The sequence below is a fragment of the Eumetopias jubatus genome, unplaced genomic scaffold, assembly GCF_037043125.1.
Source record: "Eumetopias jubatus isolate StellerSeaLion01/CBP00866 unplaced genomic scaffold, mEumJub1_p1.0 scaffold_10, whole genome shotgun sequence".
Classification (NCBI taxonomy): domain Eukaryota; kingdom Metazoa; phylum Chordata; class Mammalia; order Carnivora; family Otariidae; genus Eumetopias; species Eumetopias jubatus.
In genome coordinates this window covers 113,790,444-113,861,573 of record NW_028274816.1, presented here as the reverse complement: position 1 = coordinate 113,861,573, position 71,130 = coordinate 113,790,444, and the positions used below count along the sequence as shown (strand labels likewise).

The 71,130-nt window shown below is 48.7% G+C and overlaps 1 protein-coding gene across 2 annotated transcripts; it reads right to left on the bottom strand.

The window, feature by feature from the left end:
- Window positions 1-15,805: 15,805 nt before the first annotated feature.
- AKAP1 (A-kinase anchoring protein 1) lies at window positions 15,806-49,890 on the bottom strand. Of its 2 annotated transcripts, none has more exons than XM_028093011.2 (11): window positions 49,816-49,890; window positions 29,344-30,967; window positions 26,699-26,832; window positions 23,857-23,983; window positions 23,136-23,263; window positions 21,087-21,264; window positions 19,499-19,649; window positions 18,985-19,052; window positions 17,659-17,732; window positions 17,361-17,423; window positions 15,806-16,783 (listed from the first exon to the last, which is right to left on the bottom strand). In XM_028093011.2, exons 2-11 carry the CDS (start codon window positions 30,941-30,943, stop codon window positions 16,709-16,711), a joined length of 2,598 nt encoding a protein of 865 aa, XP_027948812.1. In that variant the 5' UTR covers window positions 30,944-30,967; window positions 49,816-49,890; the 3' UTR covers window positions 15,806-16,708. The 2 variants fall into 2 exon arrangements, with proteins under 2 accessions (XP_027948812.1, XP_027948811.1); XM_028093010.2 differs by lacking the exon at window positions 49,816-49,890 and adding an exon at window positions 49,578-49,624.
- Window positions 49,891-71,130: the final 21,240 nt, after the last annotated feature.

The window sequence follows — 71,130 nt, the reverse complement described above, 5'->3', positions numbered from 1 at the left end:
GAGTCCAGATTTCTTTCAATACTGTGTAACCAAAGCAACACAAACCAATAGTTTGTATGTTGTGCAAGATGATCATTGTTGTGCATAATGTCACATGTATAGTTTTTATTGGTTAAATTTTATTTACTACTGTAATAAAATTTTTTTAAAGATTTTATTTATTTATTTGAGAGAGTGAGAATGAGAGACAGAGAGAGAGCACATGAGAGGGGGGAGTGTCAGAGGGAGAAGTAGACTCCCCGCCGAGCAGGGAGCCCGATGCGGGACTCGATCCCAGGACTCCAGGATCATGACCTGAGCCGAAGGCAGTCGCTTAACCAACTGAGCCACCCAGGCGCCCCTGTAATAAAATTTTTTAAAGATTTATTTATTTAAAGATTATTTATTTATTTGTTTGTTTCTCCCTCTGAGAGAGCACAAGTGGTGGGGAGGAGCAGAGAGAAAGGGTGCGCGAGCAAGAGGTGGGGGTGGGGGGAGGGGCAGAGGGGAAGCAGACTCCCCACTGAGTATGAAGGGGGGGCTACCCGAGGGGCTCAATCCCATGACCCTGAGATCACGATCTGAGTGGAAACCGAGAGTCTGACACTTAAGCGACTGAGCCACCCAGGCGCCCCAATAAAAATTTTTAAATAAACTTTATCTTTTGGTAATTTTGTGTGCACACTCACATTGCAAAGGTAGTCCCAAGAGTTCCTGAATACCTTTCACCCTGCTTCGGTTCCTCCGAGTATCTGCTTTCATACAGGATGGCGTTGTCAAACAGGACATACATTTGTCAAAACAAAAGACACCAACATATTAAGTAAAAAGATGTCACTGGTTTTTTACTTATGTCCTTTTTCTGTTCCAGGATCCAGTCAGTCGAGGCTACCACATCGCCGTTAGTCAGACTTACATTTTCATCGAGCCAATGTCCTCATTTCATAAGTTAAACGTTAATGCAAACCTGTAGTTTTATGCTAATAAAATACCAATTTTATCTCACTGTGCAGAATGAAAAGCTAGGAAGATTTCTTAGAGGGGAAAACTGAACAAAACAAGTGGAGGTGCTGCTGCTGGAGGCTGGGTCTGACTGATGGTCCAGCGGCCCCGGCCCCGGCACAGAACTAGGTCTGTCGGGACTTGCCAAGGACAGCCAAGTGCTCTCAGCTCACAGGGTGGAAGTTTCACACCCGTTTCAGGTTGAAATTGCCTCTGGCTGTTCATCCTGGGGGTGATTTTCTCCAATAAAATGAATGTGAGACAGGTGTTCATTTATTCATTCTTTCTTTTGACCTGCTATGTGCCAGCAACTCTGGGAGCTGGAAATACCAGTGAACAAAGCAGACAAATGATTGCCTTTGTGGAGTTTATATTCCAACAGAGGAGATAATGACAAGAGGGAAGTAAACTATAGGGTGTGTTAGATGGTGATGCCTAGAGAAAAAAAAACAAGACGGGAGAGGGGGAAAGGAAAGGTTGGTGAGGGGGAAATTTTAGCAGACACCTGGGAGAACAGCATTCTAGGCAGAGGGGAAAGCAAGTGCAAAGGCCCTGAGGCAGAAACACCTGTTTGTTTGAAGAACAGTGAGGGGGGCCAGTGTGGCCCCCGGGGACTGAATGAAAGGGAGAGACCGGTCAGCAGGCTGGATGGAACACGGAGAAATGCCAATGAGAAAGCCCAGAGCCTTCCAGAAATAGCTGGACACCCTGTGGGGCAGCGATGAAGCTCTAGCTCGGCAGCAGGGGCTGGGCGATCATAGTGTGAGCTTTCACAGGAGCGTGACCATTGTGCACACCTCTGGGGGCAGGGCCCAGAATCTGCCCGAACACAGTTGAGAGGCACAACTGTGTCCGGCTTGGAGCAAACTGGGAGAGGAGGGCTAGCGTGGACACCGTGCTCGGTGGTCTCCAGGACCTCTCCTGACCCAACTCCCTGAGAAGCCACAGACACGAGGAACAAGTGTTAGCCTGCCCCCGACACCCAGGGCCCACTGGCCAGTGCGGATAAGGCAGTGAGGGCACAGTGAGGCAGGGGGTGGCCCAGGGCCTGAGCCTGGACAGGTCTCCCCGTGCTGCAGTAGGCCCTGAACTTACCAACACATGGAGAAATGAACCCCGCAGTCCTTGGGGCTCTTAAGGAATGAGGAGAAGCCTGGGAAGAGAGAGAAACGTCTTGCAACTCATGGCACGGGTGCGGGGGGAGCAAGTTCGAGATTTTCGTCTGAAGGTCAAACCCAAACATCCTTCTGCGGGCGGCTGGATAAACAGTGTGGTACATCCATTCAAGGGAACACAGCGCAAAAAGGGAAGAGCTGATGCACGCACCAACATGGATGAGCCTCAAAGTGTACTGAGCAAAAGGAGGCAGGCGGAAGAGAGTACATCACATAATGCCATTTACAGAAAACACTAACTAATCGACAATGACATACGGCAGATTTCTGGCTGCCTGGGGTCGGGGTTGGGGAGGGACAGGGGGATTACAGAGGGACTCAAGTAAACTATTGGGGGTGACTGGATATGTTCATTGTCTTGATTGTGGCAATGCGCTCACCAGGGCGTTCATGTCAAAATTTATCAAGTTGTATACTTTAAATACATGCAACTGACCATCTGCCAATTATACAGCAATAAAGTTGAAAAATGTAAATGGACTAAACACCCCAAATAAAAGTTAGAGATGGCCAGAGTGGGGAAAGTAAACGATTTGACTTTGTGTCCCAAGATTTTATTTATATAATATTTTACATATGTCCATAAGTGACATATCTAAAATATTCTTACATGTTCTATATTTTATGTATAATCATATTCATGATTATATACTATAATGTGTGCTTTTACATGTGTTATATTTGTATTATGGGAATATAGCTAGTTTTTATATCTTTTCTTTTTTAAGTAGGCTCCACATTCAGCGAGGAGCCCGACATGGGGCTTGAATTCACAACCCTGAGATCAAGACCTGAGCTGAAAGCAAGCGTTGGACACTTAACCGACTGAGCCACGCAGGCGCCCCTAGCTTTTATATCTTTTATATTTTATCTCTCTTATGTGATTTTTTTACATTTACAAATATATTTATACATACTACATATAATTTATTCATATTGTATGTGATGTATAACTTTGCATTTATACATTTTATATATTATGAATATATTCGTGTGTGTGTGTGTGTTTACATAGAGAATCCCAGATGTCAGGTCTCTCAGCTCCATAACGGGTAACATTGATCTGATTGCCCCATTCCACAGATTCCCCTAGATTTCTCCAAATCCCCAGCTGCTTGAAGTTCTAGACTTCCAGCCTCCCCTGGTTCTGGCTCTCAGCTCTGTCACTCGGATGTGGCTTTATTGACACCCTGACATTTGTTCACAAATGAGACACACACCTCTTCTCCCTCCCCATGCCCTAAGCAACTCAAATACAAGGCTGACGCCTAAAAACCGAATTTTCCATGAAGACTTGGGAGTGACACGGGCACTTCATGGCAAACAGCTTCAATGACAGGGTATTCCTTGGGCCGCCCTGGTTGAGAAGCTGGGGAGGGGGAGAGTGGGCATTCCCCTTGGCCACACCAACTCAGCCCTCCTCCCTCCCGCCTCCTCCCCCCCCCGCCCCCTCTCTCCCCTTTGCACCCTCCCTGCTGGACCATCTTCTTCTGTGCCCCAAATTCTCTTCAGAGGAGGCCAGTCCTGCCTCCTACACACACAGACAGGTTTGTAACTACCCGTGCAAATGTATCCGTGGGCTAACTCAAAAAGCAGCACCTGAGATTGGCAAGCTGCCCTTCTGGTTCCTTTCTCCCTTGCCCACGCCCCCGCTCCTGGGACATGGGGGCTCAGAACCCCTGTCTTGCCCCCTCACGCTCTGACGTGTCTTTCCATCCTGTCCGAAACTAGGGCTTCGTGTCCCGGGTCCCCCCTCCGGGGGTCGTGTTTGCTGAGGAAGGAGAAAGCCGGCCGGTACAGAGGCTGAATAAACAGTAGGTAGAAATTAACTTGAATGTTCAGGGAGAAGAACAGAGGCTTTCGACGTGAGCTGGGGAGGGAATCCTAATTGCCAGAGAGAGAGAGAGAGAGAGAGGAGGGCCAGGCGCCTGGCCGCAGGGGACACGTGACGCGGGTTGTTGGCGGTGGCTGAGACAGGCAGGTACACTGCTGATGTGGGAAGTAGAAGGGCAAGAATTCTAGTGGAATGAAGACACTGTTGGGAAGGGGAAGCGGGCGAGGGTCCCAGAGGCAGCCAGCTGAGGACTTGTGCCAGGGCGGGGGGTCCCAGCTTCTCCCCGCAGCCCGGCTCAGAAGGAGAGGGCATCTGGGAACAGAGGTCTGGGTGGCAGGTGTTTTGACGGTGGCGTCCCCCCTGCAGATGGAATTACAGCGAGGGAGGCATCCCGTGGTGGTTCCAGAGGATGAGCAGGGAGTAGAGGAGATGGGTAGTGCGGTCGTCAATGTGGAGGAAATGATGGGCCTCCTGGACCCAGAAAGAGGGGGGAGGCCCCATCCTGCAAAAACTTGCACAAGCAAAGATGACCAACCCATTTGAGAGACTTCTACAAATCTTATCCTCATGCCTACCCCATGTGGCAAGCTGAAGGGCACAAATAATAAACAAAATATTTATCAAATGCATCCTAGATGCCAGGAAATTCACATTTAATTCCTACCATTGGAGGTGACCCTAGTTTACAGATGTGCAAGCTGAGGCCCAGAGAGGCTAAGTAACTTCCCTCTTAGCCTGTATGCCAACCCAGAGACGTCCATGTATGTAGATTGCCTTTGAAGTTGGGAGGTTTCAGTCTTAGTGGCACATACCTGTGGTCAGATACATCGTGTTCAAGGGCCTAAAACCCAGCAGGATATGTCCTTTTCACCACACGACCTCACACCTGAACTGCCAGACCTAGCCCGGATCCACCAGAGGCAAGACGGGCACCACCTGTCCCAGGCTCCCCGCCACTGGCGTGAGCGACCACCCAACAGCTCCGCACACATTTTCTCATGTAACCTCCTCCAGCTCCACCTGAACGCAACTCTGGCACAGACGGGATATAAGGAAGGTCCCTGACACAGAGGCGTGAGAGGCTAGAACCCAAGACAAGATAAGAGTCATGGAAACCTTCGGGGGGTTTCATCCTGTTAACTGAGTTTCTGTGGTATCTGCTTGAAGGCAAATGCCCTCAATCATTTACTCACTCACTCAAATATTCTTGAGGGCTCTGATGTTCTGGGTCCTGTTTCACATGCTAGAGTGTTACAGAAATAAGCTACATGCCCTGCTCTCGAGGGACTCCCACCACCCGCAGCAGGACAAGGGGTGTGGCTCTGGGGATGAGCTGCAGCTGGCTATCACCCACAGGTGGGAGGTGGGGGCGGGGGGCGGTGAAGACAGGAAGTACTTCCTGGAGGAGGGAGCCTTGGTGTGTTAGGGGAAAAAGGGGAGAACCAGCAGGGGGAACAGCCCTTGCAGAGGCTCAGAGGGGAGAGAGGCAGAACTTTCGACTGTCTGCAATGACAGGGGGTTGAAGGTCAAGGGTGGCAGGGAGCCGCGCGCTCTGGAGGCCCGGAAGGTTCTGGAAGACTTTCTAGGTGGCATCAGGGATCTCCTCTGAGGATGGTGAGAATGGTCGGTGCCCCCATCCAGCCTGGAAATGGAGCTAAAGAAAACTTCCCCTGAGAGAAATGGAAGAGAGTCCCCAGGCCCTTTGACCGGGTCTTGCCCGGGCTGGTCCACCAGGATCTGAACTTGGGCACCCACATCTTCCGGAAGGTAACTGCGCTGGACCACAGGATGCCCCTGAAAACCACAGGAGGGACGCACCGTGTCCCTGTTGCCGAGTTACACCGTGTTCTCTATGTACCTCGGGTCCGTGTGCATGCATAAATATTCATAGCTGGAAAAACAAGGTGACAGTCCTTTCCTGCTCCGGAAGAAACCACAGAGGACACCTGGCTTTCCCGTCCTTCTGCCTTTAAAGGCTGTGTCAGAGCCCAGGAAGGACTACACCTTCTAAAACCGGGCTTCCTTAATTTGTTTAACAAAAGACATCTCTGTGCTCTATGGCCTCTTAATTTCCGTAGATGTTAAAGTGCAGAGAATTAAAGAATCAATGACCAATTAAGGAGGCACTGGCAGCTTCTGGCCAAGACCATATTATTTATTTATTCAGCCAGCCACACTCATTTTTAAAGCGCCAACTTTCCATTTTGTTTCTGACATCAAAAATAAATCAAACTAAACTGTACACGTCATAGCTGAAAAAAAATTATTTGCATGATGCATTGCCCCTCTGAAGGCTCAGTAGCCACCTGCAAAAGAAATTTTCGTGTCCAAAAAAAAGATATAAATTCATTCTGGCACTGGAAGCCCCTTTGGGTATACATAGGATTGAAACGATAGAAATAAGATTTTAATTCACTAGTGATTTTTCCACCTACTCTTGAGCTTCTTTTTGATTTCTGAGCATCCATTTTCTTGGATTGTCCTGGGAGGGTTGCAAAGGTTTTAGTCCATTAACACAGGGGTGCTTTGGTGAAATGTCAGAATGGGCAGAGGTAAACAGCCATAGTGGGGACCCAGGCTGGCCTTTTTCTGCTCCTGGTCCTGGCCTTCCATCCAGAGTGGGGGTTACACAATGACCCACTTTTCCCTCCATCCAAATGACACCCTTTGACATGCCTTACCTTAAAAGAAATACAAATTCGCCACCTAGTCTCTTGTCCCTTAACTGCTCCCCGATTTGCACAAGCCCTGCCCAAATTTGGACAATAAGGAGTTGTTCCTGCGATGGGTACCTTCACTCTCCGCCCCCATTCCTCCCCCACATCCTCTCTCCTACCTCCCTCCCACCCTCTCTCCAGCAATCCCTCAATCCCACTTCCTACTTATATCTACCCAAGGTCGACTCTAGGACAGTGATTTCAAACAGCCCTGTGCACCAGAACCACCTGGATGGCATGTTAAAAAACAGTTTCTGATTCAGTGGGTCTGAGGTAGGGCTTGAGAATTTGCATTTCTGGTAAGTTCTGAGAATGAGACTATACTTGGAGAACCACTGCGGAGGCAGTTGTAGGGAGGGCATCCTTCCAGAAACTTGTGATATGGCGCCATCTAGTGGTCAAAGGCCACAGTGGCAGTGATCTCTACAGGGCAAGTTGCAAGACCCTGAAATTCACCCCTCCCCACACACCAAGAGCTTCATGGCTTGAGCACAGGGTATTCACTTTTGTTATCTCTACCTTCTTGGTAAGCTTTTTTATTGAAATTAAATGATCTCTTTTCATCCTCAGAACAACCACAGGGCAGAGCTGAGACTGAAATCTTTTGAGGCCAGAAACGACACGGTGCAAACAGACCTTGGTGTTTGTCCTCCAAATGCTGCTAAGTTAAATCTTTGAAGAAAAAAAAAAAAGTTGGGCATGACAATCCTAACACACTGGCAGGCAGCGAAACAGCCACCTAGGTCACACAATACTTAAACCCTACTTTAACCCAAAATTTGGTCCTGAACACTCCTGGTAGCCAAGTCAAGGGAGGAAATAAAAGAGCAGCTCCTGAAGCAAAGGAGCATATCTTTTAAGAGGGAAATCAAATTGCCCCAAGTTCTAGGAGCAGGGGAGCTCAAATTTAAGAGGGCATGAGTTTAGCTACGGAGTTAATTGAAAATGCAGATTCCTAGTCCCATTCTTAAGAGTTTCCGGGCAGGGCCCAGCAATTTGCATTTTTAACAAGCACTCCAGGTAAGCTCTGAAGCAAACGGCCTGAGCCCCAACTTGAGAAACATTATTGGAAAGAGTGTAACCTCCTCTCATGGCGCTCCTCTACCCAGGGCTGCCCCACGAACGATGGGAGCCACGAGGGATGTGCACACGTCCACCAGCCACCCTTTAAGAAGCAAAAAGAAACACGTGTGACTGATCATATCTTTTTTAACCCGCTATAACCAAAATGTTTCATTCTTTTTCTTCAATCATGCTTTTTCTCACAAAGTGTATAGTTTACGCTTACAACACCTCTCCATCTGGACAAGTCATGTCTCAAGCACTCTGTGGCCACATGCGGCCAGTGGCTACCACGTTGGACAGCACCACTCTCGATGCGCTGGAACTGGGAGCGGATGGAAATGTTCTATGATCTGCATTTAGGCATCATTTATTGAACACTTTCCACCGGGCCCCGTGCTAAGTGCTTTCCATGCTTTATGCCAGTGGTTTCATGCCAACCCTCTTAGTGCTCTCGAGATAGGATGCTGGGAATCATCCACTGCATGATCGGAGGGCCCAGAGGATGCAGGAGGAAGAGCGTGATGGAGACTGAGTTCAGCCGCTGCAGGTAGTGAGGGCTCTGGCAGGAGAGATACTGGGGCGAGGCTGGAATCCAATCAGCAGGGAGGAAGTGGATTCAGGGGTGGGGTAGGACTGGCCTGGAACCACACATCTGGTTAGAAAATATTCATAGTGGCAAGCAACAGAAATGGATTTGGGATTGCCTGGAAGGTCACTGGGCAAAGCAACTGGATAGGAGCCAGAAGGGCAGCTGGGCAGGAAGAGCTCGGAGTGGTCTCTCTCTTGAGCAGGATTCTCAGTTCCAGAAGCACATCAGAGTCACCTGGTGAGCTTTTTTTTTTTTTTTTTAAGATTTATTTAAGTAATCTCTACACCCAATGTAGGGCTTGAACTCTCAACCCTGATTATCAAGAGTTGCATGCTCTACCGACTGAGCCAGCCAGGAGCACTCCTGGTGAGCTTTTATAGATCCTGATGTGCAAATAACTGAGTCTAAACATAATCCGGCCCCACGGCCTGGCCCAGGAGTCCTCCTCCCAGATGCAGGCCCAAGAGAAATGAATATATACATCCACCAAAAACCTAGGAGTGAGTCAGAGCAGCTTTATTCATTCCAGCCCCAAAGGGACACTTAAATGACACTCCTCAAATGGGTAGAGAAGCTGTGGTATGTTCATGCAGCAGAAGACACACACCTTCTCAGACCTCGAGGCCGGTGGAGGGAGCAGGATGCAAGAGTACTTGCTGGATGATCCCATTCGTTCAAAGTTCCAGAAAGGCAAAGCTAATCTTACAGAGGTCAAAGAATAGTGGTCACTGGGGAGAGGGTGCTGGCCAGACAGGGCCTGAGAGGAACTCCTGGGGTCCTGGAAATGTCCAACTTCACCTGACTAGGGTGACCCAGGTGTATCTGTGTAACAGGGCATCACATCCTACCCTCAAGAATTGTGCACTTTATGTAGTTTAACGTGTCATACTCCAAAAGTAACAATTCTAAAAAATGTATCTCAACGCCCAGGCTGCCGCCCAGCCCAGTGAAATCTGCATCTCTGAGAATGGGTCTGGGCACTGGGAGTTTCGAAGCGATTCCAGTATGCAGCCAGTTAAGACACTACTGCCCCAGAACGGCACTTCTCCCAACCTGCATGAGCACATAAATCCCCTGGGGGCCTTAGGCAAAGGAAGAGTGGGTTCAGTAGGGTGGGGCTTGGGATTCTGCTCCCAGATACTGCCAGCACTCTGGGATTGTGGACTACACTCTGCTACCCAAAAAGGGTCTTCCTGGTCTACCCCGGGTTCGTGCCCACCCTATGTGGGCGGAGGGTTCTGTGCTGGATTGCCCTACCAGGAGCAAGGCTTCTACCAGGAGGGAGTCTACAAGACACAGAGCTGCCCACCACAGACACCCTTAGGGACCCTGAAGATTCTGTAATTCTCCAAGTCTAAAGAATTCATGGTTGGAAAGGAGGCAGGAAATACTAAGGCCGCATTTAAGTTTGATTAAATAGGGCCAAGTATGCAGGAGTGTTTATAGTGGGGAGGTCAGTGAGCTTTTTTCTGTAAAGGACTAGGTATTTCTGACCTTGCAGGGCATATGGTCTCTACGGGAGGTCAGGTTGGTGGTTGTAGCACAATGGACAATATGCAACCCAACACCCGTGGCTGTGGGCCAATAACACTGTATTTACAAACACAGGTCTGGTTTGTGGCCTGAGGCTGACATGATGCTGTCATTTGTGTGTGTGAGGGATGGGCCCTCTCGTAGAAGACACGAGAAACTAAACCATCTCCCTGGAGAGGAAACGTGGCGGCCTGGGGGACACAGCAAGGAAACCACCTTTCACTGGTTATCCTTAGATATCTTTGGAATCATCAATTGTGTGTATCACCTATTTAAAAAAAAACGAAAGAACAAAAAGATAGGACTTGTACACATGATGTATTTGCAGACAGCCTCCTGTGAAGATGTGCGTCCTCTTTTACCATCTCTTTCTCCAAGTGTCCCCGAGCTAGAGCTACAGGACAGCCCCCATCTCGGTGGGAGGGTGGCCCCCACCACCTTCACCTCTTTCCTCGGCCTTCTCTTCCTTCAAGGTGGTGGGGGCCACCTCCTGCAGGGAGCTTTCCCAGAAACACGGGAATGCTAGCCTCCCTCATCCCCCCATCAACACAGCCCCTTTGGCCACCATGAGAAGCAGAAGCATCGCATGCACGTACGTAAGAGCAGAGTCTGGGGTCTGGAAGGCCCGAGTCCCAGTCCTGGAGCTGCTGATCTGTAGCCTGTTTCCCACCTCCCCAGCGGTTGCCAGGATCCCCTAAGGAAGTGAGGGAAGACACCTCCACAGGAAAGCACCATCTGTGTAGAGACCACCGAGCCCCCCTCCCCAGGGAGAGATGCTTCCCTACGGGCCAGTGTCTCATCCTCACAGGCCCCTCGCAGGATGCCTGGCATACAGCAGGCACTCAGTGGAGAGAAAGACATCAGTGGGAGCAGGCAGAGCTCCTGTCACCAAGCCAAGGAAGCTGGAGAAACATTAAGAAATCCATCCCAGGTCGAGGTAGGAGGTGTCTGCCTTCCGAGGCCTTCCAGGGCTTCTCAAATGGTCTGCCCGACCAGATGTCAGCTGGGCCTATTTCTAGCAACAAACAGCCAAGATCTCACCTAGATGATTTGCTTTGTAAAAATACAGTCAGCCTCATTAACAGGAATCTCCAGGAAGGCTCTTATTTATAGAACAAATCGGTCTAAAGGCAAAGTTGGGAAGTACCTCTGTGTTCATCTAAGTCACCCCCGGGTTTTACGGATGGGGGGTGGGGGATGGGGGGAGAGAGAGGGTGAGACACTTGTCCCAAGCCGCATGGCCAGAGCTCTCTGAGTCCTCAGAGGAAAGGTCAGGGGCCCAGAACGAGGGACCACTGATCAGCACAGGCTAGAACAGCCTGCAGATAACACACCAGCCCAACCTCAGTGACCTAGGACAGACTTGCTTCGCACACCTACATCCACGGGGGACTGGCCGCAACCCTGCTCTTTGTGGCCCTCACGCCGGGACGCAGGTGCACAGACCAGGCCCCACCTGCAGCACAGCCATGGCTGGGAGGGAGAGAGGTGAGTCTACCTTGGGCCACACACTGCCTCTACCCACCCTTCAGGGCCCATGCCTGAATGCAAGAGCACAAGGATGCACAATCCTACTGTAGGGGACAGAGGACGGCATTTTCGGCAAGGTGACCTTCATTCCAGCAGAGATGCTCAGCCTAGTAACCTGCTGGCATTGTTAGGACAAAAAGACAGAAATGTTCAGATGCACAAGGTGTTCTGAAAACCAAAAAAAGTCAAAGTCATACTCCAGACAAAAGTGAATCAAAATAAAGACCTCAGGAGCAGGTGTGTAAGAAATAGTAGGAATAAAGCTAGTGAAACAAAGTTGGTGAAAATGTTTCCCGGTAACGTGACTGAAGTTTAATGTCACCATTCTAAAACTCTTGAGATAGAAGCATATGTGAAAAAAGTTTGGCATTCTGAACTGGATTCTAGATGATTCTAACAAAACCCAGGAGAGAAAGTGTGTGCATGCACATCTGTAGGAAGAAAGGCAGAAATCTTTCTGCTGAGTTTCCCTTTTGGGGAGAAAGGAGGAAATGTAACTATGTGGTATTAAGAGAAACATAAATTCAAAGTTACTGGCAAATAACTGATATCCACTGATAACACAGAAACAAGATGTTAAATGCTAAATTGAGGGGCACCTGGGTGGCTCAGTTGGTTAAGCGGCTGCCTTCGGCTCAGGTCATGATCCCAGGGTCCTGGGATCGAGCCCCGCGTCGGGCTCCCCGCTCAGCCAGGAGTCTGTTTCTCCCTCTCCCTCTGCTCCTCCTCACCCCCGACTCCCTGTTTTTGTTCTCTCTCTCAAATAAATAAAATCTTTTAAAAAATAAAAATAAATGCTAAATTTACTACAGGGAAAAGTTCTGATCAAGCAAATGAAAAAAGCAAAAACAAACAAAAAGGGCCTAAAATCACCCAAAACAAAACAGAAAAATGAACTAAATGGCAAATAATATTGCAACGGTGACTACAATGAACAAGTCAGATTCACCTACTGACCTCTTAGATTTCGCTAAAAGAAAAAAAAAATTCTGGCAGTGTGCTGTTTATAAGCCATCCACCCACCTCATTAAATGACAGAAAAAAATACAAAATTTAAAACCAAAAGCACCAAACAGAATACCAAAGATACTTCACATTGATGAGAAAATATCACCCATGAGCTTTTTCAAACCTAGCAACACAACAGCTTCTTTCAGAAGTTTCCACTTATGAAGAACAGGAAAATGTGACAATACCAGAATCTTTTAATGCACTTTTCTTGGGAATGGACAGAAAGTACAGACCAAAAAAAAAAAACAAAATGGAGGGAGAGGGCAAGAAAGAAAAACTAGATATGAATAATTTATAAGCTCAATTTAATATATTACATAAAACTTTATAACAAACCAACAACATGCATTATTTTTTCCAAATGTTGGTAAAACATTCACCATGATTGCCTCTCAAAAAAAAATCATGCTAAAGGTCATCTGGAAAAATAAATGTGCAAAGGAACCTAGAGCTTTTTGAATAAGATAAGGACACACACCAACATAAGGCCGTCAGTACTGGTATAATGTTGATCGGTGGGAGGCTGGTACCCAACAAGGTCGCCGCCTGAGCACCTGAGCCGTGATTAGTCAGCAAAGACAGGCTGGAAGTGTAAAATATACACATAGGATTCCCCAAGACTTAGTATGAAAAATACTATAAAATCTCATTGATATTTCCAATGTGCATTACATGTTGAAATGTTAGGTTAAACAAACTACTAAAATCAGTCTCACCTGGTTTTTTCCTTTCTATTGAGGCTCCTAGAAAATTTTAAATTACACACGTGGCTCACATGTTTCTACTGGACAGTGCTGCTGTAGAAACAATCCAGATGTTCTCTTTTCTGTCCATATCCCTGATGACCTTTCCCAGTGGAGATTTTTTTTTCCTTTTTAGATCATCAAAGATCAAAACCATTCACTCTGGCCTAGATGCTACGTGTTCTTCCTGGCTTTATTTACATTTCTCTCAAATTTTAATCTCCCATATAAGCAAAATGATTGATCACCTCCTGCCATGGTGTTTTTCCCATTCTCAGTTGTTAAGACTGTTTCGCAGGCTGATGATTTAACGACCGTAGTCTTTACATGGGGATGCGGAACAAAGCATGATCAGTTCTCACGTTACTTCAGAGTAGCTGTGGTTGCGACCTGCCTTGGGACAAGAGCCTGGCTTTGAGTGTCCAACTGCAAACCACTTTCTAAGTCACCATCTATTTCCAGGGTCAGCTTCTGACTGGGGTCTCACGAGGACCAAGTATCTCCTCCAAAACGGCACACTGTCTTGACACAATAAGCTCTCCATCACTCCAGCTACTCATCTTGATTTATCTTAAGCCCGTGATGGTTAAGGGGCATGCAAGAGGCTGTACCAGGCGTATCAGTAACCCGGGCCCCAGCCCCCATGCTGACACCCCACTGGGAGCAGCCCCACTTGGCAGGGCCCCGAGGACCAGAGGGGAAGCAGTTGAAATAAACACCTGTAGTAAGAACAGGTTGGAAGCTCTAGCCTCCTGCACCCAGCATTCCACCTGTCTCCCCCATATCCCAGGGCAGGTGACCAAGTCTCCCTCCAGCACCATGAGTTTTCAAAGTCATACTTAAACCAGCCCCCTGGATGGCCCAGTTAACTCAGAGCAGATGTCTAAAATACACTGGCCCAGAGTACTGACGTCCAGAACGGGGGAGTGAGGACCTCCCTAAACCTACCCCTCCATAAGAACAAGATTACCAGCAAAATGGTCAAAATCAACTTTTTCCGAACTCTGTAATCTAAGAAGGGTTAATTCAAAGAGTACATGACCTTCACCAACCTCTAAACTCACTTTACTCCCATATTTCAAAACCTCCTTAAAGGGACCCATCCCTGAAGGCTAAGACCATAAGCCCTGAGCAGTCCGCCTCCTCATCCCCACTGCCCATCTTCCCCAGTCCTGGGGGCCTCGTCCAAGGGATCCTGACCCGTGCCCCCAGGAGCTGTCTCACTGGAAGCCCTCATCTGGTCTGGACCACCCTGTCCCCCACCAGGCACCAGAATTCTGTGGCCCCCTCCACCAAAACCTTTCAATAGCTCCCGAAGGCCAAATCTGCGCACCAGGCTTTGCGACTTCCCCCAAACTGGCTTGAAGGCTCCCACACACCCTTGTCTGCTCCAGCTGATACAGAGTTGTACAGAAAAAGCTGAGACTGGGTGTAACCCAAGCTGGCCAATGTCACAGCCAATTACTGCTGGAACTTAGGATGACTTCAGCTACGACCCCATAAGAGCTTGCCTTGGGCCAAGCTCCGTACGAGCAGGGGACACTCCCATGATTTTCCTTCATTGCCTTGAGGTTGGTCCCATGATCTGATCCTACAGGTGAGGGAAACGGGCTGTTAACCACTCGTTACCCACGGCCCGGGAGAATGGCTGCAGCTCTGTGGGAGGATTCCTTCAGTGTGAAGGAAACTTGGGCAGCCTCCACTCTCCAGAAACCCAGGTGCGGGGCGGGCTGGGGGGGGTGGGGGGGCGCGGTAAGCTCCGAGACACAGGCCAAAGGGCCCGAGTCTGCCTTTGCCCTGGAGGGTCTGTTAAATCAAAACGTTATTCTGGGGCACCTGGGTGGCTCAATCAGTCAAGCATCAGACCCTTGATTTCCACTCAGGTCATAATCTCGAGCCCCATATTGGGGTCCGTGCTCAGTGGGGCATCTACTTAAGATCCTTTCTCTCTCTCTCCCCCTCTTCCCCTGCCCATCCCTCCTGTGAGCACGTACTCTTTGTAAAATCTTTAGGGGCGCCTGGGTGGCTCAGGTGTTAAGCGTCTGCCTTGGGCTCAGGTCATGATCCCAGGGTCCTGGGATCAAGTCCCACATCGGGCTCCCTGCTCTGCGGGAGGCCTGCTTCTCCCTCTCCCACTCCCCCTGCTGTGTTCCTGCTCTCACTGTCTGTCAAATAAATAAATAAAAATCTTAAAAAATAATAAATCTTTAAAAAATCAAAACTTCACTCTGCTCTCCCCATGTAGGCATATATTGCTCCTACCACCACAACAGATGACATAACTTCAAAGATCTATTGAGAACGCCCAAGGAATTGTGGAAATCAGTGCTTTAAACTCAGGCCTGGCTATCTGAGACACTCACTGGGGGAAGCCAGAGGGAAGCTTGGCTGCCACCTTGTGGGGCAAGGAGAGGGAAAAAATGGAAGTTTCTGGCTAAAGGGGCTCCTCTGGATGGGGCCCCTCCACACTCAGCACCACCTCACTCCCCACCCCAACCCTCTCACCCTGGAAGAAATGGACTCAAAGCTACAATGTACACAGTTCAAGATTTATATTAAGTTACTTTCTTATGTCAGCCCAATGCTAAAAGTCAGTCTAAAAAAAAGAATCAAACACACCACGGGAAGGTAATTCAAATGAGTTGATTTTTTTTTTTTTAACAAATTTGTACAGGAAAAAAAAAAAAATCCCAGCTCACAATCTATACCCTACAGTCACCCTGTCCAGTGTGCTGGAAGCCACAGGAGCCCGCAGGGGTAGCTCACTGATCATGTGGGGTGTGGAAAAATCTTGAGTTCCCTTTGTTCTCCAGTGTATCTTATACAAAATATTACATTTTTTTAAACATATATTTACAGAGTTTGCACAAATAGAAAATGGTTACAAATTACAACCAGGCTTGGCAAGATAACCCTTCCCCGCCCCTGCCCCCTCACGGACCAAGGCCGGAGATCTGACTGCTTCGTATTTACATATGCATTAAAAAGTCTGCCTTCCTAGAGACCTAGATGAAGTTTATAAAAACTGGCCAAACATCATAAATTTGTTGACGTAAGCTGTACAAGTAATCAATACCAATTAGTGATTTCATGTCTTGCTCCCTGAAGAAAGATTTTGAAGGAAAAGAAACCCTCTCAGGCAACACATCCCTTGGTCCGTCTGCTGCAGTTGGTTTGGTTCTGAGTGAGGGGAGCAGGTAGGAAGGAAGATGGGAACGGAGGTGGTCAAGGACAACCTGGTTGAGACAGTTTTACTTTCACTTTTTTTTTTTTTTTTTTTAAAGGCTTGGAACCAGCCTAAACTGACTGGCTTGTTAAACAGCATCCTATGGCTTTGAAAGAACCCATGGTTCCTTCCTTGTCTGAAAGAGGAGACTTCTCAACATGACTACAATGTGGGGGGGAGAAAAAAAAAGACGACTTTCTGGGGAAGATAACGTTTGTTATTTCGATGTAGTGTCTTTGCCTCAGCGCCAAGCCTGGTTTCAACAGTGCATAAAGACTCCAGAAGCGTCTGTGGGAGACGGGGGTCAGAGGCTCGCGTAGTAGCTGTCTACCCACTGAGCAAGGCCTCGCTCCACCAGCGACCGGTTTATCAACACCGCCTGGAAAACAAAGTCCCTTAAGAGCTTTACCCACTGCACCTCGGGGCCGGCTGTCAGGCCGACGACGGTTCTCCCTCTCTCGGTCCCAGATGACCACTGCACATGCCGGGCACCAGAGAAGTGGCGGGTGGGGGACAGGACCCTTCTAGGCCAATGAGGGCATTTACTGAATGTTCTGTCGGCATGAAGGCGGGCTTTTCAGTACACTAAAGAAATTTAAGCATTAACACCGTGAAATGGGGTGGAAAACCCAGTGGACACAAGGTCCAGAAAGGCCTAGGTCCAGGAAGGACCACTGACATTTTGTTGTGGGGCCTGTCCTGTGCACTGTGGGAGATTCAACAGCACTCCCCAGCCCCTACCTGCCAGATGCCACTAGCATCGCCACCCCCGACTGGGGCAACCAAAAAAATGTCTCCAGACATTGCTAAATGTCCCGAGGTGGGGGGGGGGGGGGGTGGTGCACTGGTCTACAGTTACATCCTCTGATTAGCTCAAGAGGATACAATGGCAGAATCAGCTCCAAATCAATCTGCGACTGCTGGCCAATAACTTAAAGGAAAAGAACAGAACTTACTTCATTTCCAACCACACTCCATAGCTGAATTAGAGGAAGGCCAGTTGGACTGTAACTTGTCACCTAGAAAACCAACAGAAGAAAGCAAGCATGTTTAAAAGCTCCCCCCCGCCCATGCACCCCTCGTTAAAGACTGCTGACCAACCCAGGGTCCAAGCCACAAAGGAGAAAGGAATTCAAAGGTCAGTTGCCAAGAATCCAAGATCCTTGATAAGAGGCCGGGAGGCACTGCACAAAAGCCAGGCAGGAGGCTCCTCAGACAGACCCTGGCCAGCCTGCCCGCCTCCCAGGCACACACCTGAGCCAGCAGCGCTGTGTTTCCGGTCATCTCGCTCATGGCTGCATCCGCTTCAGGTGAAAAGTGGTCATCATCTTTAAAAGGAAAAGGCAGCATTTAGGCTTTCATGGAGGCAAAGCATTCTTGTTGCTCACACAGCTTCCAGGGGTTTTCCGAGCGGATGCCTCCAGGGACCGGAGAACTTCCATCTGGAAGAGCCACCTGTGGCAGGGACAGAGGCCAGGCCTCCGTGGGGCTCTAAGCGGGTACACTCAAAGGGGCTCTGCTACAGGCTACTGCCGGGGGACAGGAGCAAAGGGACAGAAACTCTGTCTTCAAGGGAAACGCTGCTGCCGCCACCACCTCATCTGGGCGCTGACCAGGCTGAACCTTCCTCCGGTGACACCCGACGAAGGTGAAGCCACAGAGCGCGGCGGGGCAAGGCACGGGGCGGCACCCCCCACCGCCTCACACGGTTAGGCGCAAGCACACAGCCGAGGCAAGAAACAGCAGGATGGGGAGACAGGGCCACAAAGGTCTGGGGGGAGTGACGGGGGGGCACTGCAGCTGGGCTTGGACAGACTGCGGAGACGGACAGAAATGGATGGAACCACAGAAGAGCAATACGGGAAAACAGTAGGAGGCTGTCGCCCAGCACTCGGGCGGCCCAGACTGCAGCAAGCCTGCAGGGTCTCCAGAGCACTTCCCGGATGCAGACCAGAACAAGATGAGTGGACTATCACCTACAAATACCAAATTCCTCATCATGGGCAGCTGCAACTTGACCACCGTCCACATACCAGTTCCCGGATTTATGTAATTCCTTTGGCCAGCCCGAAGGACAGACACCATCCCATTTTCCAGAGGGTTTAGAAAACCCGCGAGGCTAACTCGCCCAGATCACTCCGCTAGTCCCTTCCGTCTGGGGACGGGGTCAGTGTAGGATACCACACCCGTGAGTGTCAGCACGGTCCCCACGGTGCCCCAGGGGCAGAGGCCCAGATGAGCAGTGCTGCGTGCCTCTGCACCTACCCTCGGCCACGGATGCTAGGACCCTGGGTCTCAGCTACGTCCTGTGTTAGAAACCTCTCCGAATTGGTGGCCTGGGGAAAGTCCAGAACGGCGGCCCTGGAAGGGTGGTCCATGGGCCAGCAGCACTGGTGGCATCAGCTGAGTATTTGTTAGAGAGGCACGTCCTCGGGCCTCGGCCCAGACCTATCCAGTCAAACTCTGACCGAGGCAGCAAGCTGTGTTAGCCTAAGTCCCCCAGGCACAAACGAAGGCTCTCAAGGAGAAAGACATACTCTCAACCACGGTTCCCACCTTGCCAGGGGCCCCATCTGTTACCTGACAAGGGCATCACGCTGTCCAGAAGAACCTCTGCTCCCTGGAATGGCAGAGTCACAAAGTCAGATCTAGAAAGGCAAGGAAGGAACACTGTTTATGAACCTGAAGGCTGATTCCATTTCAGGCCAATATTTACTTTGTGCTTTAGCGCTGTGAGCCCTCAGCAAACCCAAAACGAAACCAAGCAGAGGCATATATGATGGGCAGCAGGCCGCAGCTCCCAGCATGTCTGAATGCAGGCCTCCCCCCCTGCAGCAGCCTGACCTCAGAGGGACTCCTGGCATCAAGATCCCAGAGAGAAGCCTGCTTCACTTCTGCCCTAAGGATACTTGAGGGACCTCTGCCCCAAGACAGGCCTTTCTAGCTGAGGCAAGCAGTGCAGTCTGTTTCTATCAGAGTAGGCAGCAGAAGAGTCAACCTATGTCCCAGGCTTGGTAGAACTGAGCCAGCTCTGCAGTAATCCCACATCCCCTGACACATGGGGTGTGTACATGTCTGAGGAGTGCGGACCCACCGGATCTGCCGGAGCACGTCCACTTTCACTCTCTTATATCCACCGTAGTCCACGTAGCGGATCTCCACTTCATTGCTTTCCTCATAGGAGGCCACCACTTGGGCTCGCCACCAAGCACCGTCCACGCCAGGGGCAGCGCAGATGACCGTTACTGCAGGTCAGGAAGAGAGCGTGTGGATACTCCTGGCCTAGGGCAGGGCACCAAGGGTCACCCCGGTCGATGCTACCCACCTCCCCACATTACTTCTCAGAGGCCTGTGCCTCCACAGGGCTGGGAAATAGCCAGGAGTCTCCAAAGCTGCCCTGGAGGCCAAGACCGGCGCCAAGGGACGGACCTGAACGTGGGAAATCTGGCCTCCCATGTATGCCACCCAAAAGCTCTCTAGACCAAAAAGCATTCTTCCAGATCCACTTACTCTCTGAAACCTAAGGCCTGAGATGAACAAGGACTGACCAGAAGGAACAAAGTAAAAAAAACCAAGAACCAAGTAAAATCCAAAATTCAGGGAATGGGGACTTACATTCTTAAGGGAAAGTCCCATAAAGAATCTAGAACCTCCCAAGTGCAGCAGATCTTGTTAGCCTGTTCCGGCCCATGGTGACTCTTAAATGATCAGAAGAGGACCCCTAGGCTTAAGGCCGCCTCTTCTAGCCTTTGCTTCAGGAAGGTGCCAAGAACACAGGCCTCCCAGGCAGCCATGGCCAGGGAGCAAGTGCGTCAGCAGTCACCTACCCCGCCCCACGGCAGCAGGGACCGGACACATGGAACTACGGGGTGAGGGCCTGCACACAGAGCTGACCTCACCATGTCCTCACCCTGACCCTTAAAGGGAGCCCCTGGTACAGTCCTCTCAGACCCGTTTGGTCCTCACTGATGGACTGAAGCAACGTTAAGAGACTCTGATGACAATTAAATCCTTATTTCTGCTACAAAGGTTTCCCTAAATCCTTAAAAGCCCATCAGGGTGCTCCAGGGTAGGAGTCCCTGCTAGGGGTGGGTGAAGAGATGTTCTGACATTGGATTCTTGCCAACAAGAGCAATAAGAAAAAGTGATAAAGCACAGACTCAGAAGCACAACTGAGTTTAGAGCCCAGTTCCTGCTCAGGTATCACCTGGGCCAGCCATCTGACTTGAGAGCCTGTTTTCTCATCTGTCACATGGAGGTGAGACACCCCACAGCAGGGTCTACTGCTCTCAGGGAGCGTCTCCGAAAACCATCATCTGGATCAGGTACTTTACATATAACACACATACATCCAACCCTGATTCCTGAAACAAGTGGGCATCGCCCCATTCAACAGATAAATGGCAGAGCTGGGATCTGAACTCATGTGTCAAAAACCCACTCCAACGCCATGGGACTCTGTCAGCCAGTGGAAAGACCATTTCCATTAGGAAAGCTGGGAAACTCAGCCCAGACTAACTCCACGCTGATGGCAAGAACTCAGGGATGCTGTTCATGTGAAGGATCCCAGAACATCCTCCTCCTGGGTCAAGACCAAAGGAAGGATAGGCCACTCCCAAAACTCCTCCCCCTGGCCTGGCCAGAGCCCAAGGCTCCCCAACTGAGCCCCAGGCAGCACTTACTTTCCACCGGGGTGGGCAAGGTGGGGATTCCGGGCTGCGAGTAACACAGGTACATCTGCTGGTCCAGGCTACGCAGTGCATGGAAGGTAGGGTGCGTGTGCTGCTGCACGAACAGGTGCCCGGCATTGACCTGGTTGACCACGATCACCTCCACAGTGATGCCATCAGGGAGCATGAGCTGTAGGGAAGGGGAAGGGGCAGCAGGCACTGCAGCGATCCTTCCCTTCTCAGGTTTGAGGTAAGCCCAGAGGCCCCAGGGCAAACCTCTGAGCTGGCACATCTCTGAAAAGGGCGTGGCAGCCCAAAGCGACACGGCACCCAAATGGCAGAAGCCCAAGGTCAACTACTTCAGCCATGGAAAGCGTACTCCAGCGGCCCTTGTCCTGCAATGCCAAGAGTAACCTCTAGAGGAGGCCTCGTCCCAGGGCTGGGCAGGGAGGAGCCAGCTGTACATACCATGTAGGGCCTGGGCAGGAGCCTCTCTCGAAGCAAGGGAACGAGGGGCCACAGAGAACAAGCCACCAGAGAGTAAGAGGTGGGCAGGCCCCAGGCCTGTCAGCCAGCAACCTGGGCCCTGCAGCTGACCCCAGGAGCTCTAAGTCCGGCAGGGTCCCTCTACTCTGCTTTCCTGCCAGCAAGAATGCAACAGTCTGAGTCATCCTGTCTCCTCCTCTCTGCACTCCACAGACCTCCTCCCAACTCATCCCCGCTCTGGGATTTGGAATGTAGGTTTGCTCAGTGGCCAGGCCCAACATTAAAGGCCCTAGCAGAGGCCAAGACTGTTCTCAAAATGACTTGTCCCTAGACACTAGTTCTCCTGATGTCAAGTTACAGGCAACATCTAGGTGCCCTGGACACAGGAAGATGTTGAGGCCACCTTCCAGTCAGGTGGCTGGGCCTCTGGCTAAGAGTCCTGACCTCCCCACCTCCCCCCAGTGCAGCTGGTTGAAAGGCACCTGGGATCTCCTCTCCAGTTCCACCAAGCCACACAGAGAACAAGGGAAGGAAGCCATCCCAGCCGCTCAATTATTTACAATTAAAGAGTGGGTCTGGTCCAAGCCTGCTGGGGAAAAAAATGCTAGCGTTCAGAAGTAAAGCATGGAGTCGGGTTCAGCCCGCTCTCCAATATCCACAGGACAGTAACTGGACACCCATCCCTCCCCCCATGGCACAAGCATCTTCGGAGGCGGCAAGATTTAGAACCAAGAAGTCAACCCTCCCAAACCAACACCAGGGAGACAATTTTCCTAAAGCAGCACATTCAGCCCACATGTGAAGTGCCGTCATCATCTCTGGCCTACAGAACCCTACAATTCTCCTACCAGGGAGAGAAGGCTCAAATAGAGCTGGAGGCATGCTGCAGGATCTTGAGCAATAGGCCCCAGAGACCCCAGAGACCCCAGCACACAGAGGCCCCAAGATGTCAGCTTCCCCTCCTGCCAAACTCCAGGAGCAACCTCCAAAGAGCCACCTGGATCCCAGGGTCAAGTGGGGAGAATTTCTGCTCCTTTATAATCTAGGTACCCCCCGTGAGAGGGAAGGGGAAGGGGAAGGGAACCCTTCACCAGGGCCTCCACTAGACCTGGCTCAACTAGGAGTAAGGAACACAAGGACCCACTCCAAGCCCATCCAGGCCCACAAAGGTGGGTCCCATCCAGGCCTCAGAGGTGTTAGCCTGGGACCCTGGACACATCACCAAGCCAGTCTGGGTGCACCCAGTCTCCTGGATAGACTATAATCCTTTCTAGGCAAATGCCTTGAAAACACAAAAGGTGCCTGGGTGTCAGAGCCCGAGGAGAATGGTCCTTCCAAGTGGGGACAGAGGCACGTCTGGCTTTGTACCAGCACCTCAGCCCCAGAGCCCAGCCGCAGAGAATGCAGGCTAGAAGCAGAACCAAACTGACCAGAGGAGGCCAGAGGTGAGAGGTCACAGGCATCAACAAGCTCTTGCCCTTCTGGGCCCACAGTCTTGGGAGTTTCTTATTTGGGGCAGATTGGAGTGAAAGGGAGACAAGAAGGTCTGGTCTGGTCTGCCAGGCACATGCTCACCCAGGAAGTCATTGGAAGAGAAGGCAGTGCCAGTGACGGCAGGGGGGGAGCGTAGATATTGGTGAGGTTCAGTTCTTTGAACTTCTTCCCAATCAAGTTCAGTGCTTTGTCTACATGATGCTGAGAACCTAAATGGGGGATAGAGGCAGGAGAGTCACAGTGGGTACGACAAACTTCAAAACCAAACTCCCGCACATGCCCCACTCCACAAAAGTTTTCCTAGAGTTCACGTGTATCTTTCCGGAGCCAAAAAGCTGTTTCGCCTTAAGAAGAAAAGCATCTAAAGAGGCTTAAAACCCACTGACCTTTCCAGTGGTACCTCTGCCGTTGTGCCCATGTTTTGAATGCAAGAGGAGGCTAGCAGAAGGGAAAGGCCCAGCCCTCACCGACCAGAGGGCAATCCCGTTCTGCTCTGCAAGGAAGCCACGTGAGGCAGCAGGCACCCTAAACCCAGGCCCCCCAACCTGCCCATATGAGTGCCCACGCCTCTCCTGGCCAGAAGATCTGGGGGAGGGAGCCGAGGCTCCTTCAGGCAGCTGAACAGGAGAGGAGAGCTAAAGGAAGATGCCCCTCTCCCCCGCCGCACCACGTTCCCTTCACCTGGGATGAGCAGGGTTTCCTATTCGGACACTTTTAAGATTCCAAAAGGGGAACAATTGGGACTTAAATGCTTTACATTTCAGGGAAGACAATGAAACTCAAGCCAGCAGCTGCCACTGACCTTCTATGTGGCAGATCTGGATGTTCTGGGTGTAAGGCAGGGTTGAGATGTAGATCTTGGCACCAGATGTTTGCTTCAGAAAACTCACATACCGCCCCTGCTTGCCAATTAGCCGACCAACTAAGTGCTGAGAGAGAAAGAGACAACTGGGGGTGTTAATAGGAAACCAATTCCCTATGTTCCCAAAGACCTACCTTTGTTTTACCCAAGGTCAAGCTCAAACATACCATTAACTGTAAACATGCCAGCAGTCATCTGCCACTGTTCTGAGCGCTTAGCTCTGAAACAGATACTTTTATCAACATTTTACAGATGAAGTTAACGAGCTCAAAGGGGCTAAGTAACTCACCCAACATCACACAGCTACTAAGTGGGCTGAACTACAGTCTGACCCCCATTCTCAGCAGTTCCCGTTTCTTCCCCGACAATATGGCCCACATCCAGAAAGCTGCAAAGCCAGAATCTTCTCCTCCCAAATCTATACTAGGAGAGGTTTCACCAGCACAAAGGTCGATTTACAACTCCTCCACCTCCTCAAGTCTATCCGGGTTCGAAGATAAAGAGGCTCCATGCGAAAATAAAAGTCAAAGAAAGAACCCTTGGGCTTCTGCTGCCAATTGACAGTGGCCCAGAGCCTCTGGAGCATGAGGCCTGCAGAAGTGCCCGGCGTGCCAAGAGCTCAAGGCAGACAGAAGAAGCCCAACTTAGCCATGATGTAAGACAGGCTCTGAGACAATCCCAAATGACCCCACCCCAGCAGAGCCCCCAGGGACACCGTCGCACTGCACCCAGAGCTGCAGAGCTTTTTTTTTTTTAATACAAATGCACTTTATTGTTTTAAACAGAACAAAAGAAGAGGCAGAAAATATTTGCATATAACAAATCCTAGCTTAGAAATGTAGTTTTTTAGTGGTGATGTCTCTAATCAGTCTTCAGGGGTTTTTTATTTTTGTTTTTTTTTTTTAATTTGCCTCACTGTGTCTTGAGCACTGATATTAGAGAAAAGCACATCGGCACAAAGTGTAAACCAGTGCCAAAGCACTGGAAGAACATGGAGAGCAAACGTTTTTCTTATTTCCTCTAAGTAATCTTTCATAAAACAAAAGGTGATCTTTGGCATAGATTCATACTTTAAAGGCATTAATATTGCATTTATATCAGGTAAGCAACTATACAAATATGCTGAGGGCCTTGAAAATACTATTCATCAGTTAAAACAGAGGAAGCCTGAGTGTACAGTACCGACTGAAGACCAGTGTTACACATTCGATGTTGGGATTGAACACACATTGGAGCTGAGAAGGAAGGACCTTCAGGCAACGGTTCTTACTCCTTTACTCGTCCAGTTCTGGCTTTGGGAAGAAGTAGGATTTAGACAGCAGTGATAAGTGCAAAAAAGGAAAAATTCTTCTCTCTCACTTTGCTAATAGGAAACTTACGGTGCTAGTTAAATATACTTGGGAGAGAGGAGAGGATACAGGGCTTGGTTAAGGGAGGTAGGAATATACTGAGGACTATCTCCCATTGATTCATCCCCAATGGTGCCAGTATTCCAGTCTGCAAGTACCAATCTCCCTTAGATAGGAGGTGCCCTTCAGACAGGACTGCCTTTCTATTAAACATTCCTGGGGGGGGGGGGGGGCAAGCACCAGTTCTTAGGACTGAATTTCAAAAGGATAAAAAGGATCTTTCAAAATTACAATGAACAAGCACATATCTTTAAAATCTTGTTTAGGAAGGGTATGAGGGAAGAATACAAAAGCCAGGATTGGAGAAATGATTTGGTTAAAAACTAAATGCAGCATTTCAGCTCAGAAAGAACAGTAAGAGCTAAGAATGAACGATAAGGCCTCAGCACAGACCTCTGCAGGCAGTGACAAAGCATGAGGCGCCTGGGAGTGGCCCTGCCCGGAAGCTGCCTGCCCATGCCCTTTGCAACCACTGGAAAAGAGGGTACAATGGCTCTCGGGGTCACGGGGGGAGAAAACACCAAGGGAGCCAGCACCCCGGGGTCAAAGCAGCCCACCTGACCCAGAGTTCAAACGAAGCCAAGTCTCCACCACGGGAGGGAGCTAGGTGCCCAGGAGAATTCAGCTGGCCAATTATTTCTGAGCCCCAGCAATAAACATCAAGATCAAGCTAATAAAATTGTTAAGTTAGAACAGCAAGAAGCTCAAAACCACTTCGGTACCCTGGATTTGAAGACTGGTGAAGTAAACTGACATTCACACAATGAATAATGCAGTTAAAATTATATTTTCAAAGCATAACACAGGAAAATTAAATTGTTAAATATTTAAAAGCATTAATTAAAGCAACATCATCTCAGTTGTTTAAAAACCACAGGGTGCAAGACGAGAAGAAAACACCCGTCTTCACAGTCACTCCCGGGGGTGAGATTAGAGCAGCTTGTTATTTTCTTCATACATGTCTATACTTTTCAAGCTCTCTGAAATATGGATTTTTGCTGTGCTCAATTATCAAATATACTTTGCGTTGCGGAGCTTTAGAGCAGAGCACGGCGAAGGGACTCCCGCCTGGCCCACGTCCTCAGTCTTGGTTTTTGCTAGCATCTCCAAATAGATGGGAGCTCCAGCACACACAAGGAAGCCCCAGGGGGAGAGTGAGTAGCCTGTGAGTTTCAAGGAGACGAGAACAAGTCCCCCCTGAAGGCAGCTGTGGGAGCTCCACGTCGCAGGACGCTCTCTGGGCCCTGGTAGAGTGTGGCCCTCCCTTTCCCTCCAGCCTCTGGCTTGCTCAGGGGCTGCTTCGGGTTTACTGTCCCTCCCCGCTAAGCCCGATGACCCTGGGTCTGAGGGGATGTGGAACTTGCAGCCCTTACCTTGGGCACCTCAATCTCCCAGATGATGAGGTCCACCTTCTTAGGACTGGAGCCTGCTTGGGCGTTCTGGAAACTGTCAGTCTTCCTGGGGCCACAGCAGCCATCCACTGAGTCCATGCTGTTCCCGTCCGAGCCTGCAGGGGAGGAAGCAGCATGCACAGACACCCAGACACCAGCCAAGAGCAGTCAAAAACGCAGCACTTCCAAATCCATAATCCCAGGAGGCCCCCGCCCCACACCCCCTCCTCAAGCTTGGCAGGTGACTGTCAACCCGAAATCTAGAAGGCTTAGAACAACCCCAATGAAAGGAGGCCTGGGGGTGTAGATACACCTAATTTTAGCCTGTCACTCACAGCCCCACTTGCTGAACTGGCGGCCACGCCCAGCCACAGCTGCTGGAGCAGAGACAAGTGGTGAGCTGGGAAGGGGGGTCCACAGGGTGGGTGAGCAGGCCAATAGGTCCAATGGTCCCCAGAGCCAGCTATCAGGGCTGGCCTCCACAGAGACCGACCAGTCACAACGGGCCCACGCCCTTCCAACTGCACCAGCCCCTCAAGACCAAGGGACTCTAGTCCCCCACAGCCCCCGACCCTGGCTCATGGACGGTGAACTTCAGTCAAGCAGAGCTAGAAGAGTCCTCCCTTGCTGGCTCATCCGACGGCCCCATTCTTATCCTGCCCCAGGGCCCTACTGGAAGTAGATGAAGGAGGCCCCCTCTCTCTCTGCTTAGGACTGACTTGTGCAACTCTGAATGCTCTTCTGGGCTCATGGTGGGTCTTTACCCCCTGATCAAAAGACTGGGCTGAAGTTCATGCCCCAGACAGAGCAGGAAGCAGGACCCTGGCATCGATGTGGTCTGCTCCACTCCCACTCAAGTGTGCCGGAGGGGCTATCCCGGGTCCAGACCAGCTCATGAGGAAGGATTCTACCTTAAATATGGACGACTTAACTGCCAGAAATAGATTGCTCCTGAGATTCTACTAATTAGGTTATTATCCACATGGTTTCTCCAAACCCTGGACATAATCCTTTGCCAAGCAATGCATGTACTGTCTGGATGCAGATTCCGTCCCCAGCTAAGGACAAGTCACCTTCAAAGTAACCTTGTCCCTCAACATCAGGGGCCCCAGCCTCTTCTGGACAGTACAGGACTGGCCGATATGGGTCACCCCAGGGACACCCAGAGGTGGCTCAGACGATGCGGGACTCTAGCAGGCCGCCCTCAAAGCCAGCTTCCTCAGCTGGTGGTCCCCGGGCCCCCCCTGGTTTCAACTTCCTCAGGCACAGGGAGGGCTGTGCACACTCAGGTGCAGATGCCAGGGAGGCAGGAGCCTGTGCTCTGCACGCCGGAGTGCTGAGGGGATGGTACCGCCAGCCTCCCGTCTGTTGTCCCTATACGTCCCGACCATCAGCCTGCTCTCCCGTGAGGCCTCAACTCCAGGCCTTCGCCACACCTGCGTAGCTGCCACGATCCATCTACAGGTGGCACAACATGGCTGATGGGCTTAATTCAGCTGAGGGCCAGCGGATAAAGGGAAACTCCTTCATTCTTAGAAAAATTTTTGTCTACCCATTTTAAGATCTTTAAAAAAAAAACAAAAACAAAAACATTCTAACATCCCTGAAATTTGGATGCATCTTATAGTCTCTGGCCTTCTATGATCATGATCACAATGGTGAGTTTTCTTTCATTTAGAGGTACAGAAATCAGTGGTGTCTTAATTCAACAGCCATCTTAGAGGTGACAAAACTGGTGTGGGATACACACCAGATGCAGCTGGAAGCAGTGAAACTCCCACTAAAGACTCCCAACCTTCCTGGAGTGGAGACAGTAGGGAGTGGCTCCAGGACAAGCAAGTCAGAGACCCCCACGGGGAATTCACGGCCTCTTTGCAGGAGATAACTGAAAGTACCCCAGGGTGGCTGCGAAACCAGGGTCAGGAGCTGCTGACCTGTATGTGAGCGGTCTGAACTGTCTATGCTGGGGTCAGCACTCGAAACCCCCAGTGGACACTTCGTGACCAAAGTGCCCCTCTTTCCTGGGGACGGAACTGCAGCTGCATAGAAAGTAAATGGCGGAGGCTCTCTGCGGAGGAATAGTGGCGACAAGGCAGGAGAGCGAGAGCCTCCCTCAAGTGTCAAGGCTGTGGCCGCTCTCTGGGCACTTACCCGGTAAGAGCTTCTGGAGAAGGAAGGCAGGTGAAGACATGGGAACAAGCACATGATTAAAAGGAAATAAACCATTGGGAAAAAAAAAAAAAGTTCACACCCATTCTTGGGACTTGGGAATTAAAGCTAAGGAGGCCTCTCTGTTACAAACACCTTTAAGAGGTTAGGTTTAAGAGAGGCAAAGAGGCATATGGAGGTTAATCACCAAACCCAACATGGAGCTGGCTCCTTCGGGAAGACTGGGGAGGGTCCTCGGCTGCCGAACCAAGTTATAGCTCCCGCGGCTTTGGGGGGTTCGGGACAGCCAGCGCTCCGCTGGGCCCCGACTTTCTGCAGGCCAGCTGGGACTCGGAGTTGAAGATCATTACTACTGCAGGAGCAGCAGAGGGAGAGGCAGACCAGCAGCCTTCGCCTACAGGACAAAGGGAGAACCCCCACCCCGTCCTCTAAGCGAGGAACATCCAAGACCCTCCTACCTCCCGAATGATCTGCTTCTGCATCCACGGTCCATCTATCCTCATTCCCCAAGTCTGATAGCTCCCCCTTCAGCACCCCATTGCTGAAGGGTACAGTACTTTCTAGCAGCGGTGGCGGGGAGACGGCCTTGCTCCTGGGGCTTGAGTTGGTGTCTATACACGAGTCTTCAAGCCCCGAAGTGCTGATGGAATCTGAGCACTGCTCAGAGGCCACTGAAGGGGCCTCCTGGCTGGTGTCAGAAGTACAGGGGATGCATCCGGCATTTTCCACCAGGACTCGGGCTTCATCTAGCGACTCTCCCTGGGGGATGGCTGGAGGTGGGCAAGGCGCCAGGGAGATGTGGTGTGCGGAGTTCTTTGGCTTCCTGTCCTTGGTGGGGCTGGACAGAGGGCTGCTCAGGCAGCTCCTGTAGGTCTTTGGTGGTGGCAGGTCCTCTGCGGGCAGGTGTGGCGAGGGGAGTGTGGCATCTGCGGCGGAGGCTGCCTCTGCCTCCTTGGTGGCTGGAGCAGGCTCCTCAGCATCTTGCCCCGGGGCAGATTTCTGGCAGACCGGCACACAGCTCTCCTCCTGCCCTTGGAGCTGACCAGCTGAAGCCTGATACACCCGATCTGCAATCCTGCCCACGGTGGTGGCCAGCACCTCTTCAGTTGCCTCCAAGATCACTCTGGAGATGATCTGGTAGGCAGCCTGCTCGATCTTCTCATTTTGCTCCACTGTCTCTTTGCCTGGCCCCCCTGTGCCATCTGCGTGGCAGGCTCCGCCGCTGACCCGTGGCACCAGCAGCTCGTCATCCTCCATCAGCTCCGTGTGAGCCGATTCGATGAGGCTGCTCAGCAGCTTCCCCACTGCCTCCTCCTCCTCCTCTGTCTGCGGTGGGCTGACCTTCCCGCTCTCCCCCACTGCTCCCGAGGGAGCGGGGCTGGGCGCCTTGCTGCTGTCCGATTCAGAGTCGGGCTCCGGGGACTGCACACCCTCTTCCAGCACGCCTTCTCCTGACGCTGCGTCACCGGTGCCTTCGGTCCCCCCCGTCTCTCTTGGCTTCTCTTGGGGGGCCGCAGCCTGGCCCTGCCAGCCCCCCCCTCCCGTCGCACTGAACGGGGACTCTCGCTTGCACACCTCGGCCACTTCGTGGGCAAAAGGAACACTCTTTGGGGTCGGGAGGGGACACTCTGGAGGAACGGACCCAGCTTCATCACCCGTTAGGGCTAGTTCCACCTTTGCACTGTCATCTCTGCGTGTTCCTGGTCGAAATCTCGTGTCCGTGGTGTTAGGAAGGCTGCCTGAGGACTCGGACCTGCGACAGGTTGGATGTGGCCGCAGCAAGGCTGGGGGCTCTGCGGGAGGCTTGCTCACAGTAGACGGCTCCTTTTCCGCCAGCAGTCCGACGTTGAGGGGCGTGGACACTACTCCAGGACAGAGGTTCTCCCTGGGGCGTGGCTCTCTGATGGTACAGCCAGCCCTCAGCTCCATAGCGCTGGCCTCCACCTGTCTGTCCTGGCTGCTGACATGCCTTTTACGAGAGAAAAACCACCACCAGCCGAGGACTGCTAGCATTCCAGGCAATGCCAAGGGGAAAAGTGAACGGAACTGGATGGCCATCCTGGAGGCCTAAAGAAATTACACCTGGAGAGGAGGAGAGAGAGGGATGCTATGAGAGCCAAGTAGGGGGACCCTGATGACACTGCACAAGAAAGACAACCAGCTGCTCTCTCTCCCCTTCCCTGCCCCTCGAAGGGGCACCCCTCCCCTTGCTCGTCCCCAGAGCGTGACCCACTGGAGGCGGGTGGGCAGGGAGACAAGCCCCCTTTTGCTCCCTCATCCGTGCACACTCCCTTGAAACAAGATGAGCCTTCTCTTGGACCCAAATCCCTTCCTTCATCACTTCTCAATGCCAAATTCCATGCTGCCCCAAGGGGATAGTGTGTTTAGCGTTTTAGTTCTCTAAACTCCCAGAACACTTATCTTATTCAGGTGACATTGGAGTTTTTTGTTTGTTTTTAAGAGCGAGAGTGCGCAGGGGAGAGGGAGAGGGAGAAGAATCTCAGACTCCCCGCTGAGTGCAGAGCCCAACGTGGGGCTCAATTGCACAACCCTGAGAGTTCACGACCTGAGCCAAAATCAAGTCAGACACTTAACCGACTGAACCACCCAGGCGCCCCGACATTGGAGTATATTTAAAGACCCGTGAAACCACACGTATGTATGTCCCTCACATTACCCACAAAACCGTAAGTCAATCAAACAGTTATGCGGCAAGAAAGCACTGGAACAAAGGAGGAGTAAGAATTCAAAAGGATGAGGGGGAGGCTCCAAGCTGAGGGACCAGCAAAACATACAGTGGCAAGGAACTGGTCATGCTTTCAGAATCAAGTTGCTCAGTGGACTCAGTGAGGGTTCTGGGGCCTCCCTGTGGAGTCTGGACTTTATCCTGTAGGCAGCAGAGAGCCAGCGGAGGTCTGCGAGGCCCACGCACCAAACCGTGTTCCCAGGTGATCCTGAGAGCAGGAGGGACAGCATTATCAATCGACAGGAACCTGGACACCTAAGTCAATTGGATCCGGGCCAGGAGACACACTAAAGGGCCAGGAGCAGGCAGCAGACACGTAAAGGAGATAAGAACCTCAGTTTTCTTCCTCCTAAGCTGGGGACACAGCTCATAAAGCATGGTTGGTACGAGGATTAGTTGAGATATGTATTAAGTGCTATGCAAAGCTGGGTTAGCTCTCTTTAGAGGTCTGTGACAGACTTATTTTAGAATGCTTATAATTCAGTACCTCCCATGCCAGTAAATTTTATTCCGTCTGCAAAAATCACAAGCCTTCTTAAAACCAAAAATCCTCCACTGATATGGTGAATTATACCTTAATCTGGGTTTGTGCTTTATTATGCTTAATTTGGATTTATGCTTCCACTGGGAACCAATGCTCTAGGACTCTGCTTCTCAGAGGGCGGTCTACGGTCCAGAAGCACTGAGCATCACCTGGGAACCTGCTAGAAATATAGCCCCATCCCAGACCTACTAAATCACAAGCTGCATTTTAAAAAGACCCCCAGGGGATTCACAAACACATTAGAGTTAGTGAAGAACACTGGGAAACATGTTCTGCCCCAAAGTGAGGGGGTGGGGAAAGCTATAAACCTTCTTCCTAATATCTGAAAGTGAATCCGTGGGACTGGAAAATATCAAGCAGAGCTAAGCAGTGGCCAGGCTCAGAAGATCCTATCAATCCGTCTAGGCAAAAAGTTTGATGACACTCCTCACAACTTTAAATTCAAACACAGAACCTCACTAGATGCTTTTCCTTGTATCACTTAATCCTCAATCACCTGGTCTGGAATGTATTGCCATCATCAAGGTTAAAATAGCTCAAGGTCGGCAGGGTGCCTGGTGGCTCAGTCAGTTAAGCATTCCACTTAACCTCAGCTCAGGTCTCGATCTCAGGGTCCTGAGCTCAAGCCCTGAGCTGGGCTCCATGTTGGGCATGAAGTCTGCTTAAATTAAAACAACAACAAAAAAAACCTCAAGATCAGAGCACCTGGCTGGCTCAGTCAGTGGCGCATGCGACTCTTGATCTTGGGGTCACGAGTTTGAGCCCCAAGTTGGGTGTAGATATTACTTAAATACTTAAAAAAGAAAAAAAAAAAGTCAAGGTCATACAGCCAAGGACCCGAACTCGGGTTCTATTCCACATAAGTGATAGAGAAGTAGGCTGATCTCACGTACAGACATGGAAAAACTGCCGTGACACAGAAAATAAAAGCTGTAGACCACCATACATGGAATGTCTATGTCCACATAATCCTACTGAAAAACCAGGAGGGATACATGCCAAGCCTTTCAGTTGTGGGAGAGGAGGACAGTTTTGCACATTGATCCTGTATCCTACAACCTTACCGACCTCATTTATTACTTCCAGTAGTTTTTTTTTTCTTATCTGCTAATATAAGATAAAAATCTCTTCCTTTGGGGGAGATTTAAACTTCTCTCTCAGTGGTTCTCCAACTTAGTGGCACATAGCATCACTTGGGAAGCTTTTAAAATCCCAAGGCCAAGGTGGCACCCAAATCAATTAAATCATAATCTCTGAGGGCGAGACCAAGCTACCAGGTTTTTTGGTTTGTTTGGTTGGGGGCGGGGGGAGTTGTTTAAGATTTTTCTATTTTTTAAGTAATCTCTATACCCAACATTGGGCTCGAACTCACAACCCAAGACCAAGAGTCACACGTTCCACTGACTGAGCCAGCCAGGTGCCCCAACCCAGGTGATGCCAATGTACACTCAAGTTGGAGAATCACTTTCCCAGAACAATGTGCACAAACCCCAAGAAGTGGTAGATTACATTAGGGTCTTTGCTTTGTATTCAATGTCTTCCGCATAAAAATAAAATCTGAAAGGAACAGAGGCTTTGGGGAAAGGGTGCTCTCAGGATAAGGCAGTATGCCTGTGACATGGCCTACAGTCAGATCAGTCCCACCCAACAGGTGACCTGCAACAGTAAGTGTAGCTGCATCTCAACCTGGGTTCTCCTCTTGCCAATTTAGATTCTGATTCCCTACTAACTAGACAATCTCATTTCAGCAGGGTTTATAGTTATGATTCCCATGGTCTTCCAGCAATTCTCTGATCTCAGGAACAAGATTCCATGCAATGGGGCAGAGGAAGATAAAGACTCCTAGGGCTTAACAACCCATAGAGGGCAGTCTCCTGTTTTACACACCAAGAGCCCAAGGCCAAACTCAAATTGAGGTGTGTAAGGAGGGAGCTGCTACCCAAGATACAAACTGCCTCTCACCCCCTTGGTACTAGAAGTTGATCCTAAGGGTCCAGCAGCTGACCCCCCGTTTCACCTCTGGAGATTCCAGGAACCGGCTGTAAGGCAGAGGCCCACACTCAAGCATACCCTCCCAGCCTGGCTTTGGTCCTGTACCCTAGTGGATCCACACTACAACCCACACCCTGCCCCCCCCGTGTCACTGTCCCCCAGCCCCCCCACTTCGTCCCTTCTTCTCCCGGACCTAGTTCACACCGAGCACAGGACCAGTCACCTGGGGCCACAACACTGCTCTGCAGCTTGTCAGGATACCTCTACCCCCCGCCTAACCCTCCCCACCCCGGCCCACTTGTTCCCCAGGGATGGAGGCTCTGAGCCCCCAAACCCACCCTCCACAGCCCTCTAAAGACAATCATCAGCTGTAGCTACGTGGCTAATTACAGCTCAGGAAACAGTTTCGGCACCATTTCCAAGGCAGATGCCTCCTGCTGTTGTGGCACGAGGACCCCTACGAAAGTATTTAACAGGGGTACCCTGACATGGCATCACCCAACCCAGGGAATACTGAATGCCCCCCCCGGACCCCCAGTGCCCACCACTCCGCGCTCAGACTAGAGCTGCAGAGTCAGGAGAAGGACCCCTGCTCCTCCCGGGAAAGCCCTTCCGCCATGGGGACCTTTGGGGGCAGGAACTGCCCGACTCAAGTGCTCCCACAAATTGAGAGAAGAGGTTATGAGATCCCCGGACAGCAGAGGGGGTGCTTTGTTTTTTTCCTTGCTACCTGGGGGCTGTGATTAGAGATATTAACCATCGCCACCAAGAACAGAGCCAAGAGCCAAGAGCCCATAGGGTCAGCAGCTGCCCCATCCAAAGGAGCCTCGGGGGGTCTCACTGAAGGCACCGCTGCCTGGAAGCACTGCTCAGGGAGCACCAGGTGACTTAAGCCCCCACATCCCCCCAGTCATGAGAAGTCCCTCACTTCCTCAGCCCTTCACTTCCAAGGGTCTTACCGGAGCCAATCTCACCTCAAACAGACTTCTTGTGAATCAGGAGGGTGCCATTTTCCCTGCTTTACATTGTCTGATAGGCCTAGACAGGTGCTCTAAGAGGCCCCAACCTTTCCTGAATCCTCAGACAGGGCGGCCTTCACCTGTGCATCCACACATAGGCCCACATGCCCACCTTCCTTCTCTGGGAACAGACTCTCGAGTTACTCTCTTTGCCCTGGTTTTTAGGTTGTTGTTTCCTGTAAAAAACCTGAACTTCAAGATATAAGTGGCATTTAACACCGTTGGTCTAAAAGCCTTCACACTCACAAGCTAATTGAAGGCAGCCACTTCCCCCAGGACCTCCCCCTCCCGAGGCCCCAGACACTCAGGCAAGCCAGAGAAAAGCCCTGCAGAAGGATGCAGAGCCCTGCCTGAGGGTTGGTGGGGAGGAGACGTGGCTATTTTGAATCTGCTGGAATAGCTGCCTGCTTATTTTTAGCAGGCCCATTTGCCCAGGAATAGACGCACGCTGGCTGGCTGTCCAGTGGTCACAGAGAGCGGAAGGCAGGCACGTGCCGCGGCCCCACAAAGCCTTAGGTTCACCTGCTCTGTCCAGGTTCTAAAAGGATTCTTCTCCTTTCTCCCAGAGGAACCTGCGGCTTCTCAGAAAAGCTTACCTCTGGAGAATGGCCTCACTCCCAGCACCAATGACGAACCCAGTTACTGCAGTCTAGAGCCTTCTGCTAAACAAGAAAACAAATTTCTGGGAACAGTACAAACAGTGTTGGTCCCAGTGACTAAGCCCATTTGGCTGCAGTTATTGTGGGAAAAAAAGAGCTGCATATAATTAATTGATGGGAAAGTTGATCATAACAACAAGCACTTAGGAGCGAAGTGGCTATCAAGTCCACTGTGGACTTGGGCCTGGTCAATGAAGTCACATTGACTCAGCATTCTGAATGGACTTTTATACACCCCCCCCTTCAAGTGGAAATTTGATTATTTCCATTATTCCACGGTTATGTGTTCACATTACCAAAGACTATCCCCAGGTGTTCAAGATACTCCCATCTCCAGAATGCCCAGCCTGTCAAGTTGTTGCTGAGGGGCTTTTCCCCTTGCAGGGGGGTCTTCAAAGGAGAGGAAACTGCTACATGATGCAGAACGTTTAGCACTTGCTGCCACTGCATTCAGGAACAGCAGCAGGCTGTGGGCCAGGCCAAGGTCCCCCTCCCATTCCACCCCCACCAGTCCGCTGGAGGAAGACCATACACAGAGGTCTGTGCAAGACCACAAGAGGGCCTCCTGGTTTCCAGAGGATGAGTTTACCTGGTTTCTCATCCGGTTGAGATACACACATACATTCACTCATGTAATAATTTACACATAAATATGTTTAAGATGCTGCAAGAAAAAAAGATTCCGTCCACCAGAAGCTCATAACGCATACTGAAGAATCTGTGTATGTCTTGCTCTCTCACACACACACCTGCACCAAGCTGAGCCCAATTTCAGAAGCAGGCAAACAGAACCCAAAGAAGCCTGTCCCAGAGGCAGCCAGAATTTGCTCAGGTTGAAAGCGTGGGTTAATGACATAAATTAAGGTTCTAAACCCAAGCTGCCTTCGGGGGTAGAAGGGAGCGGCAAGTCCCAGAGCAGAGCAGAGCAGGACAAGTCCTGGGAGCCGAGGCTGAAAAGCTGGTAGGGGGCCAGACAAAAGGAGTGTGACCTTTACTGTCAAGGCAATGGGGGCAAGTGGCAGCAGTTGAAACACGGCCAAAGCAGAGCAGGTCACAAGAGGCAAAGGCCCGGGTGATCTCCAAGTGGCAACTAGAGTCCAATATTGGCGGCTACTTACTCACTTGAAATGTGACCCGTGTAACTTTTTATTTAATATTAATTTAAATTTAAATAGCCACATTCAAAGACAGCGAAGTCCTAGAGGGTGTTCCGAGCAGACCGGAAACAAACACAAGAGCTGGGTAAATGCTGTGACAGCCAGGGCCTACCTTGTTGGGTGGTGTCTGGTGCTGCCCCTGAGGGTGGAGGACGATGGTAAGCTGGGCCACTCGCCCTCAGCAGCATGGCTGGGGCCCAGGAATCAGAGTGCTGGAGCCATGCCTCAGGGATGTAGGTCTCAGCCCAGCCCTGATGGTCAAACAGTTGTCACCTTCATCTGTAGGGGGCCTGTGTGGGCCGTGACTCACGCTGGCTGGCACCCTAAAGATTCCAAATTAGCTCACAGTGGGGCTGTGAGGTCCTGCCCCGTACTGTCCTCCACACCCTTCATTGTGATGGCCCCACAGAGCAGCCAGGTGAGCTCTTCTCAGCCCCACTCCCTGTTCTCAGCAGATCAGCTGTCTGAAAGTCACAGACCACTTCCTGGGCTGCTCTCCAGGAAGCTGGAGGCTTAACCCAGTACCGTCTGGGTGCCGGTACCGTCTGGGTGGGAGCACTTGCTCAGTGAAGCCTTCTCCAGCCAAAATGGAGACCCAGAGCCCAATCCCAGGAGCTCCAGGTAAGAAGAGCCAGAAGCAAAAAATCCCCTCTCTGGACATGGTCCCAAGTTAAGAGATGTTTAAACTAACTCCCAGTTTGGAAAACTTGGTAAAAACTCCATACAAAGGTGACATGCCCAGACTCCCTTGCTCTGCTGACCAAATATCTGGCAGATCCAGTCTCATTAGGTTTCAAATGATTAAAAAAAAAAAAGGCGGGGGGGGGGTGTCAGTATTTTCTACAAAGGTCTTCCCATTGTTTCGTCTGGCGGGTAGGAATGTGGTTTTCAAAGTTTCTGTGGTTTTCAAAAACTTTAAACAACGATGTCACCTCCATCCTGTCCCTTGCCCCAGCACGTGGCAACCAGACCGCTTTACCAGTAAATTCCGACGGATTTCTGAGGACAGTGATAAAGCAGGTACCAAGGAAGTGTTCCTAGGTACACAGTGTTCCTGCCCATGACCACAGAAGACTACCCAAGACTGCCCCAAAGATAGGAAGTTGTGCTCTGACAACAAGTATCCCCCAAAAAGCTAATGAAGACGACACACTCCTTCAGAAGGAATCAGAAAGGATGGTGTGAGGCAAGCAGCCCTTCATGCCACCACCTCAGGTGAACAGAGTCACAGGTGCGACACCGATTTTCCAAATGGCAGAGAGTGGAATACGACCAACTCAGAAATCACATAAAGGCCTAAGGTAATTTCTATCCAACAAATCTTGAGGAGCACCTACAGGTACAAAGCACAGCAGAACACAGAAATGAAACAGACAGAACGTCCTTTCGAGGCACTTTCAAGTCTCAACAGTTTCTTTTGGGGCCAAAAAAAAAACCAATGACCTTCTTCAATGGGCCTGTTGGTACCATCCTCTGCCACTGACCAATGGACAATTTTGGTCCAAGAGTCAGGCAAGTATCCTGGCTGGGGTGGGGGACAAACAGGAATCAGGCTGCCAGTTTCCACAGATTAGAATGTTCTAATGTCCTGGGGTGGAGAGGTTGTTAGCTTGAATGCCAGCACCGTGAGAGCCAAGAGGGCTTGGGTTGTCCCATTCAATATGCAGATTTTCGTTCCATACCCATTTCCTCGGCACCTGATGCCCAAATCCAGACCCCTCTCATTTAACTATTCCATAAAGTGAAACCAGATACTCTGCTGGCAGGGTGAAAGGCTTGCGGGCGCCTCCTTGTCTTTGCTGACTTCCCACCAAGTCTTGGGCCACACCCCAAACCCATGCCTTCAGAAGGACTTGTCCTTGTCTGTTAGGACCAAGTCAGCCTGCTTCTTGTTGGCTGCTTACCCTCCCCCGCTTTTTCTCAGCAAGCTCCTAAAAGATGGACTCCACCAAGACAAGGGGGTAAACCAAGAAAGGAGGGGGCACCCATGCACAAAGCAACACCAAAGAAGGGAAGCATGGAGTCCCAGGATGAAGGGGAAGCAGAGCAAGGGAGGGGGGTGCTTCCCAGGAGCAGCACGAACAGCTGAGCACCTGCTGTGTTGAGCACAATGAGGCGCTCTGAGAGTAACTGCTGAGGCACAGTGAAGAGCTGGAGATGGCATGAGACACAGACAACGGAGTGAAAGAAATACAGGGCGGGGGGGGCGGGGGGGGCCACGAGGAAGGAAATATGGAAAACCAAGAACTTTGAGGCCATAAGCAATATTTACAGCATAATATACATTCTCAGCAGCTTGACCAGAAGTTGTGCTAGCTACCTGCCCGTGTCAAGAAGATGAGGGGAGGAAAAAAGTGTAGGAATGAGCCAAGTCCTTACCTTCCAGAGTAGAAAAACAAATCAGGTAACATTAAAAAAAAAAAAAAAAAAAAAAAAAGGCAGGCAGGCAAGCAAGGAAAAGCATCCCACTTAGTAATACAGACGTAAATGGCAGGGAGGACAGCCTAGAAGAACTGAGGGCGGCTGCCTCTAGAGGACAGGACTGGTCGGGGAAAGGGCTGTTCTTTCAAAGAACAGCTGTGTATAACTTGTGTATCAACTCTTTCTACCAGCAGTGCTTTGATAGAACAAAAAGTATATTCTTGGGTGCCTGGGTGGCTCAATCAGTTAAGCGTCTGCTTTCACCCTCAAGTCATGATCTCAGGGTCCTGGGAGGGAGCCCCGCATTGGGCTCCCTGCTCAGCAGGGAGTTTCCTCCCTCTCCCTCTGCTGCTCCCCCTACTTGTGCTCCCTCTCTCGCTCCAATAAATTAAAAAAAAAAAAATACATTCTTAACTATTAAATAGCAAGAGATGCTCTATTACCACAGAGTTTTAGGATTCTTGTTAACCAGTATAATATGTAGTGAGTGTCAACTCATCTACGTACAAACATGTAATGCTTTTGTTTTCTAGTAACTGAAGTCAATTCTGCTTCAGAGCCCCCCAACTGCCCTGCTGACCTAACAGTAGTAATCACAAAGAGCAGAGGCTTATTGATGGTAAGAACCTTTCAAGCCAAGGCACTGGGTCTCCCCACCCCACTGAGGGCTAACCAGCATCAGGTAGCAGGACCCCTCAGGGCTAGTCATTTAATAAAGATTTTAATTCCCACTGTGAGCCAGGTTCCACCAGAGAGGGGGCTGAGGTGGTGGAAAGAGCCCTCAGAAAGCAGAGATAGCGGGAGGGGTAGGGAGTCACATTTCAGAGAAGACACTGTGAAGATACAGCAACCCAACGGCATAAACTTGCAGCCTCTCAAAAGGTATTCAGAGAACTGAGCCTAGGCACCCCTTTTACATAACGAGTTAACTATACTCCTGTGCATCTGGAAGGGTACTCATTGAGTTAGTCACTCAGTCATGTGTTTAGAGGGGGAACCCAGGTTGAGAAGAGCTGGTGAAGTGTACCTGGGAGAGAGGGAGCCTCAGACAGAATGGCCAGGGAACGCCTCTCCAAAGGTGGCAGCAGGGCTGGAACACTGAGGAGGAGCCGTGCCAAGATCTAGGAGGCCAGGGAAAGGAGAGGGGGAGAAAGTTCCAGGCAGGGAGAACATGTGCCAAAGTACTAAGGCAGGAACAAACTTGGCTGACTCAAGCGACAGCAACAAGGGGGGAGGTGAAGATGAGGCTGAAGGGCTGCTGCCATAGAAATCGCTCCCCACCATCACCGAGCCGAAGCCCTGCTGAAGGTCAAGAACCCAGAGGGACAGGTTCACCCAACTTCCTCCAGAGAGGAGAACGGACTTGCCCAAAGAGACAAGGGGCTGTAGTTTTGTTTCTTTTTTCTTTTTTTTTAATTTTTTGAGTGATGCAGTTTTGAATTTTATTTTTTTAAGAATATTCATTTATTTGAGAGAGAGTATGAGGGGAAGTAAAGGGCAGAGGGAGAAGCAGACTCCCCGCCGAGCAAGGAGCCCGATGTGGGGCTCAATCCCAGGACTCTGGGATCATGACCTGAGCCGAAGGCAGACGCTTAACCAACTGAGCCACCCAGGTGCCCCTTAAATTTTATTTTTAAAGTTTTATTTAAGTAATCTCTACACCCAACATGGGGCTCGAACTCATGACCCTGAGATCAAGTTGCATGCTCTTCCAGCTGACCCAGCCAGGTGCCCCTGTAATTTCTTAATTAATAAACAGAAGCAAATTCTGGAATCTATTTCAGAAATAGGGTGCTTCTCTGGCTGGTAGACCAGCAGGTACACACTACGTGAGTCCAATAGGGGCTCACTTTCTACTTGGAGTTCTCAGCAAATGCATTTGCCAGGAAGCCCCGCAGTCACACCACTCATTAATTAGCCTTGGAGCCAATGTGAGGCCCTTACTCTAGCCCCCCACCCTCTCAGATGAATCTGTTCCAAGAAGGCAGTCCAGCCCCAGGGAGCAGATGGGAATGGATGTGCATGCATGCATGCGTGTGTGTGTGTGTGTGTGCGCACGCGCGCACACACACACACACACACACACACACACCCTTGCTACTTCTTTGAATCAGACTTTGCAAAAACAACCTCAGTCTCCAGCCAACATAAACCATAGGCAACAGAGGGCCTTATACGGCTCGAAGGTTTCTTAATCAGAAAAAGATGGGCTGGAGTTGGCAGCTCCAAGTTAGAGGAAGGAAGGAACAGAAAAAAGGGGGAGAAGACAGGATGGTGGTGAGGAGCCGAATTCATCAAACTCCTTCATATCTCTTCAGCTTCAGTGCCCCCCCCCCCCCCGTGAGAACTCCTAGTAAGGGGCATGGCTCTTACCACCTCTCGATTTTGTTTTCGTTTTTAAGCCAGAGGATGCCAGTAATCAGGCTACCAACAAAACCACAGTTTTACAGAATTTTTAGTACCTGTGTGAAGGCCTGCTCTTGAGTCGGGTGACTTCCCATGAAAATGGGATAATGTGATTTCCAGAGAAATTGGCCGCTAGGGCAACAAGAGGTCCTAAAACTAGGGCGTTTCCTGGCTCCTGGGCTGCCTGTATTAGGGACCTGCCTGGCCCAGGAGGCAGGACTGGGCCTCTGCCACAGATCCAGAATAGAAAAGGCAGCCCCAGGGACCTCTTAGGCAGCCACCGCCCCCCACACACACCCCATGAGAGTTTCTAGGGTGACTTTATTCTCCTTCCTCCCGACTGGGAGACAGCAGTAGCGTCCGCACCAGGACCTGCTTGCATGCTGAAACCACATGTACTTGGCCTTCCTAAAGGATGCCACCTGCTAAGAATAGCGCACAGAGAAGCTTGGCTGGGTGGGCCTCACCAAAGTCAAAGGACAAAGCAGGGAGGTTATTCTCAGCACAGCCTTTTCTCACCAGAGCTCAAGGCACATCAGGGTGCAGGCCTCCTTCCAAGGCTGCTCGGCAAGTCTCTCCTGCTCCTTTCTCTGTGGAGGGACAGGATGGAGGTCTACGGTCCCAGGCCAAGGCTGGAGAAGGGGTAGGGGTGGCAGGGCAGTGTGCTGAGGGCTGGGCTTGACCAGATCTGTGCCTCCCCCAGCAGAGACAGATCAAGCTACTCCCAGGCAACAGCCTGTTGAGGGCTCGGGGATGGGTCTCATGACCTCCATGTGAGGTCTGACAGGCTGCATTATTATGAGCCAAGGAATGAGGGACTTGAGGTCTTTTCAACCAGGTGACTGAGCTACACCAGAGTCTGCAGAGCCCGTTTCCAGGCCCTAAGGCACAGCTGTCTTACAAGGCCTACAAGGCTGTCTTAGTCACAGTCATTATTTGTGCTGCTCAAAGGCACTGGAAAGTTGCATAATTTGGAGCTAAAACATGACTCTGGAAAGACAAGTGTTAGAGCAGGATCCTGAACTTCAGTTTCGCGTAAAATGAAAACATCCTGTAAAATGGATTACTAATACCTCCACAGGAGGGTAATGAGGATGATGACTCAAAACACCGAAGAGCTTGACTGTGGGATATATCATTTCGATCTTTTAAAAACCCAGTTTCATTTTCCAGATGAGGATGGAAGGATAACAGGGCAGTAAGAAAGAAACTGTCTCTAAGCAAGCAGCTAGAGAGAGAACCCTCATCTAAGTACAAAGCAGCCCTGCGTCCTGGGGTCCGCTTAGTTTACTCAGGGCCTCAGCGCCCTCATGCAAAGAAGAAATACTTTACCTTGTAGGGTTAAGATAAAATAAAAAGGGAACACAGCTGACTCTTGAACACGGGTTTGAACTGCATGGGTCTGCTTGTATGCAGATTTTGGGACACAGTACATTACTGTAAATGTTTTATCTTCCTTATGATTTTCTTGACATTTTTTCTCTAGCTTACTTTTTTGTAAGAATACAGTACAGGGGCGCCTGGGTAGATCAGTCGTTGGGTGTCTGCCTTCGACTCAGCTCATGATCCCAGGGTCCTGGGATCGAGCCCTGCATCTGGCTCCCTGCTCAGCGGGAAGCCTGCTTCTCCCTCTCCCACCCCCTCTGCTTCTGTTCCCTCCCTCTCCCACTGTGTGTGTCAAAAAATAAATAAAATCTTAAAAAAAAATACAGAATAGAACACACATAACATACAAAATATGTGTTCATTGACTACTATGTTCCCATAAGGCTTCTAGTTGGCGTCAGGCTGTTAGTTCAGTTTCTGGGGAGTCAAAAATTATACGTGGATTTTTTTTTTTTTTTACTGCACAGGAAGGGACGGGGAGAAGGTGGGGGTGCAGGCTGGTTCCCCTAACCCCCACGTTGTTCAAGGGTCAACTATAGTTTGGGGGGGAAGACCCTCCTAAGATGCCAGGTATACAGCAGGTGCTTAACAGGTACCTGTTATGCATCCTATGCTGGCTGGCTCCAACACAAGAGAGCTTTCACATTATATGCCAGTCAAGCAGGGTTCAAACTAGGCATGCCCAGGACTAGGTGAGGGGGTATCTGGAAATAAAGCTCACTCCCCAAAGCTAGCCCCACATCAACACTTCAAGACCACCACTGTGGCCCAACTCTTCACAACGCCTTCATAAAAACAGGCCTCCTGGGGCGCCTGGGTGGCTCAGTCGGTTGAGCGGCTGCCTTCAGCTCAGGTCATGATCCCGGGGTCCTGGAATCGAGCCCCACATCCGGCTCCCTGCTCAGCGGAGAGCCTGCTTCTCCCTCTCCCTCTGCCTGCCACTCTGCCTACTTGTGCTCTCTCTCTGTCCCAAAAAAAAAAAAAAAAAATAGGCCTCCTAACACCCAGATGGACTGGAGGGGCAGAATGAAAAGGACGCTTGTTTGTAAGGTGTCTGCAAATCTGGTTCAGCATTGGTCTCACAGTGGGATCCTACAGGAAGTCATCAGGTGGATGAGTGAAGGACCAAGCAGCAAATCTGCTAACATCTGAAGACCAAGGACAGTAGCCTTAGACAACCAGCAAAGGCCTTTAAGATAATAAGTAAGTTTTCAAACCAAAACAGCTTTCCGAGGGCTTAGCATCTGCCCCTCCTGCTTCAGTGCTCCCATCCCCAGACTCCTCACCATGCTCCTCTCTAGAACCATTTCTTAATTGGTCACTGCCCTCCAAACTGGCAAACCAGAACTTGCTTAACATGCCATAGATAGAGCTGATAAATAATTGTCACCAAAGCTGTGGGTTGGTGGACTCTAGAGGACTAAGCCCAAACATGGGATGCCTTACAAGGTGAGACAATTAAGCTTTTACAGTTGGACCAAAGCTAAGACCAGTGCTGTCCAACTAGAACCTTCTGTGATGGTGAAAAATGTTCTAAGCCTGCACTGTCCAGTACTGGCCACATGAAGATACTGAGCACTTGAAATGAGACTAATGTCACCAAGGAATGGATTTTTAAATTGTATTTAATGCTTAAAAGTTTTATTTTTTTTAAAGATTTTATTTATTTGACAGCACAAGCAGGGGGAGCAGCAGAGAGAGAGGGAGAAGCAGACTCCCCACTGAGCAAGGAGCCCGATGTAGGACTAGATCCCAGGACCCTGGGACCATGACCTGAGCCAAAGGCAGACGCTTAACCAACTGAGCCACCCACGTGCCCCTAATGCTTAAGTTTAAATTGAACCAGACACACTAGTTGCTACCCTATAGGATAAGGCAGCTCTAGACCCTCTCCCTTAAGGATAGATTTAGGAGATAAGAATAGAGAGATAATAAAAAAATAAGGGGTGCCTGACTGGATCAGTCAGAGGAGCATGCCACTCTTGATCTCGGGGTCGGGAGTTCAAGTCCCATGTTGGGTGTAGTGATTACTTAAATAAATTAAAAACTTAAAAAATATTTAGCACTGTAGCATCTCAGGGCTAAGAGAACTTGAGATGCACTTAAAACAGTGGACTGTGGCATTTTGTTTTAGTCTTTGACTTACACTATCCACAGAGCCATGCTTCCTAGCCCAAACACACCCCTCCCCATACACAGCCCTGCAGGCAACTCCACCCTGCAGCAGCCCAGAGGCACTCTAAGGAGCAGAATCTGAACACCTTTGATTGATGTTAACCAACCCTCCTTCTACCAGCTGAAGAAACTGAGACCCCAGAAGGGTTTAGAACCACTGCCAGGTTTCAGCCCTGAAAACTGGGCTTACCCCCCAAACCAGGGCTCTTGCCAGCTAAACCCAGCATGGAAACAAGCCTCATTCATGAGCCCTCAGCACTGTACATTTTTACTTCCACGACTCACCTGAGGCTCTGCTTTGTTACTGAATGTTTGGGCCTCAGTAACACCGGGCTGAGTGAAGGCAGGCTGCCAGTATTACCAGATGGGGACAGAATGTTTACTATCAATTGCTGCAAACTACCAAACTGAGCTGTAGAAATATCCAAACGGCCAGGAATCGGACAGAACGAAGACCATTTAGTAGGAGGAAAAGTAAAGAGGACACCTTGAAAGCTACTTATTACTGAAGGCCAGTCTTCAAAATGCTGCATAACATACACTCCTTCACTGCAACAATCTGCTTAGAAAGCAACAGAAAGATTAGGAGAAAAGCCCACGGATTTGACTATTCCTTCTTCTCACCAAAGCTCTCCAGAGGACCTAGTTAAAGCACAATGCCATACTTGTCAGTATCTCTGCCCCTCAATTTGTATTTATATTAGCCATTGAAACAATCCCGATTGACCTCCAGCAGTCACCCTCCTCAATTGTACTCAGAGGTGTGAGAATTAAAGGATCAGGAAGGTATTTGCTTGTAACTCTCCCAGCACAAGACTGTAACTGTCAAGGAAAAGGCATCCTCTAAAATTATAGTTCCCACATCCCCACCAGCTACCTCTCCAGCCAGACTCTGTCCCACTCAAAACACCGTCACTGATCCTGTTTTCCACAGCCCAAGTATAAAATCGGGTACTGGAGCCAGGAGAGCTGCTCCGTGGAGTGCCACATACAATGGGTACTTAATGTTAAATGATCATAAAGGTGAAATCTGCATGAGGCATTACACCAGAAAGGGCTGTGGAAAAAAGAACTTGCCTTAGAAAGCCAAGTTTAGGATTTAAATACATCCCACGCAGATTAGCAACTCGGTAGGAGAGGATTTCAGCAGGACAAGAGGCCCAGAGGACCCCTGCCTCCCCGGAGCAGAGGAAAACAGAATGGCAAACAGAAGGTGGTTAACTCATACACAAAACTGACTTCCTCACAACAGCACAACAGACCAAGCTACAGAGAGGTCCTCTCACTCTAGACTCACAGGGAAGATCAGGAAGGAGTGGCCTGGGGAGAATGGGCTGGAAGGCACAAGCTGGCCAGGCACATGGGGTGCCCACTCCTCAAAACCCTGAAACGTGCACTCGACCAAATCATGTTGTTGCAGGCTAGAGCCAGGAGGCTGGGAGCAGTGTGGGGAAACCAATTTGCTTTCTTTCCAACCAAGTTTCCAGGTCAGAGGCTAGGGGGAGGGTTATTTTTAATAAAATCCAAATCACTCAAGTGATTCAAGAGAAACTTAACGTTAATCTCAGAGATTCTTTAGGAGGAGGAAAAAAGCAACGCTTGAACAGCCATCATGAACCAGGCACAGTGCCCAGTCTAAAATATAATCTCAATCTGTCTTTAGGATGAGAGGAACACTGTAAAGGCTAAAACTAGCCTTCACCCACAAACGATGGCTATGGCCAGGCCTGGGTCCAAAGCAGCACAAATAATTTAGATTACCAGCTAGAGCAAAACAAACTGCTTTAAAATATTGATACTCAGCAATCTCACACTGGAGCCACAGCCACCTGGCACCTGAGCAGGCCCCTTTGACAACACACACCCATGTGCTCACCCTGCAGTAGCCAAGGGTTGATGTACTTCCTACAAAGAGCTGGGAGGAGGAAAGGATATTCATACAAAAGGCTCCAGCGACTCAGAAGTCTCACTCAAGGGCTTAGATGGGATCAGTTCTCTGCAAATTTTGGGCCATCACCTAGCAATATGCATGACAAAGGAGCCAGCTTAATCCAGGTAGGCATTGAAGCTTCAGTGATTTGCATAACTGTAGGATCAAAAGGCCCTCTTCAGTCCTGGAGCCATATTTTGTCTGAAAATACACCCAGGAATTAATACCCAAAACCCACAAAACTAGTTAGGAGTGAAAGGGTTAAAGTTCAACACAAAAGCTCCCCCACCAAACGTAACTTCCCTGGTTTCCAGTGCTCAGAAAGTTTTTTAAGTTTTATTTTTTAGTAATCTCTACACAATGTGGGACTTGAACTCACAACCCCAAGATCAAGACTCACATGCTGTACCTACTGAGCCAGCCAGGCACCCCTCCGAAAGTCTTAAATAATCAGCAGGTGAACCACTTGAATGCCAGAAACAGAGAAATCTGATAAATGATCAAATCATGCTCCTGCTACCCTCTACTCATTTCTAAGATGCTCTATGCCTTTAAGAGCAAAGGGGATGGGTGGTGCTTACTAAGAGTCCAAGCTTTGCTTTCTGAATAGAGTTTAAAAAAAGAAAAAAGAAAAACTAATTTGGGAAGCACTTGGTTACAACACAGTAAGGTTACTAGTTGCCAGAATTAACAGCTTTTTGTGAATGGTGTTCTTTGATCAGTAATTGCGACAAAGGAGGGAGGGGGGAGGGGGATAGCAAACCAACAAATATGACCGTACCAGGTGTCCAGCAGCCCAAATTTCCCGGCAGGAGATAAATTTAAACACAAAGTAGCCTGCACTTCAATAGGGAAAAGATAGCTCGCTTAATCTAATTGCTCTGCCCGTATGCCCTACCCGGCTTGAGCGGCCTCCACTTTACACCTGGAGTGAAGAGCACCGGGTTTCTGTTAGCGGCGGCCAAGCGGGAGGAAGGCACCCGCCAACCCGGGCATCCCTGCAGGAGAGGAAGATCTCAAAACCCCCAGGGCTTCCAGCAGTCCCGGGTCGGTTCGGCACCGCCCACCATCAACAGCGCCTTTCCTTCCCTAAGCCTCCCTAGGAGGGGGATAGGGAGGGACTATACCCTAGGGCACAATGGAACTGGTGGAAGCCTGACTCCGAGGCGTTCAGACCACGTCTTCCCAAACACATTTTGACCCATAACCCCGAAACTAGCGTGGTCCCTCCACACCACGGACCCGGGGGGGGGGGCGGGGTGCAGGCGGAGTGTGACACGTGACCCACGCGCCCCGAAGCATGAAGTCAGCGGGCACAACGGGCAGGACAGCCTCCACCTCTCCCGACACCCTTGAAGGGTCTGCAAATGCTAATCCTCTCGAGAAACACCCAGCCTTTGACCTCAGGACCCTAACTCGGCTCAAAAGGTCCCTGCCCCCGAAACAGGGTTCCAATCACCACCATGTCCTAGCCATCCTTCGAGTTCGGCAAACCAAGCCTCTTTCCCAGGTTCGCCGCAATGAACTCCCGGGGGCTAGGCTACCTGCACGGGCTTGCCACCGCTGGGCCTAGGTGGGGAGCAACCCAGCGCGAGCTAAAAGGGGCCCAGAAGTTGAGTAAGGTTCCTGAAGTGACCATTTCAACTCTAGCCCTTCAGGAGGAAGAAAGGGGTGCCCGCGGGCCTCGGGACACCTCCTCGCCCTCACGAGCACCTGGCCCTGCCCACAGCCCGCCCCGCCGCCGCCTCTCCCGGGTCAGACTTGGCTACACACGACCTTTGAAAAGTAAACGCGTGTGGGGTTGGGCGACCTTGGGTGGGACACGCTCGGGTCTGTCTCACGGGAGCGTGTGCGCGCTCGGGGAAAGTTAAGCCGCAGAGGGGTGCCCCGGGCGCCGCGTCCTCGCCTCCCCCGCCCCAGAGGGCTGTGACGCGCGTAGGGGGCACCACGCGGCCGCAGACCATGGCCCCAGCCGCGTACACGCGACCTGTCAGCGAGAGCCCGCTGGCAGACAACCCTGGCGGGGGAGGACGAGGGGGCGCGCAGGCGACGGCAGCGAAAGGGCCTGCTTGACAGCAGGCGGCGGGCCGGAGCCCCTCCGCACGCGCTCGGCGTCCGCAGCCTCCCGCCTCCGGGACACCTGGAGCGCACGTCGCACACCGCACCTGCACCCTAGACTCGCCAGCGCCCGACGGCGCCGCCCTCGGGGGCCTGGCAGGTGGTCCTCGGGCCAGCAGCCCCGGCGGCCCCAACTCACCAGGTCCTCGGCGACAGTCGGGATGCAGAGTCCTCGCCCGCCGCCGCACCCCCCCCCCCGGCCCCCGGGCCCAGCAGCCCAGCAGCCCAGCCCCGCTGCGCCGCGGCCGCTCCCCCACGTGCTTGCCCAGGCCGGAGGAACACAGAGACATTAAATACTGAGGACGCGCAGCTACGTGCCCGCCGCGCGACGCAACGCTCCGCCCCCCGCCCTGGTGCCCCCGCACCGCCCCACTCACCTGCGCGTGCGCGCCGCCTGCCGCTCCCGCCCGCGCTTCTCCCAGCTGCGCCAGAGAGGGCGCGGTCTGAAGCGCTCCGCCAACATCCCGCAGCCACCGCCCGCAGCCTGGCCTCGCTCGGGCTCTCGCGAGAGGAGCTGTAATCTCGGCGGGGTTGGGGAGAGCGGCCTGGCTGCAGTCGGGGAGACGTCGCGGAATCTCAAAGGTCTACCCGTCTACCCCGCGAGCGCAGCGTGGGGTCCCCTGCCTCGGCTTTGGGCCGTCTCCCTGCGTCAGTTAGGCCATCTGCGTGCCTTGTCGCGGACAGCGCCCTGGAAAAGGCGGAGGGGCCGGTGAGGGGCAGGGCTCCCCTTGCTCCCCCGGAACTCTCAGTACCTTGTAATGCATAATCAGGTGGCCATTAATAATTTTTCAATAATGACTGCATAATAGGGAGTACCTGGCACTACTCAAATGCAACTTTTTTTGCCCATTTTCACATTCGGTGATGTTGAACTAAAACAAACACTTTCTTCTAAATGGGTTTGGGTTTTGGAAAAATCCCTGCGAAGAGGTGGTCACCATGAGTCACTAACTCTGCCAGGAAACGGGAAAATAAATTGCCCCCAGACAAGTGAACAGGATGGGGTCGCAGTTGGCTAGGCCCGTCCTCAGTCTTAAGAAATAGGGACGTTAACTAAACATTTGGGCAAATAGATCATGCTAACCACTAACCATTCCTTGGGAAAACGCGTCATCCTCATTAGTGACCAAAATGCAAATTTAAATGACAATGAGATACCATTTACTATTGAGGTTTAAGTATATATTCGTGTGTGTGTGTATATATATATATATATATGAATCCCAATTGCATGCTGCGATTAGTGCTATGAAGGAAACAAAGAGGAAGTTAAACTAGGGAAGAAATAGCAAAGTTCTATGGTTCCAAAGGCATAAAGTAAAACTTAAACTGAAATCTAATGGTTGAGAAGGAGCCAGCCTTGCAAATAGTGTTTGGGAATAAGGATTAGGAAGTATTCCCAGCAGAGGCAACCACACAGGCAAAAGGAGGAAACAGCTTCTGGTGAACTAGAAGATCAGTGCGGATGGAATACAGTAGGGGTTGGGAGCAGTGCTGGAAAAAGAAGGTTGCAGAGGGAAGAAGATTGTGGGGAGAGGGTAAGAGAACTAGACCACCTTATAAACCATAGTAAAGCTTGGGTTTTATTCTACTCTGTTCAGCCCCAAAGCCAAGCATGTTTCCACCTCAGGATCTTTGCACTGGCTTTTTCCTCCAACTGGAATATTCTGCAGAACCTTGCAGACTTCACTTACCTCTTTCAAGTCCTTTGCTCAATGGTCATCTACTCAGTCTCAGTGAAACTTTCCCTGTTCTCCCTATTTAAAATTGTAATGACACACACACGCGCACACACGCACACACTTCTCTGTCCCTCACCCCTTCTTTATTTTTCTTCATAGCACTTATCACTATCTACAGTCTATATACTTCATTTATTCACAAGAGCTGATATTATTGAAGGCACTCAGTAAAAAAGGTGTTTAATGAATGAACGGGAAGCCATTAAAAAAGGTTAAGTAGAGAGTAATACTAGGGGCACCTAGGTGGCTCAGTGTTAAGCATCTGACTCTTGATCTCAGCTCAGGTCTTGATCTCAGGGTCATGAGTTCAAGCCCTGCATTGGGTGTGGAGCCTACTTAAGAAGAGAGAGCGAGAGATACAATATAACTTCTGTTTTGTTTTGTTTTTTAAAGATTTTATTTATTTATTTGACAGAGAGAGACACAGCAAGAGAAGGAACACAAGCAGGGGAGTGGGAGAGGGAGAAGCAGGCTTCCCACAGAGCAGGGAGCCCGATGCGGGGCTCGATCCTAGGACTCTTGGATCATGACCTGAGCTGAAGGCAGACGCTTAACGAATGAGCCACCCAGGCACCCCATAACTTCTGTTTTTAAAGGGAGCTGAAGCTGCTACGGAAAGAATGGATTAGAAGACGACCAGTACAGAAGCAGGGAGACCAGAAGAGAGACTGCTACAATGGGCCAGATGAGAAATGGTACTGGCCTGAGCTAAGAGTCATGGCAGTGGGTATGCAGAGACTGCTTTGGACACAAGATATATTTTGGAAGAAGTACCAACAAGACTACTTCACTCAGGGGCGCCTGGGTGGCTCAGTCGTTAAGCATCTGCCTTCAGCTCAGGTCATGATCCAAGAGTCCTAGGATCGAGCCCCGCATCGGGCTCCCTGCTTGGCGGGAAGCCTGCTTCTCCCTCTCCCACTCCCCCTGCTTGTGTTCCCTCTCTCACTGTCTCTCTCTCTCTCTCTCTGTCAAATAAATAAATAAAATCTTAAAAAAAAAAAGACTACTTCACTCAATGTTGTTGCGGGCAAGAAAAAGGGAACAATGAACAATGCTTCCTCTGGCTTGAATCACTGTTAAATAGGGTACAATTTATTGAGATGAAGGAAGATGGGGCAGTGAATCATTAGTTTCATTTGGGACCCCCTACATATATAGAGTTTTGTGACATTCGAGTGCAAATAAGTAGTTAAGTTGTGTGTGCAAGTCTGGAGGTCAGAGAAGTGGCCCACGTTGGAGATACAAATGTGTATTGAAAATCATATAAAAAGTGGATATTTTATTTTATTTTTTTTAAGATTTTATTTATTTATTTGACAGAGAGAGAGACAGCGAGAAAGGGAACACAAGCAGGGGGAGTGGGAGAGGGAGAAGCAGGCTTCCCGCTGAGCAGGGAGCCCGATGAGGGGCTCGATCCCAGGACCCTGGAATCATGACCTGAGCCGAAGGCAGATGCTTAACGACTGAGCCACCCAGGTACCCCAAAAAGTGGATATTTTAAAGAAAGACAATGCCTTGGTGGTAGAGGAGGGATGGAATGTCTACAGGGGAGAACCTGGGAAAATGGTGTCCAAGCATTGGTAGGAAAAAATGGCGAGAGGGAGGAAGTAGAAGAAAGAGGGAGATGAGAGTATGAATATGGTTATGAGGCGGGGCAGAAAAGCAAGGGCAAAGGAGATCAATATGTTAGTCCTACCCTAGGTGTGGGCACATGAGTGAAGGAAGAGGCGAAGTGGGGTAACTGGAATACTAGGGAAAGCGCAAGACACAATTCACAGGGGGGAAGCTGAACACACAGGATTAACTATAATCACAGCTCAAGATCAACCCGGCAGCTGTGGCTGAGGAGGAGGTGGCCACAAGGTCAGGGCAGTGCACGGGTCACAAGGTGGCCCTAGTATGAGATGAGAAGGTGGAGGAATGAGAAGGGAGGTGAGGATGGAAGGCCATCTTAAGAACTTGGCCCTGACGAGGGGACTTAAACTTTAACATCAGCTCAAAGTGGGCAAAAGTCTGCTTAAGGCAGGGATTTTAAGCTAGGATGCATAAAACAGCTTTAAGGATGTTTACAACCCCCCCAGAAATTGCTCACATGGTTTTTTTAAGTATGATGTTTTTCTGTGAAAATAGACATGAATAGCTTCTATCAGATTCTCTAGTCCTGATGTAAAAAATAATAACAGGAGCTCCTGGCTGGCTCAGTCTGTAGAGCATGTAACTCTTGATCTCAGGGTCATGAGTTCGAGGCCCACATCGGGCATAGAGATGACTTAATAAAAAAAAATTTTTTTAATAAAAGAATAAGAATCTGGTAAATGGAACAAGACAGAAGGTAATGCTGTATCTTAAAAATAAAAAGGACACTGTGTCTTAAAAAAAAAAAGGAATATGTCAGTCAGAAGGAGGAAGTGACAAAGGAAACCAAAAGAAAACCTGGGGAGTGAGTAGTGCCTGTCTAAGGGACGAGGTACTCAATCCAATCTAATCAAGACACTGTCCTCTCTGGTAAGTGGAAATGGTCAGAGCAAAACCCAATGCTATTATTCATTTAAATCGTAGAACTCTGCTCCTCATTCTGACTCCATACCCACCAAGCAACCTTCTGATAATTCTCTCCAAGGAGAGAAGCCATGGCTGGACCTGTGGCAGGCGCCGGTCCACCTTATGGGTAGATTTTGGTCACTGTAAGTTCCATAAATGGCCCTCTCGTTTTCTCCATCTCATAGACCTTGTGAAGGTTTGTTGTTTGAGTTAGGTTTCAGTTCTGAAACTCAAACACAGTGGAGTTTCTGAGCCTGTCATAAAGCTGAGTGAGGGCTTGATACAGGACCACTGCAACCTTCATCAAAACATCACCAATACGTCATCTTGTGAGGCTCTTGTTTTTTTAATTAGGTTCCACACCCAACGTGGGGCTTGAACCACAATCCTGAGATCAAGAGTCACAAACTCTACCAACGGAGCCAGCTAGGCGCCCCTGTGAGGCTATTACAAAGTCAACCAGTGTCTTCTCTTAGCACATTCAACTTCAGGGGGCACATATTTGAGAAATGTCCTGCCTTTCCTACTGGAAACATCTACAAAAGGAACTTTTTCAGTGCTAGCAAACATGAACTGTCTCCTTAATGGGCAATACACTGAAGGAGTGTCCTAGCACCTTCGGTTTCACTGAATAAACAAGTGAAACTAAACCCCTCCCATTCTCCACTGGTTATACTCCAGGATCATGTGTGTCTACAGAGAAGAGTAAATGATCTACTCCTAAAGAAGTCAATAGAGTTAGGGAGGGGCGCCTGGGTGGCTCAGTCGTTAAACGTCTGCCTTCGGCTCAGGTCATGATCCCCGGGTCCTGGGATCGAGCCCCGCATCGCAGGGAGCCCGCTTCTCCCTCTCCCACTCTCCCCTGCTTGTGTTCCCTCTCTCACTGTTTCTCTCTCTCTCTGTCAAATAAATAAATAAAATCTTTAAAAAAAAAAAACGGGGAATAATAATACCCATAGCTATTACTTAATGAGCACTTAATGCCCAGCACTGTGCAAAGTACTTTCTCCTAGTCCTCCACCAACCTCAAATACCAGACGCTCTCATTCTACTGCATTCCCATTCTGCTGCCATTAGTCACACAGCAGCGGAGAGGCAAGGTTTTAACCTCAGAAATCTGGCTTGGAGCCCACGGACTAACCAACTCCCTACAGCACTACTGGGGGCAGACCTAGAGAATCAGCAAGCGGTTTCATACAGGAACATGTCTGCTCCGTGTTTGAATTGTGTCCCCTTAAAAAAGATATGCTGAAGTCCCAACCCCAGTACCTCAGAAGGTGACTTTATTTGGAAATAGGGCTGTTGCAGATTTAAGTTAAGCTGAGGTCATGCCAGAGTAGCTTTGACCCCAATGCAATCTGACAGACAGCCACAGAAAGAGAAGAAACACAGGGAGAGACACCATGGGGCAAGAGAGGGTTGGATTTATGCATCTGTAAGCCCAGGAATGCCAAAGACTGCCAGCAAGCTACCAGGAATGGGAAAGAGACAACCCTTCTCGAACCCCTTCATTTTTTACTTCTTCCCTCCAGAACTGTGAGACAACATATTTCTGTTGTTTTTGAGCCACCCAGTTTGTGATACTTTGTTCCAGGAACCCTAAGACACTGATACAGTACCTTTCTTTCTGGAACCCATGGGAGCCAGTTGGTAAAAGGGAATGTGAAGTTACTTAGTGGGTGACAAAAGGGGCCTGTCCCCTTCCTCTCCTCTGGACCCAAGGTGTCCTGGCTTCACAGAGCCGAGGCCCCATCCAAGTGGCAATCATGAAGGGACCTCAGCCAGTAACCAGGCTCTGGAACCATCGCCACCATATATTTCCTGGGAATTTTTCGGCTACATATATAAGACCTTGATTCGGGTTCTGTTCTGTGGTCCTGCGGGGGTATGGTCGGCTCTTTCCCAGAGCCCTCTCCACTCTTCTCAGCTCATTCCAATGGCAGTGCAATTGGGAAGCAGAGCCTAAGAAACTCTGTAAACTACTTCAGACAGTGTGGAGTTGTACACAAAAGCAATTTAGGTCCTTCACCTGTAGCCAAGCTCATGCATATAGAGAAGCGATTAATTATCAGAGATTGTTACCTACTTCATTTTATTCCACGGGAGGGATTTCCTTCTGGGCCCACTGTCGTGATCCTCCCAGGAGGCCACCTGACCATGCTGCGTGTCTGTGTAGGGATGTGAAAGTTGCTTAGACTCTAGAACGCTGCAGTGAGCCCTCTCTGCTAAGATTTATAATCTGTTGTGCAGTGTTTATTTTGTTAGTTTGCATACTTTTTTGTGTGCCACTGCAGCTGGGATCGTCTGCAACAGCAAGATCTAGAAGTCTCAGATAAGTCGCGGGGATGGGAACTTCCGTGGGGATGAGACCTTTTGCCAAGGTGACCCACCTCTAGGAGTGATGGGGTAGAGCACATAATGATATGGGAGCTCAGACACTGCACCCACATTTTCCATTGTCCCCAACCTCCACTCACCCCCCGCGAGTCCTCTGGAACCGTTTTCTCGGCTCTGTCTATTCTAAAACATGGCAAGTTTCTGACTTCCGTTTGATGAGACATTCCAGTTTCCTACAAACTGACGCGTTCTACCCAGGACTGCCATTAGGCCACACAGTGGCATTGTGCAAATTAGGTAACAGGTGTCCCTTCCCCCAGACAGACACAGCTCTGTGCCAGGCTCCACTGTGAGCAGAGTGCAATAGCACAGGCTGGATTTCAGCCTCTACTTGCCCTTGGGCTAGATGTCCTTGTGCAGGACATAACCTGCACAACCCTCCATGACATTCCTGCAGCTGGGAGTGAGTCCTAACAGAACAAGTGCTGTCTACTACGACAACAATCAGCCAACCAGACCTCCGGGGATTTTGTGTACCACACTGCGATGGCTTCGTTCACTTAACTGCTGCCAAAGCCTAAAGTATTGCCCTATTCAGCACAGTTTTTTGTTTGGTTGGTTTCGGTTTTGTTTTGTTTTTTTAAGATTTTTTTTTTAAGTAATCTCTATGCCCAACATGGGGCTTGAACTCACGACCCTGAGATCAAGAATCACATGCTCCACCAACTGAACCAGCCGGGAGCCCCTCAGCACTGGTATTTAAAAAGCTCTTGCGGCAGACATTCTCTACTTTGCTGGCCGGCCCCCTGCTCCCTTGCAGTGTATTCAGTAAACTTCTATCTCCTTTGTTCTGCCTGGGGTGAATCCTTTCACTGCGCGTCCGATCGGATTACCCCCTGTTCGGTGGCCCTCACAGGGAACTGCTGCCGTGCGGGGCCAGGACTCTCCCTGGATTTTCTGGGAATTTCTTGGGACTCTCCCTTGGTGGACTGACTCTAGTACTCCCCGGGGATCTGACGACCTCTAGCTGAGGTTACTCCTCCGTGAGGATCCGAAGCCCCAGGGGGAACCTGCCAGATCACCCTTGCCCTAAAGGGTAGGGGATTTTCCCCCTTCCCTCCCTCTCCTTTCTCCTTTTGGCCCTCTGGCAGCCTAACCCTCGTACTCCTCGGGCAACTGATGGTCTCTGGCCAGGGCGACTCTCTGCTGTTGGTCCGAAGGTCTGAGGGTGGACAGGTTGGACTGCCCATGTCCTCGCTTCCCTGTCTTGGTCCTCCTGAGGCCTCTGTTCCCAGTGTGTGGCACAATTGGTAGTTCGTCCAGGGCGAATCCGCACATATTGCAGACTCAGTTGGGACCCTTCCCGAAGCTGGCTGACTCTCAGCCACCTTGCTTCTTTCTGCATCCCCTTTTTTCCTTTGTTCCCATGGGTCCAGCCGCCACCTTGATCTACAGGCACCACACGTTCCTATGGGTCTGAGTGAATCCGGACAATTCCATACACAAATGATGATTCCACAAGGGTTCCAGCCTGTGCCATCGGAGGATCCCCTGCCCCAAATCCCATGGACCTGGCCACCAGAGAATCTCACTCAGATCTCCTCTCAGCACGTTAATCTAATACCATGCTCTGGTCTCTAACTGCGCAGAACCCCTGATGGATAGCCCCCACCCCCATCCAGCAGGAAGCAGCTACTGAAGATGAGACCTCCACCCAAATGCCAAAGATTTGTCATTGTCAATCCATCGGGGAGGAATGTAGAGGCTGCTTTTAGGCAAACAGGCTTGAGCAATGGAAGCTTGAGTAAGGCAGAAGGGCCCACAGTGACCACCAGACTAAATACAGACAGGCCCAGCAGGTGACCCACCTCAAAATAGCCATAGGCCCTAGCTGACCAATGGGCTACTTACAACCAGGAACAGGGACCAGAAAATTCCATATGTTCCTATAACTTCTCACTCCCCCTAATAACAATAGGCCCCCCCCCCCACCTCCTGGCAGGCAGTCTCTCCTTTGTTGTCCTGCCCATGCTCCCTTGCAGTATATTTAATAAACTTCTATCTCCTTGTTAATTAGTTAATTAAAGAAAAAAAAACACTTGTAACCTCACGTAACTTGACCTAGCCTCTCAGTATCCTCATCTGTAAAATGAGGGTAATAACAGGACCTACTTCATGTGATTTTTGTGAAGATTAAATGAGATAATCCATATGAAATACTTCGCACAGTGCTGAGCCCAAGAAATAAAAGCTATTATTCCATTTCAAGTGCTTTTATTAAACAATCAAGAGCAAGTCAAGATTCACTCAACAGATATGTATTAACAGTTATTTTGTGCTAGATCTTGTGTAAGGTGTTGTGGTTACCAAGGTGAATGCCCCCCATCTGGTAGAGAAGGCAGATGTGAACATACATGAAGGCCATGTGCAGCGGGGTCAGTGCTGTGACAGAGGTAAGTACAGAGGTGGGATGAAAGGTGGTAAATGTCAGTGAGTTATATTCTGCCTGTGTTAGAGTTAGGGAAGCCTGAATGTATCCCCGGTACTCTTTTTGCATTTGACATTTGCCAGAAAAAAATATATTGCTCCCATTAGCTGTTGTTGCATACCAAACCATCCCAAAACTGAAATGGCTTAAAACAACCACTGCTTGTTAGCTCATTGGGATGATTTGTTTCTGCTCCATATGTTGTTGGCTGCGTGACTGGACTAAGGTGGAGGATCCAAGATGGCGCCCCTCACATGTCTAGTGCCTCGGCTGTCATGGCTGGAACAGCTTGGGCTGGCCCTGTGTTTCTTTCTCTCTCTTTGTTATCTCTCCAGACCTCCCGCTTTGCTGGACCTCCCTACATAGGGGCGGGGGGCTCCAAGAGAAGGAAGGCTGAGGCTGCCAGGTGTCTTAAGACCTAGACCCAGATCTGACCTAGACCCAGATCTGGGCAGCAACTTACTCAAAATCTCTTCCACCTTTTCTTCATCTGTAAAATGAGGGGCAGTAAGATCTAACTTGCCAGGTGTTTTTTTTGTTGTTGTTGTTGTTGTTTTTTGAGAATTAGAGAGAATGCAAGGAAAGTACTGGCACATGGCAGATGAGATAATTGAGGGGTGACAGAATACTGTTATTTGTTTTCTTGACTTACTTCTTAAGTAAGGTAATATGACTGTTACATTTGGAAACACTTTTTTCCACCTGTTATGGGAACACCCAACAGGCCTCTAGTATTGCCTGCCCCTCCCTGAAAACCTCAGCAATTATGCCATGGAGTTGGGGCAGGCTTTGCAAATTTGTTCAACCTTTTGGAAAGCAATTTAGTAATCATTAACAGACTCATAAAAAACGTTCATATCCTTTGACCCAATAACTAGATTTTCAGAAAATTATCTCAAGGGAATTGATTCAAAAGAAAAGCAACATACACGTCAAACTCTTCATTGCCATTTTTCTCTAGAGCAATCTAAAATGGAGAAACAGGGGTACCTGGCTGGCTTAATCAGGGGAGTATCAGACTCTTGATCTCAAGGTTGTGAGTTCAAGCCCCATATTGGGTATAGAGATCACTTAAAAAAAAATAGAGAAACAGCTTAAACATCCAATAGTAAGAGAATGGTTAGCTAAAATATGATACAAATAAATACTTTCTGGAATATTATATATTTTCTAAAATGGCAATTCTTATCACTACACTATAGCATGGAAATTTTTATAAATAAAATGCTAAGTGACAAATTCAGAATTCAAAAATGTCTCTACATGAAAAAGGACTAGAGCCAGACATGGAAAACAATTTTTCGGGGGTTTGGGAAGTGGGTTTGGAATTGATTTATTTTCTTTAAAAATATTTTTTATTATTTAAAATCAAAATCAGAGGAAAAATTTAGGTAAAGTCGTATGGAAAATGGTTTATTTAAAAAGAAAGGCCATAGAGTAAATGGTAAGAATAAATTGCAAAGCTTTTAAAAATACAACTGCCTAGGGGCACTGGGTGGCTCAGTCAGTTGTGTCCAATTCGGTTTCAGCTCAGGTCACGATCTCAGGGTCGTGGGATCAAGCCCCGAGTTGGGCTCCTTGCTCAGCGGGGAGTCTGCTTGAGAATCTCTCTCCCTCTCACTGTGCTCCTCCCCCCCCAGTAAGTAAGTAAGTAAGTAAATAAATAAATAAATAAATAAAATCTTAAAAAAAAAAAAATACAGGGGCGCCTGGATGGCTCAGTTGGTTAAGCGACTGCCTTGGGCTCAGGTCATGATCCTGGAGTCCCGGGATCGAGTCCCGCATCGGGCTCCCTGCTCAGCGGGGAGTCTGCTTCTCCCTCTGACCCTCTTCCCTCTTGTGCTCTTTATCTCTCATTCTCTCTCTCTCAAATAAATAAATAAAATCTTTAAAAAATAAATAAATAAATAAATAGTAACATAAGAAAGATTTACATAATTAAAACATTTTTTCCCCTAATAAAATATGTTCCTACTTGTGGGCCTTTTCTATTTTCATTTATTTACTTGTACTCTGATAAATTTGTAGCCTTTGTATGTAATCCAGAACACAGAAAGGACAGCTTTCAATAAACACACGTGGTTCTGTACAATGTAAGGGGGAAAAAAATGGCATAAGAGCTGATGGCCTGGGGTTTAGCAGGAAGAGCAATAGAAGCAGAGAAAGATCTCATCTCCATATCAGTCAAAATATATTGATGGAATTTGAAGGATGATCTCCCACTGTGACCAGCTGTGGACCTTTCCTGAGGAATAGAAGTAGTGGGTAGTCTCGTGAGATTTAATATGCATATTTTCTTTCTTTTCTAATACTGGCATTAACCCATAGGGAGTTATTGTTAAAGACTGAGGAGTAGAAACTGAAAAAGCCAAGTAGAGCCTTGTTCTACCCAACTCAGCTTCCAGAGAATATAGTGAAAGAGACAGTAGATTCTTTGAGAAAATCCTGGATCTCCAGGATTTTCATGGTGACTATGTTTCCTAAGACCATCATTTCCCAAAGTGTGCCCTTTGTAAAAGTAGTTCCTCAGGGGACTGGAAGATTTTGCTTGAAAAGGGGTTTCATGATAAAATCAGTTTGGAATGTAGGATTTAACCAAGTTAGAAAGATTTCTTTGCAGGACTTCTCCGAGCCTTTGTGAATCTTTAAGAAAGAATATAGTATGAAATAGGCAAACCCTATGTTGGTGGATGCAACACACTTTGCAAAACACTTCCATAGACCATAAGACTCCAGTCAGAGGTAAATAAATACCAGTTTATGTATAAATGTTAAAGCAAGGAAAATTAGTACAGGGTATTATGGTCCTAGATTTGCATTATTTCATTTGGATTTTTCACCTAAGGAAAATTAACTTTCATGTGAAAATTAAGAGATAATATTAGGAGAAAATTCAAGAGCCTCTCCAGATAAACTCTTAGAACTGGTGAGAAAGCTCACTAAAGTTTCTAGACATAAGATCGTTGCCCTCACTCACAAATTGCTTTCCTATTCACCAATAGCAAACGATTAGAAAATTTAATTTTAAAAATACCATTTATAATAGGGCCAAAATCTATACACTCTCTAGGAAGAAGTCTAACAAAATATGGTCAGAACTACTATAGAGAAAACTAAAGTCTTTATTCAAAGACATAAAAGAATTCCTAAACAAACAGAGAGATTATATACCATGTTTGTGATTAGGGAGAGTCAACGTGGTAAGCGTGTAATGGTCGCCATCTTTCACTTCATTTCCTGATTAAAACTTCTATTTCTCTCCTACCCTTCATTCTCTTGTTTCTTGTAATGTCTAAGAACAAAGATGGTCTCCGCTCTTTCATTGTCAGAATGTGTTCTGCCTGTCTTAGTGAGCCTCTCATGAGGCATGTTTCAGAGCTCCATCTAAAGATGCCCAGTAATACCGGGCTGGCTCAGTTGGAAGAGCATGCGACTCTTGATCTTGGGGTTGTGAGTTCAAGTCCCACGTTGGGTGTAGAGATTACTTAAAAAAATAAAATCTAAGGGATGCCTGGGGGGCTCAGCTGGTTAAATCGCTGCCTTCGGCTCAGGTCATGATCCTAGGGTCCTGGAATGGAGCCCCGCATCAGGCTCCTTGCTCAGCAGGGAGTCTGCTTATCCCTCCACCTGCCACTCCCTCTGCTTGTGCTCACTTTCTCTCTGATTTAAAAATATATATAATTTTAAAAAATAAAATCTAAGAAAGCAAGCAAGCAAGGAAGAAAGATGCCCAGTAACATCCTGGTGGTTGTTTGTAGGATTTCCAGTACAGTATAAAAAGGTCCTGAAGCATTTTAGTGTACTATCAGATTCTCTGAGCAGCCTATGCAATTCATTTGTGTCTTCCAACTACTAGATACCTCTTTGGATACCTTAGCTAAGAAGGGCTTTATCTGTGCTCACAATTGCCCAATTTAATCTACTAAATGGGGTGCTGTCGATGTAAATGAAGGTGGCTTCCCAGCTCACAGCAAAATCCACAGAGGCCACATTTGTGCTACATTCCCTCTGATAATAGACTCAACCGTAAATCATAAACGTGGGGAGGAGGTGATCCAGGCTGGGTTGATTATAATGCCTCATTCCTCTGGCCTGTAACTGGATTAGGTGGTGAGCACATGACCCAGGCTAGGCTGATCAGTTTTTCCTGATAGAGGAAAGAAAAAAGCTAACAGGAAAGAGCAGAAGAGACCAATCATTTTTGAACTCCTGGCTCTCATCATCCCTGCACTTTCATGGGTTGAGGATATGAGCCAAGAAAGGTCCCCCTTTTATGCTTAAATTAGTTCAATATGGCTTTCTGTCTCTTGCAACCAAAGAATCTTCATAATGAGTAAGCAGGTGGAAGCTTCCATGCTTCGATTGCCCTGGAGTCTACACAGGTTGCTAGTAATATAGTCCGAGGTTATTCAGGGAAGCAGAAATTCTACAAGTTATGGAATAAGGAATTTATTACAGGAAGGAGAGCGTGCACAGTGGTGGGAGTAGCTCAGGAAGTCTAGGACCAGTCGGGAAGTCAGGGATCAGAGAAGAGGTCACTCTTTGGTCAATCTGAGAAGCTAAACACAACCAGCACTGAAATGGGATGGCAAAAGCAAGCTCACGGGAGGTCAGTGGGAAGCTGTGCCCCTGTGTAGTTACTTACTTTGAGGATCACTGTCAAGCGTCTGGCAGTGAGTCTGGGGCCACCGTCAGTCAATAGGGTCAGCAGTTGGTAGAAAGAGGCCAGTCAGGAGCAGAGGAGAACAAGGCCCATAATAATTGTTAGGACCAATTCTAACTTTGGAAAAGGAAGTTTAAGGATGTTAAGTCTGCTGCTTGAGAACACAATACAAAGTTAAGTTTGCTCAGAGACCACCTCTGACTTCTTGCCCCTGTCGTAGGTTCTGTTGGCTGGCTTCTGCCTTGCTCCTGGAGCCGAAAATGCCCTTTTGACTGTCGGCTGAGCATTCTCTCTAGGCCTCCTAGGACTAAGTCCCTGACTTGCTGTACCCATCAACCCCACCCAAGTCCTCTGAACTCCAGCCGGGAGCCAGGGGCACTCCTTGCAAACAGGCTTTCCTGATACCAGCTCCTTCAAGTTTGATTTCCGATTGCAGCCAACTCATGACATGCTTAAGCAATACTCCTCCAAGACACCCTGAACCTCTACATTGTTTGTACCAGTGGTTCTTCTTCTCCAGAAGCAGTCACCTGCCTGTTGTGCATGGCCTCATCACTTCCTTCTCTTCAACTTTCACTAAGATGTAACTTTCCCTCGATCACCAGCTTTTGTGGCATATTCAAACAGCTTCTTCGATTTTGTGTGTGTGTGTGTGTGTGTGTGTGTGTGTAGAGTTCAATCGGAACATTCCTCCGTTTGAGCCCAGCACAGCTGATTTCGACATTCAGTTGTATTTCATTTTCTGACCGAATTTCTCTTTACTTTAATACCAGCACCAGCAGCTGACTTTCTTTTCCAAAGAAAAAAATTTGTGGTTATTGTCATTTTTTTTTTTTATCACCTAAGGAAAGTTTCTGCAGGCCCAATCATGAGGTAAGAACCAGAGTCACGGTGGGATAGGATGCTGGGCATTCATTCAGCTGATTCCCATATGTCAGGTGCTTGTTCTGGCAAAATGACAAATGACTACATGTCACAGATCTTTGGGGGTCATTCCAAGGCATCTTAAGCCGTGAGTGTGGCATCCAAGAGTACCAAGGGTATGAATTTATTACTTGTTCTGTTGCTACCCTCTATTAACCTCTTGTCATATCAGATGACCCTGATACCTCCTGCTTTACTAAAAAAAAATGCTTATCATCATCAATTGTCTTGGTCCCCAGATTCCATGCCCTGCCTGCAAATTGGACAGCCTCCCAGAACCCACACCTGTGGATCATCTTCCCTGGGTATATCCTGAGTGTGTGTGTGTGTGTGTGTGTGTGTGTGTGTGTGTGTGTGTGTGTGTGTTATAAGTAATCTCTGCACCCATCATGGGACTCAAACTCATGACCCTGAGATCAAGAGTCATATGCTTTACCGACTGAGCCAGGCAGGCACTACTGAGCAAGTGAATGAAGTACCAGGTCCCCACCCCTTCCCATGTGTCTTCCTTCAGTGCTCTGGGACTAGTTGGCTAGATGACCACTGTTACCAATCACACATTGAGCACTTGAGCACTGGATGTACTGACTCATGGAAATAGCTTAAAATACCTTTGCTGGCTCCAGGGAAAAATACCAAGAGAAAATAAAGGCATCTACGAGATATTTTGGATCATTAAATCATCTCATATGAGCCATCCTAAACTCTAACAAATTGAGCAAGATTTTCATTGACCATATTCTAGCCATCCAGTTGGGCTCTAGATCAAATATATGATCCAATGGCACTTTTATATACTCCACAGCTCATTGGACTCCTTGTGTAATCATTGCAGAGCGTACATTTAAGTCCATTTAATAGAAATTGTGGAGTCACACACTTCTATTGTTCTAGGTGATTACAGATTCTATAATCTTTTAGGATGTATTTTTGGCCATCTCTCTGACTTATTCAGTGCCAAGTCCTCAGTCAGGAGTCCACTGTCCTATTGTAATACTATTCCTATGAGAACATGAAATACGTCTTTATTTTTTCACTCAATGAATGTTCTAATTTTTTTAAGTAGGCTCCAGGGGTGCCTGGGTGGCTGGCTCAGTCTGTTTGAGCCTCCGACTCTTGGTTTTGGCACACATCATGATCTTAGAGTTGTGAGATTGAGCCCAGAGCTGGGCTCTGCACTGGGGGTGGAGCCTACTTGAGATTCTCTCTCTCCCTCTTCCTCTGTCCCTCTCCCCAGCTCATGCTTTCTCTGTCTCTGTCTCTCTAAAAAAATTTAAAATTTAAAAAAATTGGGGCACCTTGGTGGCTCAGTCAGTTAAGCATCTGATTTTGGTTCAGGTCACGATCTGAGGGTCCTAGAATCGAGCCACATGTCCAGTAGGGCTCCACGCTCAGTGGGGAGTCTGTTTGTCCTCCTCCCTCTGCCCCTCCCCATACTCGTGCATGCTCTCTCTCTCTGTGTGTGTCTCTCAAATAAATAAAATCTTAAAAAAATTTTTTTAACTTTAAACATTTTTTTAAATTTAAAAAGTAGGCTCCATGCCCAACATGGGGCTTGAACTCATGTCCCTGGGATCAAGAGTCACATCTTCTACTGACAGAGACAGCCAGGTGCCCCGAATATTTTAATTTTTGAATGATCCACTCTGCCACTGAGCACATCGTGAGAGTTCTGCCTGATTTGTGCACTGAGGGTGGGTATGTGTGTAGCAGACAGGGAGGAAGGGGGTGGTGTGGAATGGATATGATCCTTGAGGAGAAGCTCCATTTAGGAAACTATGACAAGTTTCCTAAAAGGTGAAAAAAGGAAAGAAAGAAAGAAAGAAAGAAAGAAAGAAAGAAAGAAAGAAAGAAAGAAAGAAAGAAAGGAAGGAAGGAAGGAAGGAAGGAAGGAAGGAAAGAAAGAAAGAAAGAAAGAAAGAAAGAAAGAAAGAAAGAAAGAAAGAAAGAAAGAAAGAAAGAAAGAAAGAAAGAAAGAAAGAAAGAAAGAAAGAAAAGAAAGAGAGAGAAGGAAGAAAGGAAGGAAGGGAGGGAGGGAGGGAGGGAAGAAGGGAGGGAGGGGGGAGGGAGGGGGGAAGGAGGAGGGAAGAGGAGAAGAGAGGAAGGAGGGGAAGGGAGGGGAGGGGAGGGGAGAGGAGAGGAGAGGAGAAGAGAGAAAACAGGAAGCCTGCTGGTTGGGACAACCTTGAACCTTTGGTTTTATCCCAAAGACCCAACACCTTCAGCTTCCTCCATATTTCTCCTATGGAATTTCAACTTATTCTTGCTCTTACTCTGGACAGGAGCCATTCTTTCTTTCCCTGACCCTACTTTTGGCTGAAGGCCCGAGCATCTTTCCCCTGAAGCCTCAGCCTCTTCCTAAGCACCTGTGGTAGGCAAATACTGACTCAAAAAGTTGTCCCATCTTAATCTCCAGAACATGTGAATTCACTATCTTACGTGGTAAAGGAGACTTGATGGGTGTCATTAAGTTACAGATCTTGAGATAGGGAGATTACCATGGATTACCTGTGTGGGCCCAGCATCATCTCAAGGTCCTTACAAGAGGAATGTGGGAGGGTTAGAGTCAGGGAAGGAGATGTGAATATGGAAGCGGAGGTGGGAGTGATGGGGCCATGAGCCAAGGAATGCAGACGGCCTTCTAGAAGCTCAAAAAGGTGAGGTAACAGTTTCTCCAGAAAGAAGGCAGCCTGATCAGTATCTTAGCCCAGTAAGACCCATTTTGGACTTCTGACCTCCAGAACTGTAAGAGAATAAATTTGTATCATCTTATTCCATGAAATTTGGGGTGATCTGTTACAGCAGCAATAGGAAAAGAATACAGTGTCCCAGCCAGCATTGACGAAAGGCAGAGACAGTAGGTTATCGAGAGAAGCACTGCTTTGCATGGTGGCCACTAGCGACAGGTTGCTGTTGAGCAATGGGCATGTGGCTAGTCTGAATTGAGATGAACTACAAGTGTGAAATACATACCATATCTTAAGGACTTCATTACTATTTTGGATGCATCAGGGTAAATAAAATATACTAGAAATACTTTCATTTGTTTATTTTTACTTGTTTAAATGTAGCCCCTAGAAAATTAGAAATTCCACGTGTGACTTGCATCATATTTCTATTGATCAGAGATTGGGATGAGTCTTGCTACTGCAGTTTCTGACATTACTGTGCTACCTGATTGAGTCGGCCCAGGTCTTGCACTTCCAGCTCGTATGCCTCTGGTTCCTAGTAAGTACTCCAGGACGCTACCAGAAAGGGACATGCCCTGAACTACCCTGAACCTGCCTGACTTGAGCCTTGGTACCTTGCTTTAAGTTTTTCAAACTTACGTTTTAAGGGCTGAGGCCATTTTTTAAGAAAAAGAACACAGAATTAGGTATGGGTGTTGGAGTACTCTGTGTCAAGTGAAGGACCTCCAAGCTTCATTAGCCTTACAGTGAATCTACCTGTCTTCTGTCTTCACTCCCAAACTGATTCCTTTCTCCTAGCCTTTTCTTTCTTCTTTCTTTCTTTCTCTATCTCTTTCTTTTTCTTTCTTTCTTTCTTTCTTTCTTTCTTTCTTTCTTTCTTTCTTTCTTTCTTTCTTTCTTTCTTTCTTTCTTTCTTTCTTTCTTTTTCTTTCTTTCTTCTTCTTCCTTCCTTCCTTCCTTCCTTCCTTCCTTCCTTCCTTCCTTCCTTCCTTTCTTTCTTTCTTTCTTTCTTTCTTTCTTTCTTTCTTTCTTTCTTTCTTTCTTTCTTTCTTTCTTTCTTTCTTTCTTTCTTTCTTTCTTTCTTTCTTTCTTTCTTCCTTCCTTCCTTCCTTCCTTCCTTCCTTCCTTCCTTCCTTCCTTCCTTCCTTCCTTCTTTCTTTCTTTCTTTCTTTCTTTCTTTCTTTCTTTCTTTCTTTTTCTTTCTTTAAGTTTATTTCTTTTAGTAGTCTTTATGCCCAACGTGGGGCTCGAACTCACAATCCCAAGATCAAGAGTTGAACACTCCTCTGACTGAGCCAGTCATGTGTCCCTCCCTAGTTTCTAGTCTGCCAGGGATCCCACTTTCCAAAGATCTCTCACTCCTTCCTAACACAACATACAAAGTGGCCACCACTGCCCTTAACCCAGGCAAAAGAAGCCCAGCCCTTGAACTTTGGAGGACACCACATAACAGGAAACAACAGATGGGTATGTTAAGGAACGTAAGGGTGCCTACCAGTTGGGATTCAGCACTCAGTGCTGGCACAACACAATCTATAAACCCTAAACATTTGTTCTCGTGACTAACACTGTTCAGATCCCAAGAAATTGCTTTGTCACGTTTCCAGCCCTATATCCTTGAAACAAAAAGGGACTGAGACCAAATGCCAAGAAGTTGTGCTGCTGGTAACACGGAGCTAGACACTGCTCCAGAGTACAAGGAGGAGGAAGCATTTAAGAAAAAACAAAAGACAAATCAATTAACTTGTCAAACCCTTCCTCCTAGCTAGCATGAATGCAATGGCTTCTTACATAACAAAGTATCATTTCCCAGGGGTGCAGAGGTTTTGGTATTTGCAACAGTTGCAAGTGACAGCTAAGGAATATTTTGTAACACTAAATAATTCATATTACTCTTGAATGTGTATATATGTAGGTCTAGATGCAATGTTCTTGAAACATTATATGAATTGGCAACTGGATGGACAAATACAGTAGCAACTAGATGCATAGTGAATGCTAGAATTATGAGTTTTTATAAAAATTTTAATAAGAATGTAAATTTTCCAAAAGTTTGGATATGAATTTCAGCTTTATTGAAATAATTTTGAAAGTGAGTACAAGTCAAGATTATCATCAAAACAGAAAATGCAGAAGTGGAGTTCAGAGAAGAAAAAGCCTGAAAGAAGAGGAAATAGAAAGTCATCTGTTTAAATTTCTAAAAACTGGAAACAGTAAAAGTGAGCTGAGCATGACCCACATAAAAACTGCAGACAGGACTTTACAAATCTTTAGTTAACAAAGATTTCATTATTAATCAAACTAACAATGAAAATAAACAAAAAAAATCTTGCAACCCACAATCTGAAAAGATCAGATGAAGTTCCTGCAACTTATCAATCTTCATTAAATGAAGACTTAATTATTGATTAAAACAATGAGAAAAAAAGAATTATTCATAACAAAATCATGACTCAGAAAGCCAAATGCAATTCTGGGCAGTCCATCTGCGCATGAAGAAAATTGCATTTATAAAATCTGCAACTGAATGTGAAAACTAAAAACCTCTGGAGCTCTACTATGCTCATTGGGTAGTGATCCTGAAAAATGCCTGTCACATCTTTCAGACAGTGTAAATACGTCCCTAGCAGAGGGCAATCTAATTCAAATTAATGGTTACAGGGGCGCCTGGGTGGCTCAGTCGGTTAAGCAACTGCCTTCGGCTCAGGTCATGATCCCAGGGTCCTGGGATCGAGCCCCGCATCTGGGTCCCTGCTCAGTGGGAAGCCTGCTTCTCCCTCTCCCACTCCTCCTGCTTGTGCTCTCTCTCTCTCTGTCAAATAAATAAGTAAAATCTTAAAAAAAAATAATGGTTATAATTTTCAATCACATGAACATGGCGGAAAATTTAGTATTTCACTTTATGGCAGAATTATTTTAGATGGAGAAAGAAATTGTAGAAATAGCTTTTATGTCTGTACATGCTAGGTCCCAAAACATAAATTTTGTTACTACTGTTGTGACAGTTTACAACTGATCCTGAAGAGCAGCCTTGGCCAATTAAGGTGTTTCTGTCTCGAAACATGCAGGTTCTTGACTAAAGTGAAACTTAATGTAGACACAAAAAATACTTATATGACCATTAAAATTAATTTTTAAAGATTTTATTTATTTATTTGACAGAGAGAGACACAGCAAGAGAGGGAACACAAGCAGGGGGTAGCGGGAGAGTTAGAAGCAGGCTTCCCGTGGAGGAGGGAGCCCAATGCGGGGCTCGATCCCACGACCCTGGGATCATGACCTGAACTGAAAGCAGAGACTTAACGACTGAGCCACCCAGGCGCCCCTAGAATTAATTTTTTAAGAGACTGAATAAACAGCAAAACAAAAGTACTATTCAACAAAGACCAAATGGTGTTCTTCTGTGATGTATGATGTTCTTATAAAATTATGTGTGTCTAGTATTTAATCGAAGATAATGATGCTTCTTGTGGCAATGGCAGCTCAACATGTATAGAAAACAATGGAAATTTTCTAGGTTTCATAGACACTATTCCAAAATGTGATACAATGTTCAGCATGTAATACGTTTTAAAATGCACTAAATGGGGGTGCCTGGGTGGCTCAGTCAGTTAGGCCTGTGCCTTGGGTTCAGGTCATGATCCCAGGGTGCTGGGATCAAGCCCCATGTCGGTCTCCCTGCTTAGTGGGGTGTCTGCATCTCTCTCTCCCTCTGCCCCTCCCCCCACTCATCCTCTCTCTCCCTCAAATAAATAAATGAAATCTTTAAAAAAAATAAAAAATAAATAAAATTCACCAAATGAGGGGCTCCTGGGTCGCTCAGTCGGTTAAGCATCTGACTCTTGATATCAGCTCAGGTCTTGATCTCAGGGTTGTGAGTTTAAGCCCCACACTGGGCTCCATGCTTGACATGGAGCCACCTAGATAGATAGGTAGGTAGGTAGATAGATAGATAGATAGATAGATAGATAGATAGATGATAGATAGAACGCACCAAATGATCACTATATAAAATGAAGAACTCAAAATGAGGTTATTGGAACACCTAGGTGGCTCAGTTGGTTAAGTGTTCTGCCTTTGGTCAGATCATGATCCCGGGGTCCTGGGATCAAGCCTCGTGGCAGGCTCCTTGCTCAGCAGGGAGCCCACTTCTCCCTCTGCCCCCCACTCCCTCTGCTTGTGCTTGCTCTCTCTCTGACAAATAAACAGATAAAATCTTTTTTAAAAAATGAGATTATTAATTTAATGTGTTTCAACATAAGAGAAGAAATCATACACAACATAATTAGAAGTAAATCTTTGTTACT

What these genes read in the sequence shown, in the direction of transcription:
- AKAP1 (XM_028093011.2), bottom strand. Translation starts at nt 30,943, where the DNA reads ATGGCCATCCAGTTCCGTTCACTTTTCCCCTTGGCATTGCCTGGAATG. An exon ending in CTCTTCCAATGACTTCCTGG is followed by an intron (nt 21,265 to 23,135) that starts GTGAGCATGTGC and finishes CCTTCCCTACAG; the next exon opens with CTCATGCTCCCTGATGGCAT. An exon ending in GGAGTGTGGTTGGAAATGAA is followed by an intron (nt 16,784 to 17,360) that starts GTAAGTTCTGTT and finishes TTTGTTTTCCAG; the next exon opens with GCGGTGTTGATAAACCGGTC.